At 38.3% G+C, this 72,089-nt stretch overlaps 1 long non-coding RNA gene across 1 annotated transcript; it reads right to left on the bottom strand.

The window, feature by feature from the left end:
- Nucleotides 1–23,159: 23,159 nt before the first annotated feature.
- LOC119699503 lies at nt 23,160–36,011 on the bottom strand. The gene is made up of 3 exons (XR_005256453.1): nt 35,887–36,011; nt 35,261–35,377; nt 23,160–23,244 (listed from the first exon to the last, which is right to left on the bottom strand). It is a non-coding gene; the product is annotated as an uncharacterized LOC119699503 (long non-coding RNA).
- Nucleotides 36,012–72,089: the final 36,078 nt, after the last annotated feature.

Here is a 72,089-nt window from a genome sequence, read left to right on the forward strand (position 1 = left end):
TCTACGTTGCTTATTTTATTTGCCTTTTTTTTTTTTTTTTTTTAGTTTGATGGTAGAAAGTAGGTTCAAGAACAAATTGCTAATCACAGTGCAGTTATTTAGATGTATTACCCTTCATTTTCATAACTTGGTCTATTATGTTTATTTTGATCTAAGTTCTTTCTTCCTTGCTTCCCTTTTTTCTTTTCCATAGTGGCTTTACTGACTTCTGCAGAGTTTTATAAACTTACCTTCTTTCAGTAAACTATTTGAAAACAACCATACTTTTATAATTAAATTTTTCTTGCTCCTTCCCCACAAACATGTTGTCAGCTATGTAAAAGCTAAACAATCAAGTGGTATTTATTTAATTATGATTTTATGTAGTTATTGAAGAGAGTTTATTAGGTTAGGTTATTTAAACCTAGCTATGTTTAAAAAAATATGCACTGTACAGAATTACATCAAATTTGTGTAGTCCATAACAATAGAATACTATATCAGCATTTTGGTTCTGTATCAATATTTCAGGTATTTTTACTTATGATAAAGACATCTTCATGAAGAAATCTCAATAACTTAACAATACTCTGCCTGTAGAATATGCCTGTCTTACTGAATAAAGTGCAATATGACTCTGAATATAATGCCCTTACTTTTGTATGAGCATTGCTGATCTCTCTTGCATGATCTCTCTTCTTTTACATTCAAAAGTATGCTGGGGAAAGAATTGTCCTTAAAAACTAAGAGAGGTTGGAATTCAGTTCATAACTAAGGCAGAAAGGGCTCAGATATTATCTCTTGCAAGGAGTATTGATATCTTTCACCTGGTTGTGCCAGAGAAAGCCCCTTCTGCGCTGTTAGTCCTGCTCCATGTGAGTGGGACTGCTCTGAGCTTTGCATCTGACTCCCATGCTGCCCCAGCCAGCAGAACTGAGCTGGCACATGGGAGTGGAAATAACCTGTGCCAGGTACAGGACTGCTGTGGATCAGTTCAGAGGACCAGGAGCTGCATCACAGCTCTGTCAGCCCAGTGAGCTGCCTCTGGGGCAGCCCCAGGGCCTGGGCTTGTAGTAAGGTCATTCCAGCTGATTCCTAAATAAGCTGGTGGTGCTCGCTGCAGTTTTTAGGATATTCCACATGACCTTCCCCCACTGGTCTGGATGAGAATGAAACCAGGCAACTTGCTCTTTACAGATTAAGTAGCTGGAACTCTTTGGTATTGGCTGCAATGAAAAACTGCTGGCTGTGGATGTAGAAACCACTACTACTAGGGTATTGAAATTATTCTAGTTAATGAAAGTAGAAAGTAATTTCATTTGCATTCTCAGAACTTTGTTGAAGAGTTCTTTAAGAAAGGCGGGGGGAATTAAAGAAAAAATGTGGGCAGGACAGAGGAATTTTAATGTTTTTCTATCCTGAGTTTTTATAGGAATGGTGCTATTAATGGCTTAGTGAATGCTTGTTTGTTTCCATGTGAAGGAAGATGGATGTGTGAAGAGTCACCCAAGTTCCAGGGAGAAACTGAGCAAGACAGATTAGTCCCACCTCAGCCTGACACCTGGGGCACATCCTTATCTAGGGGGGTAAATGGATCAGAATGTTACCGCCCGTTTATTTATTCTCCTTCTGTTTGGAGACTTTCCCTGATTAATTACTCTCTAGTAATTGCTGCTGTTAACTAATGTCAAATCTAATTAACCTGGAGTCCCTTCATCCAGTACCTTCAGCATCCCTTTGCAGAGACGAGAAGGTCATCAGCAAGGAGGTTCTGAGGATGGCCACACTTTACCCATTCGTTTATTTGCTTTGGGCCTTGTTTGCTATTCCTGCTGCAATGCCTGGCGACAGCTTTCTAGAATTCCCATCAAGTCTAATTGGCCTGCTGAAGCAGCAGTGAACACAAGATTTAAGAAATGTTTTCTTAAAAAACTTCTGGTCCTACAGACACTTTGAGATCAAGTTTCACTCTGCTGAAATCACACACGATTCCCTGTGATTTTCATGAGAAATACGGCAAGAAAGTATTAAAAGAGAAACATGTCTCTGTGGTTTGGAGGGACTGATGGCCAGGGGGGTTGAAGAGTGGGTGGTGGTAACATAGCAAGGCATCTACAGAATCTTTAAAGGTTGCCAAAATTAACACATACAAGGTATTCAGTATCAAAGTTTTCAATATTTGGCTCCATAAACACAATACCGGTTGCAAAAACAAAGCTAAGGATTTCATGCTGATTACTTAAATAAAAATTGTTTAATTATGAACATTTGGGAAATGAAGTTATGAAGGACTGACCAATATTGCTATGGCTTCCTAGTGTTCCTAGCATACTGTGAACACTGTGCCAGCATCTCACTGTGTGGAGCATTGTAGATCCATCTATGGTAAACAGTTCTGAGGCTCAGTGTGCCTCGGGCAGATGGCTCCATGCAGAAGGAGGTCTCCCATCATTAAAACTTATGGCTTTTAGCTTCACTAAGGAGTGGGCTTTCTAGTCCAAAAAAAGCTACCAGCATTGTCTGTGGAGAGGCTGATCAGGGATGTCAAGATTTTATCTGCTTTTAGGTATTTTCATAGATCAGCACTAGAAGATTTATTTCAGCAAATGAATAGGAATAATTCAAGTTATGTTAGTATTCAGGAAATACTGGATAATACTTCAGATTGGTCACAAAGACCTGTTTTTTCTTTATGGTTTCCTAAGATTAGTACTGAAAATATGCACCTCTTGGAAATTTCAGTCCTGGATTACTCCTGTCTGTGTCTGACTTTTCAACCTCTCCTGTCCATCCCTCTGACTGGCTGCAAACCATTTTTCTGATTCAGTTGCTTTATCTCACCATTTACAGTTCTCATAGATACAACTTCCAGTTGAAGCTTTGGCAGCATAAAGGAGAGCTTTAGAATGACTATGGTATTAGAGTAATGAGTTCTATGTTCCCAAAACCACAGTTTGAGGTCCCATGATTTACACTAGAGTGGTAGTGGAACATATTCCCCATCAGAAACCACTTAACAACTGGTGAGGTCTTGGTATGACTACCATGTACCACCTGTTAAGGCTTTTCACTCGTAAGTTGGATAGTAGAAAATCTCATAGGGCTAATACATTGAATGCTCTGTCCTGCCCTGTTGTATGAGAAAAAGAATTGTTTGTGAAGTAAATTCTGCACTTCAGCAGTACAAGGTAAACTAGATTTAATTTTAATTTGTTGTAAAAAAATTAGATTGCAGCAGTTCAGTTGTTTCACAAAAAAAAATCAATATTTGTACTGAGAAGAAAAGGAAGGTGAGGACAACAGGTATCTAGGGTTTGAAGACTTTTTAAGCATTGTGTATAAGTCACTCCCAACTAGGAATCCAAGATGTAACATTAATCTTCTGATTAAATGAGCCTATTGTAGTTACTTGCTGGGTTGAAGGCATGTGTGTTTTATCACAATGTTCCTTGTGTTACCAGTGCTCTCACCTTATTTACATCTTTGAACTACGCTCCTTTTCTACACTGCAACTCTTCTGTTATGAAAATTCTAAACCATATCACTCTTAATGGCCATGCCTCACTACTAAATTAAACCATTACAGTAGTGTTTTCAGGACACAAATTTATTCACCACTCATATTTGATTGCTAGTGTGGTGCCTGATATATTTGCCTAAGTAATTTCATATTTTTCCTAAATGATCCCTAGCACATTCTTGGGGTTTGAAAATATCAGGGACTATTTCCATAACTGGTATTAGTCACAGCCATCCCACTTTAAAAGCTAGGAGTCCTCAGAAATACACAAGGAATTTATTCTCATCATACTGAAATTCTTGTCTTGAGATTGTTTTGGATATGTCACTTTTCACTCCTTTCTTCTCTCAGAAGTCCATTTGGAATCATTCAGAATTAGATAATGTTATTCCATTTCAATTTTTAAATAGCTAACATTGGGATTGTGTTCTGCTTTGATTGCTTATGAAGGCAAAGCCAGAGGAAGATACAAAACTGAAAAAAAATATTCCTAACATTTCTAAGTAAAATCCCACTTAGACATCACTACCAGCAGCAGAATATTAAACCTTCTTGGTGTAGGGACTGAACTTCCTAGATTTCCTGTGAACAATAAGGTGGGTGAAATTTCTGCCACTATCTAAAGCAAGAAAGGAACACTTGTTCCAGCTTTACACAAATGAGTATATTTGACATAAAAGATGCTGTTATTATTAATTTTAGCCAATCATATAAAATATTGTTAGATTGTTAACAATAATATAGGTGCAAATATCTGGTTTTCATTTATATGATACTAAAGCCTTAAGAATATTTGCCACCTTTCTTTGGAGAAAGACAGTCTTTTGTCCTATTATTCTCTTACCTTTCCTGTGCAATTACTGATATGAACAGGTGGAAAATGGCAGAATTTCTTCAACTGTGATGTCCACAGAATCAATTATGGCAAAGTGAATAAATTTGAAGAAAAAGCTTCTTTCCCTCCCTTGTTCTTTCCCCTTCCTTTCCCTCCCCTCCCCTCCCAATGTACAGAACAAGCCATAATAGAAAAGGAAATATGGCAGGAGGTGTAGCCAGATAACATCTGGCTGAGGAGCTCAACTTCTGGAGCTCTGAAACTGCTTCTATAATGGCAAGTTAAAGACTACCTGGAAACATTCCCAGACACTGAAACTCTGCACTGTAAAATTGTTAGCACAGACCCTGGAATGGCTTTGACCCTCTCCAGCTAACCCCTTCCCAAGCATTCCTAGATAATGTGCAGGAGTCAACATTGCTGGGGGATCATTGCCAGGAGGCAGTCTGGGTGGAGTTACAATTTAAGCCAAAAAAACCTTAATTTCACAGATGTGGCCAAACTGTGCCACTTGGCCAGCCCAGGGGTCTTGGCACTGTTCAGTTTCCTGGTACAGATGTTACCTGAAACTTCCAAGATCTGTCCACACCTACAGCTGGTTCTGCCACAGACTGGATTCTGTTTTTCTGGAAATATTTCTAGGTGGTCTATTGCAAGTGCTCATGAGATTGCTATTCTGAAGATATTTTGGTATATATTTATAATTTCTGGTATATCTGAGTATTTCATAGATACTTTTAACTTACCTGACTACACAAGATGTATAAACAGACCAGGATTATGAACATATTCTGAAAGTCATACACAGATCTGGACTAAGAACATATTTTCATATTTTCAAGGCCACCTTCCCCACCACCCGCCCCCCACACACTCAGAAACACCCAACCCCCTTCTACTTATGATTTTCTTCATTCTCAAAATATTGCAAGATCCATGCCCAAATTCTTTGTAGTCATACTGAGTCTATAATTTAAGAAGCCAAAAACATTTTAAGGAAAAATAATGATAAAGATTTCCAACTCTATTTTACGTCTTCCACAGCACTGTGCAAATGAAATGGCTTATTACCGTAATTTTCTCATAAAGATACCTCTTGCCAGAGCTACAGCATCTCTGAAAACATGACTCAGCTACAGATATCAGTACTATGTGCTCAGATTTTATTCTGATGTATCTGAGAACAAAAATCTTCCCTTATTAGTCATCCTTTTACTTTTAACCAGTATTGTCTACACTAAGAGTGACAACAGTCAGATACAGGTATACACATAGGTATGCATTTGTTTGTTTCCTTTCCAGCTGCAGTTACACTGACAAACTCTTTCTTTTTCTTTTTTGATCTTAATCTAACAAGAAAAAAATGAGTTAAGGTGTTAAAAAATATATTAACTGCAAAAGGCTTTCTGGTATGTTTACACCGGTTTATCTATACCAAAAAACTCTTTAAATATGGACAAGTACTAATGTTAATACATGCTGAGCAAGAAGAAAAACGTCCTGTTAAAGGTCTTCAGCATATTAGACTCAGTTTCAAAATATGTGTGAGGGAAATTATCAGAGTAGTTTAACATGAAAAATTCTGAACAATGCATTTAACTGTAATGAAGACAGAGTATAGGCAAAGCCTTCTTAAGGGGCTTTGTATTTTCCAAGTGCCTTCAGCAGTTGCCTTTATGCAAAGCAAGTTACAGGGGCGTTATCCATTGTATACAAAAGTACTTTTTTTTTTTTTAGAAGTTGCATGTATTTCTGTTCCATATGACAGACTCATCTCTGTATCTTCTGACAGCTTAGGTCTTCAGAAGATCTTTCATCACTAAAGAGTAAGAAATGTTAATACTGGTAGGTTTGCCATAGGATTTCTACTTTTGGATAGTAAAGCTCAACTGATTGCACCAATTTAGCTGCTCGATTTAGAAATACCACAGCAGGATGTGCTTAGGATAACTGTTACCTAAAAATTAGCTTCTAAGCTATCAGACAGGCCTTTCCAGTGACATGTGAATATATTCCAGAGGAAGGCAGTTTTATGAAAGAGCAAAAAGCAGACAGGAAGAGGAGAAATGAAGGAATGGAAAGATTTAAAACTGAGATTCAGCTATAAAAATCTTGGGAACTTGCAGCCTAGGACAATTGTGAATTGCATCTTTGGGTGCTTCTTTGACTTGTGTCACATATGAAGTCAAGGAAAACCGTGGGTTCTCACTGAATGTTAAAATCTTGTTCATTGTTTGTTATTTCTTTCTCTTTCAAACATCAACCAACAAAAAATCTTGCTATGCACATATAAAAAACTATACCCCCACCAAACTTCCAACTTTCATGCTGTCCAAGGAACTGAATGAATTCCTTTATACATTTTTTATTCCTGATCCATATAAGTAACTTAATTTAGGGTAAAAATTAATTCACTGGTCAAAATATCTGAGGGGATTGCTTGCAAAAAAGGGACATTTTATTTTAATTGAACTCACTGAACTCCAGTGAGCTGATTAATAACACTAATATATCCAGAAAGTCTGAAACAAAAAGCAGCAGTCACATTTAAAGTAGAAGAAATTACTTTTCAGTCATGACTAGTTTGTGATCAGAAACCATTTAATTACAGGAACAATTTGCGCAAGATTTAGGAAAAAAAAAAGACATTAAGAATAAATATTAATAAAACTGGAAAAAATAAATAAAGAAGTCAATAAGTTAGAAACCATATTTTAGCTTGAGCTAACCTCCTGTTCGGCAAAGCAGTGGGCTGAGAATTTTACAGAGTATAAAAGCTATCCTCCATATCTGGAGTTGATAACACGCTGTGTCTCGTTGCACCATTTAAGCAATAATTTCATTCCTAATTCTGTTTTTAGAGAATTGTGCCTCAAAAGTCCTGCAGCCAAATCAAGCTATAAATGAGGTGAACTTAACAGTGAAGGCAGTTAATAACGGAAAAAGAAATTGCAAATAAATATGATAAATTCTCCATTAATATCAGTCTTTCCATCAGAACTATGTATCTATGAGAGAGAGGCTGAAGCAAACAGAAGTTACTAAAAGGTATTGTGGAGTAAAAATTCCCTGAAGCCTTAAAAATCCTGAATATTTCCATTGGTAATCATCCACACGAGCTTCATCAGCCAGGAGAAGTTCAGCAGTGGAATGGAGAAACAGAAATTGTCAACTTTGTTTTGCATTTACATGGATGCATTTGACACCTAGAGGACTGCAGAAAAGTATCTACGAAGTGGATACTTAAACTGTGCAATTAAACTTCGTTGATTTCTGTCAACCAAAATAATGAAATGCTCTAGAGATGACAAGGTTAGAGCAGAACACAGAAAGTCTGTAACAGTTTACAATATTTATTAAGAAAACAAGCAAAAAATTCTTAAAATATTTGTCATCGCAGAACGGCATATGTTATTAGGTCTTTTGTACTGTGTGACTAGATCAGAATTTCCCCCGGCTTAAAATTGCTAGTTACACTTACACTCACATTTCTTAAGATGTCAACTGTTTAAAGCACAATTTGGATATTTGTGCTCTCAGAAAACATAACCTCAATTGGATTCTTTTTCTTTCCTTTGTAACGAATCCATTCTTTTGCCTTTCTCCATACCTGTATTTTTTATATTTCTTTGAACAGTTTGCAATGTGTTTATGATGTTTCTAGTGCTTCTTTGCTGAGAAATTTAATCAGATTCCTCAATATCTCTGAGGTACTAGTGTGAGGACATGCAAAAAAGGACATATTTTTGCAAAACCCCTCGTGCCATGCAAGCCAGAAAAAAAAAAAATTATGTATTTTAGGCTTAATTCTCGTCAGGAGTAATTTTGACTTTACTTTCAAAAGGTTTATTCATCATTTGATCTACGGTCCACCCAGTTTGCGGATGAGATGCTACCTGCATTTGTCTGAGCCTGTAAATTTGACAGGCAATCCATGTTTAGGCAATTGTGAGACATTTTTTAACACTTCAGCTGTATGTCCCAGCTGGAAGCAAATATGCCAAATCAGTCATTCTTAACACATGTAGACAGAATTGTTTCTATTTGTCCTTGACAGATTTTTTTCAGGGACGTCAATTTCTTTCCCTATCAGTTTATTAGTAAAATCGAAGTATCTTTATCTAGTGTCTCCAGCCAACTGCAAGTCCAGCCTGAGATATCTAAATAAAACACCATTGTTTTTTTTTTTTTTCTGTCATCTCAGCCAACATTTCTTCTAGCTCAGCCTTCTCCTGCCAACTACAAAAAGCAAAAACAAATCCAAAATGTAACAAGTTCCCAACCCTATCCTTAGCATGATCTGGTATTTTCTAGATTACTCAGAAACCAAAGTTAGTTATCACAAAATGGCCTCAGATGTATGTTCCCTGAGTTGTACTATCATCTGTACAAAGATAGCTCTGATGCAGTTTCTTTTTTGGCTCTAATTTGTGGTAAAGAAAAGTTTCACAGTTAAATACACTTGCCATCTGCACAGGAAAGTAAATCAGATCCCACTGGTAAAATGTCTCCTGAAAACATCCCTTCCAATACCTTTGAGGTCACAGTTTCAAAACCCTGACTTTTTGATATGTCCAGATCTCTTCTCCGATGGCATTTCCAAACGTCTGTGCTGGTTCTCTCTTTCTTATAGATCTAACAAAGAAATAATCTTGGACATTGACTGGGCTCAAGAGATGGTTTAAAATTTAGCATCCCTTTCCCTAAAAGACACTGTTTGGGGATTCTTATTACTTCATCCATCTTTCTCTTCCCCCCGGGTGGCTGGGAAGGACCATCCCATCTTGGCTCTGACCCTCCACTCCTGCTACTGTTGTTGATACTGCTGCTGACTCTCTGTAGTCATGATTGATGTCTTGCTGACAGGCACATAAATCATGCCTGTTCATAATGGTTAATGTTGGTATTTGCATGTATTAAGCATGTTTTAGCTCTGAGACACTTAGCACCATGTGTGCTGCATTCATTCTGCTACCTCAGGGCCTTGGAGGGAGAGGAAGGGAGTTTTCCATTTATAGATAGTTTTGTTTGGGCAGTGGGGAGAGCAGAGACCATTGTTAAAAACCCATCCAGATGAACAGGAATGAACTTTGCAGCTGCAGCACAATTCTCTCAGCCTACAAGACCCTACAGGATAAATTGTCTGGCCGACAGCGTATCAGCAGCTGCAAACAACGATGCATCTGCAGCATCACTGGATTTTGTACCATGTGCTGGGATATGAGTGCAAAAGAAAGACGTTTCTTAAATCCTGAGGCTTTTAATCTTCCACACAGACTTTTGTGGATACCCAGCCTTTTACAGATGATTTTTGAAGAAGGTGCAATTCCAATTTCATAGATTTTATCACTATAATTTCTTCTCCCTCTGTTGGCCCAAAAACCCCAAGAAACTGTTCTTATTATTTCATAATATAATTATCAGTCCTATGTTTCTGTCCTCTCCAAAAGTTTTCTGCAGGGAACAATTTGTCCCAGAATTTGGCAGCCTGGACAGCCTTCAGTTTTTACAAACCCTCCTGATGGGAATGAAGTTTTGGCAGCTGATGGAATCACAGAGGTATGTGAAAGTCAAGACTGAAGAAAATCCAGGCTCAAACCTCCAAATCTGCAGAGAGATTGTCCCTTTGGGGATCTCCAGTTCCTCGATAGTCCAGGTCATGGAGGCAGCCTGTGACCCTCCCCACGCAGTTGTAGAAAAGAAAGCTAATGTCATGAACCATTTCCTCCTTTGTAGACAAGGCTGTTTTCTTTGCAAAACTAGAATTGGAGAGCAGATCTCCTACCTGGCATTATCCATTTGTGATGATAATCACTAGATTTACTTTTTACTATGAAATAGTTAGCACAGTTGCTGGTATAGTTTTGGGCTTTGGGCTTTGCACTATTCCAAGAGATACTCTGCATAGTTTGCAGTTTACAGCAGGTCAGATATCATTTTCACATGATCAATTTTTCATGATGTAGTTTCTAGCTTCCCTTTAGACAATATTAAGGAATCTGCATATGTTTTTACTCTTCTAGAGGCCACCTTAGTATTAAGTAAAAAAAAAAATCACAATGCAGCAAAACATTACAGGATGGACCCCAGTTTAAATGGGCATGTTTCAAACAAACTTTACAGCAGGAGTTATAATACCAGCCCAGAAGAGGCACAAGTCATTAAAAAGAAAAAAAAAATAGTTTGTGGACATTTACAATCTATAGAGAGAATTTTCTTTTCAGAGGGTTACATTTTTCTGTTATTTTGTAAACATATTCGTCGGTCTATAGTGTTTTCCATTAAATAATGGGCTACATGACAGAAAAAAAGTAGTCATAAGAAGTCCTTATGATGAAATAAGTCCAAATCCTCTGCTCCTGGGAGTTGAACCCAAGCCCTTTGGCGCAGCAGAGAGCAGTGATTCTTGTAAATGTCAGTGCTGATTAATTAGGGGCTTGGCCTGAACATACCTATTGAAGTAAAGCTGTCATTTATTTTGGAGGGGATTTTGCTCAATCAAAAAGAAATGCTTAAATATTATGTAGCTAAAACGAACACTGAATTTAGAAAACACTAGCTTCTGAAATAATGGAGGGCCATCCTGCAAAGAAATTTTTCCCAGGACAAAATGGCACAAGAACCATTCTCCAGATGTTAGGACTATGGATTTTTCATCAGGCTCCTTTACACAGAATGTATTCCTGTTTCAAATAAGTTCTTCAGGTGTGGGACACCAACCCAAAGACTAAAACCTTTTGGTTTGCAAAAGCAACATGTTCAGCTGCCAAAGAGGGTATTGCTGTTCTTTTACCTTCTTCTGTTTATTTACAGGGTTCTTCTGGACAATTAAGATATTTTTTCTAGGGAGTGTTCACTTTTCACATTAAATGACAACTAAGGAACAGGAGAGAATTTTGGTCACATGAGATAAAGAAGTGAGAAACCTACAGTGTGAATTCCTAGGCAACAAAGAAATCATTGGAGGAAATCCCAAGTTCATTTTTAAAAAAAGGAGATAGAGAAAGGGAGTAGTAAAATGAGGAAATATGATGAAATTGTCAGTTAATTTTACATGTAAATATACTAATCTTAAATACTATATAGTTGTTTCAATTGCAACAGTAAAAGGTGATCCAAGGAGAAGGTGCCTGTCTTTTTTTACTATATGAACGCTGACTGTTTCTTGACTTACAAGTTTTATAAAGACCCCGAGGATTAAATCTTGTGTACTCCTGTGATCAACTAAACATGGTAAAGTTTAGACACTACTCTTCCATCAGGCTTAGACTTCCTGGCACATCTATAAGAATTACTAAGAAAGTTTGCAGATGATACAGAATGGAGAGTTGCTGAGAAATCCTGCAGAGAGACCTCGACAAATTAAATGGCTGGGGAAAGAGAGGCTGAGAATAGTACTGGGGAAAGAACCTGGAGGTGCTGGTTGATACAAAGATGAACGTGAGCCAGCAGCACTCTGGCAGCCAGGAGGGCCATCCCTGTCCTGGGGGCATCAGGGACAGCATCGCCAGCCAGGCAAGGGAGGGGATTGTCTCTCTCTGCTCTGCACTGGGGCAGCCTCACCTCCAGTGCTGGGGGCAGTTTGCAGTGGTGCCACAATGTAAAAAAGGCTTTAAACTACTGCAGTGTCCAAGGAAGGGCAACAAAGATGGGGAAGGGCCTGGAGGGGAAGCTGTGTGAGGAGTGACTGAGGTCACTTGGTCTGTTCAGCCTGGAGGAGACTGAGGGCAGACCTCACTGCAGTGACAGCTTCCTTGGAGGGGAAGAGGAGGGGCAGGCACTGATCTCTGCTCTGTGGTGACAGCGACAGGACCTGAGGGAATGGCCTCAAGTTTTCAGGGGAGGTTTAGGTTGGATATCAGGAAAAGTTTTTCACCCAAAGGGTGTTTGGGCACTGGAACAGTCCCCAGTGAAGCGATCACAGAACTAAGCCTGACAGAGCTCAAGAAGTGTTTGGACAGCGGTCTCGGGCACATGGTGTGATTGTTGTTGCTGTCCTGTGTAGGGCAAAGAGTTGGATTTGATGTTCCTTGTGGGTTGCTTCCAACTCAGAATATTCTGTGATTCTGTGATCTTTTCTTTAAATCCAGGGATTTTTTAAAAAAAATATTTTATTTCTTAGTATTTTTAGCTGGTTTCTCTCTCCCTGAAAGTATTTGTATACTTGTCCTTACATAAAACATTTCTGCAGAGGTGCAGAATATTTTAAGACACCTCAGAAATATTCTTCCCGGGATTTGCCAATAGCAGAAGGATTCAGCAGATGGCAGGATGTGGCCACTTCAAGACAGCCAAGAATCTGGGCCCCCACCCTCCTTTCTGAGCATGTGTAACCAAGCTGTCTGTCTGTCAGACAGTGGGAGAGAGACCAGTGTGGGAACTGTATGTACTATTGGAAAGCTTTTTAATGAATATCACTGCCATAATTAAGAAATTATCTTTATGCATTTAAACAGAGGCCCCACTTATGTGCTGTATGAAATTCTTACTTTGCATCTCTGGAAATCATAGAATATTTCTTTGCATTGGCTAGGAACCCACATCTTAGCACATGCATTATGGCAAATATGAAAGGATTTTTTTTATGATCCATTAAGATTAAGAAGTACATGCACCCATTGCCAACAAGCACACCATCTAATCAATCTTGCATTCCATTATTCTGTTTCATACTATTTTTGATGGGAAAATTCCACTGGGTGGGCTGTCATCTCTTTTATAAATAAGGAATAAAATAAACAAACAAATAACCCACTCACAAGCCAGATTGATTCTAAGGCTCACAAGATTCTCATATATTAACTGCCTGCATCCTGAAGTAACATCTATTTTGCATTTGAGTTCAAATGATTTCAATGAAAATTAATGGCAGTTGTGCACATTTGGGAAAGTAAGGATAGACCCTGAAATACAACACTGCTGCCTGGTTTTGATGGATTTGGAAGGCTTGCAACCCAGCTTTCTATCAGGGGAGATATCAGTGATATAGAATATCTTAGAGTCATTTATTTATACTGTGTACAACAGCCACTGAACATAGGTGGTCATAGACTACATGCAGGCTAAACCTTATTTAGAAGTCTTAACCCAAAAGCCTCTTTCAGGTTCTCAGGAAATAATTTTCACCAAGAACTAAATCTAATCAGAGAGCATAAGATAGGTTGAACTCCCTGGTTGTTTACAAAAGCTCCCTCATAAACCTGAACACCAAAAACTAACAGTACAACATTCCTTGAAAGTGCATGTATTCCTTGTAGACTAAGAAAAGGAATGTGTAAGATTATATTTAACATGACCACCTGGTGACTCTGCTCCTACTATAACAAAAGAAAGATAATATTTGAAAAGGTGCTTAAGGCTCTCTGACTTTAGTGTAAGTAACTTTTATGTTCCTTAAAGGATTAAAGACCTGAATCAAACTCACAGATAGGATCCAAAAGTGGCCAAAATGTAGCCTCCAGGTGCAGTGTCGTTGACATGAATACTCTGGGTGTGGAAGTGGAGTTCTTGTATTCACATTCAGTCATCTGCACTGCAGGGATCTCTGTCTGAGCTTACTGCCAACACTCCCTTTCCACCTGTGAAGAGAAACAAATGCTTCTGAGGTGACAGTCATCTCATCCTGAAGTAAATACCTGAACTAGATGTGATAAGACTTTACTAACAATAAAAAAATCTGGCAAAGAGTACTGGCTGAGGCATGGTTTTCTACATTGCAGAGGTCTATATTTGGGTGAGATGAATCCCACTGTTTGGGTTTAGGCAGTTTTAACATAGACAACTAGCCCAGTTTTGACATTAATGAGCAGCTTGTCGCCCAGTTTGTGCTTGGACTCAAGTAAGTTCTGAAAGAAAGATGTCTCTCAAATCCACAGGGAATTACAATGCTGGAGGCTTCTCAGGGAGCACCAATATGCTCCAACAAGAGGGGAATCTCAACAAAATGTTGCTATGGCATCTTTCTTTCAAAACCCCAGGCAAAATCTCCCGCTGTGACCAAGTCTCCTTGACAGAGGGAGGGTCGTGTTCCCCTTTACCCTGTGAGATTCTGGAATGATGTCTCCCACCCTCTCCAGGAGCATTGTAACCCTGTTCACAAGGCTCTGACCTTCTTGCTGGAGATTTCTATCAGGACAAAAGATTAAAATATTTCTTGAGCCAGAAAGAAAAAGCAGGTGTGACTCCTATATTTGATTGCTAGTGATTAAAGACTTAAGGGCATAGGCAAAAGGAGAATTAGGTGAACTGAGTTACAGGCAGTGCTGTGAGAAATGTCTTACTGTTTGGCATGAGATAAATCTGGCTAAAGTGTATGAAATGCAAAAACAAGAAAAGATATGTCTCACAGGAGGAAAAGTATTTCATTTGAGGAAAGGAAATCAGAAGTAATATTGTAGTTTTGCAGCTCATGTCATTTTTAATAAAATCTGCAGGTGGCTTGCTTCTTGTGTAGCCTAATGCTACAGAAAGCAGCCAACTGTGAAAGTGTAAAATTGAAATAAACCAATAGAAAATAGGCCCAAAGTTTAGACATTTATCTGACTCTACATTCATAGAGCAAAGATGAGATTGCTGTGAACACATAGCTGGGAAATCTTTGCAAAAATCCTTTGAATTTCAAGAGCAGAAAGTAGGAGTCAAGTTTATTAAAGCAGATAAGGGAGGTGGAAGATTGTGTAGGAGTGTGCTTGAGCATGCTGACCTCTCCCAGACTTCCTTCAGTTAGCTTTCTTGTGAATCTTCAGATCCCAGAGGCTTTGGAGCTCAATTCTTAGGCTGTAGTAAAGTATTTAAGCAAATATTTTAATAGCTTTTCAACTCTTGTTCAAACACATGCATTGCTCAGCAGCAGTTCAAGGGTTAATAAAAGCACACAAACATAATTTATTATGAGTTTTTCCTTAATGTGCAGACATTTCCAGTAACATTTTAGCCATTTTACAGCTCATACAACAACTTAAAGGAGCAGTTTAGGGTGCATGTCAATTATGAAAACATCGGATTTTTCTGCTGCTTTGCATGGGAGGATCTCGGGATCTCACTTTCTGCCAGGAAGAACAACATTCTCAGAGGTGCCCCTTCTTAGGGGTGCTTTTACTCCCTACCTGGAGACTGTGTAGAGCTGATTTTCACAGCAAAGGAGACTTTTATATTCTCCTTGGACATGTAGCTCTTTCTCTGGAAAAAGGAGTTCTACCCATATCAAAATTTGACATCCAGAAATGTCAACATTCAAAAATCTATGGTGAATACATATTCCTATTATGTTAATTAGAAATCAGATCAGTAAAGCCCTTGTGACTGTCCCATCAGTTTCAGCAAGCATGAAAAGCTGCACGGTGGTTTCTGGAAGGAATGTAAAAGTCTGCTGCATGGGAATGCAGCTGCTTGGGGAATAAGGCACAGTGTTTTGACCCAAGTTTGATTTTTTTCAGGACAGATGGATAAGTAATACAAAATTCCCTTAGGGGGCTTTAATTTGTTCCATCTACCCTCACGAGGTGGTCACTACTCATCACCAGGTTGTCAGGTAGTCACTGTTAGTCACTTCAATGAGATCCTACACATGGCTAGTGAAGTAAATGGAAGGGATATCCAAATGTAGGTGAACCTCAAAAGCACTCCAAAGGCTCATGTAGGTCATTTCAGTGCCTTTGGTGTTTCCTGGGGGGTTGGCATCTCTTGGGAGCATTCTTATGAGAGATCAGGTTGGCTAGAAAGAAATATATTAGCAGCTGCTCTTGCAATATCCCAGAAATTCAGTTTATTTTATCCCAATTCTGGAACTTCAGGAAATATTATGAATGGAATTTAAAAACTTTTATTCAAAAATAAAAGTTCAGAAGTCTCCTAATTCATCCAATTTGGCTTGGCAATAATCTCCCAACCATGCCAATGGGTATTTATTGCTTAATTTTGTATGGGCTGATGGCACTGGTACTAGCTAAAGATTCCTATTTGTTCTTTGTGATGGAGATATTCCCAAACTTAAAGACAGATGCAATTTTGATGTAGCTTAAATTTGTACAGCTCTCATTATACTCTTTCAATAGATTAAACCCAGAACTTTAGATTAAAACAAGCCTCAAACCTGGGACAAATGTGGGCAGAATTTTAGACTCAGTTTTATTCACTGTAGTTTTCTATTTAATTTCTAAGTGGCAATTTAAAAAAAAAGTGGTTTGTTGTTTCATGTGTATAAAAGCTGCTGTGTTACAGTGGCTTAAGTACATATCACGCCTTATTCAGAGGTATCCCCTATATTTACTCTGTAAAGTTTCTCCCATACTGATTGTTTATACTCAACTCCGTTAACAACAGAAAGTTCACCAATAAACCTTTACTCAGATAGTTTAGGCTAGGTATTTTTAAACTAAACTCCAATTTATACTTCCTTTACCTTTATACTGGAACACTATGGCTAAACCTAGGCAAATAAAAATGGTGTAATGTTTCTGTTTAACTGTTTACTTCCTTGGTAGTAGAGATGAAAATTCTAGACTGAAATTATATTTCATGACACGAACCAACAGTCTGCCTAAATAGTCTTTCCCTTTGCTTTTGTCTGTCTAGATCAACTCTTTGATGAGTTCAGTGAAAAAGTACAAAACTGATTGTAATCTTCTCTATGTTAATTTTACATGAGCAAAAGTTTGCTGGCTTTGATTATTTTATTTCTGAGCTACCCCAGCACAAGATTACTGAGGAGGTGAGGATGTCAGGCCTTGTTGGTGCAAACAGCTGTAGTTTTAAAGAAAGGATCATAGTCGTGTACCTGTAAACAAAGAGAGAAATAAAATTTTCTGTTTATTTCTAATCTCAGACTAACTGTTTACACTGTCTATTTAAATAAGAAAGTTGATGTATAATTCCATAAATAATAAACAGACATTCCAGGTACTTTGCCAGGAGGAGTATACTTAGCAAAATGAAGGAATTTTGAAGTCCACCTGTAAAATTATTTGTCCTTATAAGCAATAACAGGCGTATGTTCTACATCATATTTGGGCCCAGTCTCTGTGGCCCAGAACCAAAGTAAACACATTTTTCTGATGTAATTGTTTATTCTAGTTGAATTAGTGCAACACAGTCATAGCTGTGAGAAACATTTTATTTGGATCAGCTCTCAACCAGAGCTCAGAGAGGTTACCTACCTGGCAAATCAGCAACAGTAGCTTGTTTTCACAAAGTCCTCCAAGTTTTTTACTCAGAGGAGCATATAAAAACATTTTAAAGCATGGGTTGTGGTCCTTCTCCAGCTGACACTTGAGTAAATCAGAAGTAACTGCAGTGAAGTCAAATGCAGCCCTCCCAGTGAATGTGAGATGGGCTTTATGTTCCACTCCCTTGCTGTTTCCCACTCTGACGTACTTGGCACTCAGAAGAATGCACTCACACGCTGGTTACACACCACAGCTTTTTTCTCCTCCCTTTACTTCCTTGTGCAAGTGTTGGCCACCAGGTGAGTGTGGCAGCAGTGACAATGACTGGAGCCCTCTACCTGGGTGCTTCGCTGGAAATGCCTGCATTGCCCTGACCACTCCTTTGGAATGATACAACTACTTTCACCCTTAACTATCCTCATTCACATGCTAAAAAGGGAGGGAAAGTAAGAAAAGAATTTAAAACTTTTCACCCAGCACATAAATACCACGTTCTTTATACATGATAGAATTTTGAAAAAAAAAAGTGTAAAGTTACAATGGGAATATTTTTTTTTTCAGAGTTTTAAAAGTTCAGCATAAGCTTCTAGAAATACTAAACTTAAAAAAGCTCTCTGTTTTGACTGTGGGAAGCTCACTGTGTTTTAGGAGGATTAAAACCACATATGCCTCTGTAGATAAGTACATTAAGAAATAAATAAGCCACAAGTAAGCATCTGAGGTTGGGAAACATGGGAATAAATACATGAAATGCTGGCTGACTAAAGCTATTTTCAAAATTAGGGTGGTATCTTGCACACACTTTCAGGTATGAAAGGGATTGCACAGTTCAATTTATTCATATTTCTGTGGAGTTTAAATATGGAGGTGAAATAAAAAAGTTTTAAATAACTAAAAGTTTTCCAGCTTTTTCTTTTTTAATTTTTTACCAGATTCCTGAAAAATGGTCCACTTTAATTCTAATATGAATTATTACTATTCACTCCTTCCTATACATAGACGTCTGCTACTCACACAACTAAAGCAATCATGAAAAAATTCAGATTATTTCTTGCTAGCAACAGAAGGGCTGAATGGAGAAGGAAGTTAGGAAAGGAAGTGACAGGAAAGGAGGGGGTAGTTGTAGGTCTAAGGTACTTTCAATGTGCTCTTGCTGTACTTCAGTAATGATCAAGTAAATTGCAAGTGCTAGAGCAGTTGGTCACAGGAGTTTTTGGCACGATTGCCTGCAGACTGAACATAACACTTTTATCACAGAACATCTAAGTGAGAAATCTTACTGGCACAGTGTGTGCACATGGAAAGGAACTGATGTAGCATTTCTCTATACAGTATTCCCAAGTGATCCTCAGAAAGCCATCCAGTTATTTAACAGATAAATAATATAATTTTTTTTTTCACATATACAAATAACTAATGCTGAAAGCTATCTTTCTTCTGTTTCCTATATTGTTACACAGGTGGTTCATTCATTGAAAACACCCTCTGCTGTTCCAGATAAATTATTGTACAAACAAACAATGGAAACCTCTGCCCTGGCAACTGAAAAGAAAGATCCCAGCCATTGCATTTGTAAGGTTTCTCCAGCTTTATTCACTCTTTTCAATCAAATCCTTCTGTGAATCAAAAAGAATTAGCCATAAGCCATTTTAAACAAAAGATGTACATCTGGAAAGAGATTACCTAAGCACAAATGTACAACAGAAATCTGCGAGTCACAAAATTATAATCTTTCTGCATTCTTAAAGTCTTATGCCAAAATGCTTTGCTTATATTGTAAGTTTTCTGTTTGGCCTCTTCTGTCTATACTCTCTCATGAAATGGACTTTTCAACATGAGGAGGGAAATCTGGTTCTAGATATTTAGCTGGATACAGCAGCCTGTTCATTTTCATCCTCTGGGCCATGCTGATCTTCTCTAGTCTAGATGTGACATTAGCCAATATCAAATCAGTCTTCATGTTTGCAATTTCTCTTTTAAAAACATCTTTCACATCTTATTAGTTTTTCACTCAGCCAATAAAAGTTACTTATGCATGGAGCATAAGCCTTTCAGTACTACTTATAACCTGATTTTCGTAGGGGATTAAAGGCAGAATTCAGTGTATTCAACTTCTTCCTCAAACTCAGCCATCTAAAAGTAGTAGATGCCTCCCTTCCTAGCTGAAAATCTCCCACAGATGCTTTGCAAATTTTATTGGTCATGCAATGCCAGAGATGTCTGCTGTCAGGACACAGTGTTTGACTCTTCCCAACACGGTGAACAAAGACACAACAGTATAAATTCTGCCTCATTTCTCCTCAGGAACTGTAGCTGAGTGTGCTCAGAACTAGAACTTCCTCTTGATCTCTTGATTTTAATGAGTGGTTTCAGCCACATTTGATACATTTTTCAGAGATGAAAATTTCACATGCACCGTGAAAACAGACACCTTGGTGAAGGTAGGAGGCATTATTGCTGCTGAAGGAAATGACACAAACTCCACTTTCTCTAGAAACCAGACAAAAACTTCATGTGACCTGAGCTCATAATTAGTCACTGGAGGATGCAGAATACTCTCCTCTGAAGAATATGTGATATCTAATGATTTATTTTCCCTCACTTTGGAATATTCACAGCATCTCCCCCATGTCTAAGAACCATACTGAGTGTATTCATGCTGTAACATTTGTATCTTTCATCTAAAACTGTGAGTCAACCATGAAACACAAACTTGTGAGAAAAAAGGCTTCCTTTTCTTGGCTATCATGAAATGACCTCGCTTAAGTACTTCAGCCACACTTAAGTCTAAAAAAAAGAAAATATTCTTTTTTCTCCTGGCATGCAATAATTCACTGAAAAAAGTGGAGTAAATTTAAAAAAAATTAAAATGAGAATGCTTGTAACTGGAGAGATTGTCTTGTGGTGAGGAAATAAAAAAGGGCAGCATAACACATTGATGGAAGTGTACTACTGGGACTGACATACTCAGCATTGGTAAAACTGTTTGCCCAGTAGAAACTAGAATATTCCACCCTTTGATACGTTGTATTTAGCAGCCATAAAATAGACTTTACTCATGTGAAGGAGGTAATGCAGGATGCCCACACAAACAATAGGTTGCAGTCACTCAGAAATTTCAAAAGAGTAGGAAGGGCAGTAGTGGTTCTCCACACCCCTCAAACATGTCAGTGATTTTGTTCCATGATTAACACCACAAACTCAAATTTTTCAATTGTGAGAAGAAGTCTGGGAGAGGATATAACTGTGATTTTAAATAGAATTAATTAAAAATTACCTTAGGAGGAAGAATCAGAAGATTGGTGCTAAAATATCTGAGAAACCATTGGAATAAATGCTAGGAATAAAAATATTTTTGTAAATGTTATATATATAAAATATGATCATAGCTGGACTTTTGCTAAAATGGGCAAGGGGAAAGAATCTAATTTTGTCTGCATTTTATAGAACAGGGTAGCCAGAAGTACTCCCACATGCTCTAGAATATAGATAAAAGCCAAGGCTGGAGTAGCACCAGTGTCAGATATTAGACTGGAAATCAGTCAGTCTTTGATTTTCCACAGGCCAACTGTACAAATTTTACAGGAGTACAAAATGAGTTTCATTCCATTCTTCCTCAAGGTCCCAAGAGGCCTTTGAAAAGAGTTAGGAAATGTTTGCAAGGTGGTGTGCAGTTGCACCTTTCATAAAGAGGAAACAGAAAGCAAAGCACTGCCTGTGCCATAAAGCAGCATTTTACCTCTTTGGGAGCATTCTGCTGTGGCGTCTTTGAACTCTGTCAGCTTCCACTTGGAGACAGCCAGGCCTCCTAATGGAAGTGCCCAATTCTCCAGCACGGTCTGTGGTAAGAATGGATGCATTTAAACGCCTGTAGCAAAGTTCTGTCTGTGTGACATATACCCACAGGAGAAGTAAGAATTTAACCCAGGAACTGTAGTTTACTACATCCAGGGCATTTAGACAGAAGTTCAGGACTTATTTTAGGTGAACTGGTTGAGCTTACAGATTCATCAAAGACACTTACTTTGAAACTCTCACCACATATTTTGTCAGAGTGACTTGACTTCATTTTACTTATTCATAGGGAGAGCACTGAAATATTTGAAGACCTGGCTGGATTCCTTTACTCAATGGAACAAATAATCCAGTGACTGGTTTCGTGCTCAGTGTTTGTTTCTATAGTAGAATCTCATTAATAAATATGATTACTGTTATGGCTTCTTGGATTAATTAAAAGGGATTAGTGTCCACAATATTTCTTGATTATTTTCCACAATATTTCTTGATTTTGTTGAAAGACAGAGTCTCGACTTAGACTCCTGCATCCATCTTTTTTTTTATGTATCTGAGATATCTTACAATGCATCTACAGAGAGCCATAGTTTTCAAATGCAGTCACTTCACTGATCTTAAACTTTATTATGTGTATACCAGGTGGATAAGTGCTTTTAAGAAACTACTTTTGCAGTTGTGTTTTTTGGTTATTGTTTTCCTTCCAGATTTATATTCTACATACGTTCTTTATTAATAGAGAGAGAAAAGGGCAAAAATGTGAAGACTCTGCCTTTCCTTAGCATTCATTTTGGGGCTGTATCAGGGGTACATCGAACTGCCTTGTTTCAATCCATGAACTTTAAATGATTTTATGAAATACAACTCAAACTTCTATTATAATATAATTTTCATTCCCTTCATGACAATATTTTTCTGCAGATTTAGATGTTGCTTTATTTTCCTGTGGGGAGACAGGGATGTATATGCCCATTTCCATCCCCTGTACAATGTGGCATCCATCAGGTGATCAGATAAGCAGCGACTGAGCACAATCAGCTCCACTGAAATCAGTGCCTGAATGCTTTTGCTGGGCAGTGGGTGCATGATCTACTCCCAGGGTAACAGATTGCTTGGTCTTCTCATCTGTCTCCTGGCAGTTGACTGTAAATCTGGTTTCAAACTCCTTCCCATGTTCGAAAGTGAACTGGGCAGCCATTTGAAGCTCTTTTTCTGCACCGGGAGGAAAGGTAAGCTGCTATTAATTTATCAGGGTCTTGTCTATGAAAGTGATATACTCCTTTTTGTTGCTTTAGAGGTAAAACTTTATTTCCTCCCAGGAAAGCTTAGCAAGAAAAGATACAAAACATGCATAGCAGAGGCAGACCCAGCGGCCAGCCAGGTTCTGTGGTTTAGGTCCACTGCAGGAACAGAACTCGCTCTATTTCAGTCTGCACTCAGTTCCATCACGCCGATGGAGAAAAGCAGCCGGGAAATGTTCATGCGTGCCTTGAGACAAGGAGGAGGTGCTGGGATCACCAGGTGGCGCTGGAAGATGCTGCGAGCCGAGCCGAGCCGAGCCGAGCCGAGCCGAGCCGAGCCGAGCCGAGCCGAGCCGAGCCGAGCCGAGCCGAGCCGAGCCGAGCCGAGCCGAGCCGAGCCGGGCGGGCCGAGCCGAGCCGAGCCGAGCCGAGCCGAGCCGAGCCGAGCCGAGCCGAGCCGAGCCGAGCCGAGCCGAGCCGGGCGGGCCGAGCCGGCCGGGCCGAGCCGGGCCGAGCCGAACCGAGCCGAACCGAGCCGGGCCGGGCCGGGCCGGGCCGAGCCGAGCCGGGCCGGGCCGAGCCGAGCCGAGCCGAGCCGGGCGGGCCGAGCCGAGCCGGGCGGGCCGAGCCGAACTGGGCCGAGCTGAGCGAGCCGGGCTGGGAGCGCTGCGCTGTTCTCCCTGCTCTGAGGGCTGAAGGGCGTTGTTTGAAAAGCTGTCAAGAGAAATATCATAGATCTTCTTGCTGCAATTTCCCCTGAAAGGCTGTTCTGTTTCCTAGATGCTGTTTCCTGGGAAGTTAGGTTTGAGTGGAGGTTTCAGACAATAGTAGAATAATAGAAAATTTGGGTTAGAAGGGACATGAAAGATCATCTAGTTCCAATCCCCATGTTATGGGCAGGAACCTTCCACTAGACCAGGTTGCTCAAAACCCCAATCTGTCCTTGAGCACTGCCAGGGAACGGGCATCCACAGCTTCTCTGGGAAACCTGTGCCAGAGCCTCACCACCTTCCCTGGAAAGAATTTATTCCTAAAATCTGACCTAAACCTAGTTTCAGTTTGAAACCATCCTCCTGTGTTATGTCACTGCATACCCTTGTAAACAGCTCCCGTCCAAACTTCTTGTAGGCCCCCTTTGGGGACTGAAAGGCTGCAATAAGGTCACTCAAGGGAGCATGTCTTACTTGGGTGCTCAGCATCCTGCTGATGGTAAAGGCTTGAGGCAGGAAGCCTGCAGCCTTTCTGCTTCAGCAAAAACTCACAATAGGTCAGCAGGGAGCAGTAAACCTTGGGGTCTGAGCCTTGTACCTGCCTGCCTGAACCTGCCTGTCTTGACTTACCTAACAATTAAATATAAATGGCTGAAAATATTGGCTCCTGTGAGGATGAATAAATTATTTTCAACTTTGTGATTGGGCTGTATTGTATTGCATAATGTGCAATACATTATTGTTTTTAAATTAGTGGTGTCCCCCAAACACCTTGCAGCCTAACAACCATATGTGAGACTTCTACTTGTATGCAGTGAAATATTTCCACTTCAGAATTAAAAGAAAAAAGCAAAAAGAAAACTAAAACAAAACCCCCAAACATCATCTGCTATTGAACCCCCCCCCCCAAAATACAATTATATTCTATATAGAATTATACTCTATGCATATTATTGGGGACCGAAAGGTGAGAAAACTGTTTATATATCTGAAACTATTTGACAATTACCAGAGTTGAGATGGCCTTCCTTGTGATAGATGAGTGCTTGAGGATATTTTTCATGTTTAATTTCCAATTAAAATGTAGTTTTTAAAATTTTGTTGTTTTTGTTCACAGAATCACAGAATATGCTAAGTTGGAAGGGACCCATCAGGATCACTGAGTCCAGCTGCTGCTCTGCACAGCACCATCCCAAAGAGTCACACCATGGGCCTGGCATCGCTGTCCAAACACTTCTTGAGATCTCTCAGTCTTGATGCTGTGCTCACTGCCCTGGGGAGGCTGTTCAAGTGCCCAACCACCTTCTGAGTGAAAAACCTTTTTCTGATACCAACCCAAACCTCCTCTGATCTGAGGCCATTCCCTTGGATCCTGTCCCTGGTAGTGACAGAGATGAGTGTCTGCCCCTCCTCTTCCCCTCCAAGGAAACTGTCACTGCAGTGAGGTCTGCCCTCAGGCTCCTCCAGGCTGAACAGACCAAGTGATCTCAGTCACTCCTCCAGGCCCTTCACCATCTTTGTTGCCTCCCTTGGACACTCTGCAATAGTTCAATATCTTTCATAAATTGTAGCACCCAAAACTGCACACAGTATTCAAGGTAAGGCCTCAACAGTTATTTAGAAACATAATTTGGGGAAAAGTCAAAAAGAAATTTGAAATTATCCTCATTTTCTTCTGTTTGAGAAAATGGATAGTATCCACTTACTTTTAACCTGTCATTGCAAATATTCACTGTTTTGGCTATCTATAGCAGTTAACTGTAAGAGGGCTATAAGAGTCTCCTGCCAGGACTTTAAAATGAACATATTTCTCTGCTTTCTTTCCTGTTTCCTAAGAGTTTGTGCATTCTTTTCTGGTCACAGTTGGTTGGGGAGTCTGATTTGTGTTTAGTATTAGCACACTGAGAAAAAGTGCCACCTCTCACATTATTAAAATCACTCCCTGCAGCCTCAGGGGATCTCTGTATGTCACTGCTTCTTGTATGACCCCTCTTGATCCTGTTTACCTTGTAAAATTTGACTGGATCCCAGCTCAAAGGGCTGTGGTAGATGTACTGTCTGATTTTAACTCCTTGATGACCTTGGAGAAGTTCCTGTACACAGATATGCACATGCCCTTCCCGGGCTGCATCCGGGGAGGTGCAGAGCAGCGTGGCTCTGCTCCAGCAAAGCACTTAAACCAACTTTTCACACGGAGCCACTGGGCTCCAGCCAAGAGGGAGGGGCTGCTCGTGACCTGCACTCTGCATTGCATTCAGATTTATGGTCAGAGCTGGCCTGAGGATGGGGATAAGTAATCCAAACAGGGTGCTTATTTTGCATTGAAATGGGTTATTCACAAAGGTTCCCTCAGTCTGATAGGGTCACTCCCAAAGGCTCCCCAGGGAAACACACCTTGCTTCTCTCCCTGTAAAGGACGTGTCTAGAGAGATCAGGCTTGTGATGATCAAGTAAAGCTTTATAAATACTCTCAAAAATGTCATGTAAATTGTATTTTTCTGATCTGTTCCAGTTCTTGAACTCTGGGTAATGCTTCTGAAATCTTCTAAAGCATTCCAGCATTTTCTAAAGTGTTGCTGTTTCGCTTAATCCTTGGGTGGACGGGTAGTATATTGAACCATGGGTATTGCTGAAACTTCCTTTCAATGCTGGTGTTAAAGACAGCTTTATCCTTGCAGGTTTGCTATTGTTTCTCCAGTTCACTGAGTGAGAGATGTGACTGTCATATCTGTGTCTCATAGGAAGTTGATTCTTTCAGTAATAATTTGAGCAAAGATGTTGCAGGTTTTCGAGATGTTAAAGTAGCTTTATGCCTTTCAGCAATTTTTACCTCAGCCAAATACAGTGACAAAGTTTTTGTTGAACAAGTGAAGAGTTAGATATTAACATGGACAGTGGGCTTACAGCAAAGGTGAAATCTAGATGATAAAACATTAAAATGTTGATACATGACCCTAGGATATTCATTCAAGAGTGTGTCAGAGCATCTATTTTTGTGTCTTTTATACACTCCATATTCTTGATTTTAAGTCTATTCTCTTCAAAGCATTCTTAATTTTGTTCAGTGTGCAGAATTAAACTGGTGATTAATTCTTTTGGCATTCATAATCCTATCTCTTAAAGAGTAGAAAAGGAGAGGACAGGATCTTGGTGGACTGAAGGGCTGAAGATGATTGCTAGCAACTGGCTCCCTAATAGTTTAGATGTGATACATGGATGTGCTGTGCTAAGTGGAGGAGTTCAAGACAAGAGGATAAATTTAGGAGATTGCAAGCATCTCCTAGCTCTGTGAGTGGATTTTGATAATTTGTTGTAGTTGTGGCTAGCTCTTATGAGGACAGCTTTCTGCTGCTCTCTCTGATCAGTTCCTTCAACATATAACATGTATTCCTTCCATGAGATGATAACACTGGCATCTGGACATTGCTTCAAATAAATAATCATTTTATTTGGCAATATTTGTCCCTTTGGTGGTCTTTGTCCTGTGTGATTTAGTCTCATTTTAGTAAAATCAGTCAGAAGCTTTAAATATTCTTCATCCTGCCTGAACTCAAGACTAATCAAAGCAAAAAAACATGCAGGTAGCCAAAGTACTTATTTTTTGTTTCCTATTGTTTGTTATTGTGCAAAGTATTAAACTACTGACTTTTGTCTGCTGAAATGTGAAAAGTTCATCTTATACTTATTTTGACCTTGATTTTAGAACCAATAGACAATTTTTAAAGAATCAAATGATACTCAAGCAAAAAAACAACTTAAGACTGGCAGAAAATTGATTGTTTTTCCTGTATGTTTTCTCTTCAATGCATAATAATAGTATCTAAATTTATGTCAGGGAAGCTTTTGTGCCATTTGGACTGCACAGCTGTGAAAGTTACTATCTATCAAGAGGGAAGGTTTTGACTGACCATCATAGAAAGGGAATGGTTTCCTAGGGAAAAGGAGTCCACTGGTGTAAAATTCATGTCTTCCTTTACATCTGCTGATTCACACATTAAAAAAAAAAAAGATTGAAAAAATCTGGGAATGAAGGTCTTTGATACACCTTTTGTGAATAATCATTTCACATAGTGTTGTAGAAAATAGGCAGAGGAGGATATATTTTTTTCTTCGGCTCACATCTGTCATTGTCTTTTCAAGCACAGCATCAGTATAGAGAAGACTCCTGTTTTGATCTGTAATCAAGGCCTGCATTTTAATCCTCCAAAGCCTTGAGATTTTTTTTGCTTTTGGATAAAAAGAGACAAATCTGAAAACACATGCTGAAGTTGTACAGACTCTGAGCTGGAATAACTCCTGAAGGATGCTGGGCCTGATGGGAATTAAAAAGCCTGACCTGCTTCCCAGCTTCAAGCTTCCTCTCCCAGGCATGCAGCAAATGTGTTATTCACTCCCTGACCCTTTGCACAATGGGCTGACCTTCCCCTCAAATAAGTCAGCCCAGTATCAGAGCAACATATGGAGCCTTTGGGGCCTTCCTCTGTCCAAAAAATTGTGTCATTTTTAGGCAGCCTAGGACTCCCAGTAATATGGACCTTCCTCCTGCTGAAGTAAGTATCAAGACTCTCATTGACTTCTGTGTAAAGGGGACTGGGCATTGCCTCTGGGAAAACAGAATCTAAATAAGGAAAGTTATGTGGATCTCTGAGAGTCCATAACATAGGAATTACTCATGCAAATGCAATATTTAGACTATTTTAAATGCATACTACTTGGAACATGCAGAGTGATATTTTGCAGTTTCTCTGCAAATAGAGCTTCTGCGTGTGCAAAGTAGCTGGTGATATTGCAGTGCCACAGGGCAGGGAATAGCAGTCCCTGGAGTGGGACAGCAGAGAAGGGTTTGGAAAGGCTGAGGCAAAGCTGTTCTTTACTTTGGAGAAGAAGATACTTGCATAGTAAATTGTGATATTAAGCTTTCCCTCTTAGCACCTTAGAATTGCCATTAGATCATGACCATAATAATTTATGAGAATTTTACCTGCGCTGTCTTGGGAAAGAGTTTGCTATACATTTTTGTGGAAGGAAAAATACACGTTTTTTGTGTAGGTAGAAGAAAAAATGGTATGAGTTTTCTAGCTTCTGCAGTCCTTCTCCAATGCATTTAAGATTGACTTTAAAAGCTTCAATTCTTCTCTCAGCTTTGCTCGTGAAAAAACATAGGTGTTGGTGATGCCCCATCCAACTCCCCCCAAAAGGACATGAAAATCTGGACTCACTTTTGTAAAACAAAACAAAACAAATCTCCGAAATGCTATGTAAAATCCTGCAATTATCTTAATGAAGAAATACTGAATCCTACAACCAGATACGCTGTGATGGGTGGAGGCAGAAATAGACAATTATAGAGACAAAACTCTGTACATGCCTCTCTGCATGGCACACACTGATGTAAGAGGTTTGTCCTGCTTGTAAATCTCTATCTCACCATTCCTATGTGTTAGTTATGAAAAAAACTATAATAATGGGTCTGTGAGATAACCAATCCAAATACCTTCCTCTTGCTAGAAATTATACCAGAGACTGTGAAAAATTGTAACACCAATAGGAGCTTCCAAAGTAAAAAAAAAAAAAAAAAAAAAAAAAAATCTCCTTAATTCTGTTCATGCAAAGGTTACTGGGCAAAACCAAACTTAAAGCAAAACAGATTCATCTCCATGTTTATGTACTGCTATATGTGCTCTCTACAAATCAGGCTGTGTAATGATGGGACTGACCCCGGAGTGTGGGAGGCAAATAGGTACAACAGGTCACCATCTTCCTGCAGGAGAAACCTTCTCCTGGAAACAGACAAGCCAGGCAGTGTGCATTTTAATTAAAATCACATCATGGGCATTTAAGTTTTCAGAAATTATTAGTATGACAGAGGTTACCTTTTCTTGTGACTACTATTATTACCGTCAGACTGCCTGCTTCAAGTGGGGGGCTGAAGGTTACATATGGGATGGGGGAATGTGAAGTTAGCTGGAAGGGGTTAGTACACAGGGCTGTAGCCTCGGAATGCTCTTTGTTGGCCAGAGCTCTCTTGCTGTCTTGCCTACAGCTGTGCAAAAGCCCCCTCAGGACACCATGTACAGCCCTCAGCAGTGACTGCAGTGCTATAAACTGCAGGTGACTCCGGTCAAATCCAATTTCTCTTCCTGAACAGAGTGCATGCTATCACTGCATGCTCCTTGCCAAGGTAAACAGGGGTAACAAGGTTACAGATTATTCTAGAGGATTTCATTCAAACGTATGCTTGGTATTGTTGCATTTCTTTAAATGACCTGTTAATTCCTATGTTTGTAATTCAGGCTAATGGGCCATGATGAAATAAGATGATGTTTGGGTGTATATAAATAGATTTGCAGATGCAAAGATGAGCTGTTCAGCTTAGTAAAGGACACAATTTCATGTAGGAAACTTAGGACTCACAAAGAGTCTTTCTAGGAATGCCTTAATTTTTTTTTTACTATTGATACTAACATTCCTGTGATTCATCAATGTGCATTTTACATTGTATGCTGTGCCACAAAAGGCTGAAATGACCTACCCAAGGCTGTACAAAAACTTGTGGTGCAGTCACCAGTTGACTTATGCTCCAAATCTCTCTTCCATTCTACTATATTATTCTTTGTCATCCAGCAAAATCTTGTGCCTTGAAAAGTCTTCCCTTCTTAAACCAGGTTTTGTTTCAGCTCTGAGGAGCACAACCATTTTAAAAACAGAGACACAAACAGCACACATCTTTGCTGAAAAGTTTAAAAAAAGCACAAGAAAAACAAATTATTTCATAGTTTAAAATTCCACTTTGAAGTGCATTTTGGTGATTATCAGATAAATCCCTAAGAACAGAATTGGAATGACACTATATATGTGCTTGAAACAGTTCTCTCTTTAATGGATCTTTTGGAACTTGCCTAAGTTGCCATAAGAAGTCCGTTTTTATCATGCTGTACTGTAAATATTTTAGTACTGAAATTGGCTTTTAATAAAATTAACTGCAAGTTCAAAATGTTTAATGGACTCCATGGCAGTAAAATTAAGAAGAATGTCATTTTGTCTCTTTAATGTGCCCTGAAACATTCTTGTGTTGAATTAGAATGCTGATTGTTATTTTTCAGCTCAGGACTTGGCAGGTGTGTAATGTGACTCCTGATAGCAGGACAGCAGATTACATTCTCCTATAAAACCATTTCTAAGGGACTTGGCACAAAAACTGTTATTGCATGTCTGCAGGTGTTTAGTAATTGGATTAATGCAGAGCAGAAGGAATGTCTGATGCCCCAGCAGTGAGAAATGTTGAGGAAAGACACATTCATTTCTAAGAGTAACCTGGAATGCATGATGACAGCCTGTTCACACACACAGAGCCAGATCTAAGCCTGCAAGTTTAAAATTAACTGCTGTGAGCAATCACCTTCCAGAGGAAAGTTTATCCAAACCTAAATACAATAACAGGAGCTCTGTAAGTAAGGAGGTAGGGAGCTTTGGGCTACGTTTTGATCCTCTTCCAAAAGTAACTTGCATAACCTTAGAAAAAGTTCTTATATCATGCATATCAGGAATCCCTAAAATCCTAGGTGTCTGCTAAAAATGTCCTTGATAAACATATAAACCCTCAAAATTCTGTAAAGGTATAGACAATATAATAGAATCTCAGATCAAGGGCTTTCAGAACAAAATTATGTTCTTTTAAATATCTTGATCATGAATTAGAAAGGCTTTTGTAGTGGCCAGGGAATTAAAACATAAATATTTCTATATTGATGAAAATAGCTTAGGTCCTGACATTACTCAGAAAAAACATTTGCATGAAGTCTTTAGATGCACGAAGTTTTGGTGTACGACTGATGTGTTGTCCTCAAAAATTAACTTGAAAATAAGTACTGTTTTGAAAAGCATCTTTTACACACGCTTTATACAGAGAGGGATTAGCAATAAAAAAATTCTTTGTTTTATCTTGTGCTGGGAAAACGAGACCCACGAGAGAAAGCTCTCTGCTGCTAGGGCTCCTGGGAGGACAGAAGTGATGTAAATCCAGTGAGGACACTTCAGGAATTACTGCTTTTCTTATCTGTCAGGAAATAAAGGTACTGAGGTAACTGAGCCCTCTTCTTTTTGGCTGTCTTTTTCCTCTAGAAGCACTCTTAGCTCGCTCAGGATAGGGCTGACCAAAGCCATGTAACAGGCTCCTGGCTAATTGAAAAAAGCCACTATGAATAAAGTTAATGACTCACACTTGTTGGGGTTTCTGCATGGAGATGTCTCAGGCGAGGATTTCAGTCATTTTGGCTTTTGCCTCATCTCTCATTCATTTCAAGAACAAGTTGTATTTGCATTATTTATATTCTCTCTATGAATTAATTAGAAAATAAGAATCATAAGAGGGGAGAATATATTCCTAAAACTAAAATAGGTATAGAAAATTTTAAGTGCACCACATTGCCTATAGAAAAGAGCTTTCCTTAGGGAATTTAATCAAAATATCCCTAATTTTTAGGAATGAGACTTGGAGATTTTGTCAGAATCTTAAAAGCTTTGTCCTATGCAATGAATACCATTTCATTGAGGATCAGGTGTTTAATGACTGTAGAGCAAATAGAAGCCTCATGGAGGCTGTTGAGAGCTCTGCACTGGCTTCCAGCCCCAAGTCACAGGCCACCCCCACTGCAATTAAAGTTGTCAAACAACTCCTGTTATAGCTTTGTCTTTTACAGGCACAGAGCCCTCCCTGGGCTTGGTCTCGATCAGAGAGGACATGGACCAGAGGGGGTTGACTCCATGTAGAACAGAGCTCGCACTGCACAGAGAGGTGCATATGCACAATCTACTGCCTTGAAAGTTCTGTAGAATGAAAGCATCAGCTTTTGTGAAGCTCAGGGAATGCTGCTTCACCACTCCCTTCACAGTGGTGGCTGTGCCTCTGTTTAGACCCTTTTTGTGCATTGCACAAATCAGTTTCTACTGTGGAGGGTCCATTTTATGTGGTATGGGGAATGCTTCATTTGAATTTTTCCACATTTCAGATGTTTGACTTTGGAGCTTTAAAACTGCTTCCCCATCAGCTTTTATGACTTTAATTGACTTTTTATTTTAATTTTTAAGAACATGAAAACTAAAAAAAAGTCTGTGGTGAAAGCACACACTTGAGCATTGCATTCCCGTGGCACAGAACTGCTGTGCTGCATGAGGATTCTGACCATACAGACTGACAGCAAACTGTTCTAACAGGGAAAGGAATATTGCTGGAATGACTCCGGGAATAACAAAAACAACCAGTTCTACATCTAACCATCCCATCCCCCAGGAAGATGATGGTGTTTTCATCTAACCTTTTCCAGCTTTACCACTCAAAATTGGATTATCCCTTGAAAAACAACTGAACATTTCTGAGAAAGCCTCTGAAACCTGAAGTTCCCTGCAGGTGGAGAAATGATTGTGTACTGAAGGCATCCTAATAGTAGTAACTAAAAGGAAGTAAAGAGACAAGTTTTCAGATGTTTGTGCTGTTTGTACACTCACTATACATTCACTCAGTCTATTTTTGAATGCAGGAAAATAAGTTTCTGGACCTTTACTTGGACTCAAGACATGCTGCTATGTTCTGAAGTCTGAAAGTTATAGAGTTCAGACAAAACCAGTTGCCTTCCCTCCCTTTACTGTCAGTGGAGACAAAATGATTTATGTCACACCTGGCTTTGGAGTTGCATTTTAGGGGGACCTGCACTTCTTTCTCCACTGACTAAAAGAAGACTGTGCATAAGTCTTAAGCCTGCCTAAGACTTGAACTTTCAGACCATTGCATTAACTTATCTGAATCTCATTCCAGCCCTCATTGTCAGGAAGGGTTCATTATGTGTTGTTCCACTGAAACACCTCTTTGTTCTCCAAAGAAAATTACACTATCCTGTAAAAATTTTAAATTACTGAAACAACTGTTGACACAGCTATATTAGGCAAGATTCAAATCTTGCCACATAGCTGTGTAAGAAAATTCTTCAGCATCTTGAGCAGCTCTTGATATTTTTATTCCCTGTAAATAGAGGTGTTTGTCTGTCTGTAGTTTCACTGATTTCAGGGAGTGTCCTCTGGGAGAAGACTGTGTAGCAGGGCTGATTCACCTGCTCTGTGTGTTTACTGATGGGAATTACAGACAGTTTAACTCAAGAAAATAAGCATTCATCACCCTTACCAAAGGAGTTTGTTAGCTCTCCTTTCACATGAATATTAGTATTGAAATAGAAAGACTTCACTAGAAAATCCTAGAAACATTGCAGACTGTTCATTGTCCAATTTTATATCTTCATTGATTTTTTTCACATTTTACTCAGAAAGGATGATTGTAAATGACAATGTTTTAAAAAGCAAATTTTTCAGCAACTTGAAGAAGAAATACTGACCTCTTTGTTAAGATAGATGCCATGGCTATTGTTTAGCTGCATACATACTTTTTAGGAAGAAATGTGTGAAAGGATTGTATTATTGAAGTATTGAGTACTGTACCCTGTGTTTTTGAAGAATCATTAACTGCGCTATGGAATATATATCTGTGGAGTTTCTTTAAGAAGTTTGAAATTCCTGTCATGTCATAGTTTGTTTTAGTTTCTTTCTTATATTTTGCATTTTAAAAAATGCAGAAGATCAAGAGATGTGCCAAGTAGGGGTGGAGATGTGCTCAGACCTGTAACCTTACAGGTTCAGGAAGACTTTAAAGTTGAGACTGGTAGGATCCAGTTACATTTCATCACAAAGGATAAATTTATGCCTGTAAGCCATAACCTTTGGCCAGTCTCTGTTTTTTCCTATTGGCTGAGAGATGTACTTGTGTTATTCGTCTGTCATGTATTCACACTGCATGAAATTCTCTTTCCTTTGTTTTTCATTTGTTTTCCTGGCTACTTACATCTTCAACAAAATGGAAGCTATCCAAATTGGTGGCATGCCTATCTACAGAAGGCAAATCAGACTTTTAAAAAATATTATCTACTGTGCTAATGCAAAGGATGGAAACTGCTGGGCCTGCTGTAGAAACTAAAAAGTAGAGTAGCTGTTCCTTACATAGAAACTGAATTCAGAAAACACTGAGTAGTTGTTAACACCATGTTGTAGCCACAGCATAGTACTCTGAGGCTGCACTTGTACCAGTAAATAAAATGGACCATGGCTCTGCTCTGGCTCTGTGACCAGTTGACACGAATGACCTCATGATCAGCCAGCTGAACTCTTCAAACTTACAAAACCACCTGACTGCCTCTGAACAGGCTGGTGGTTTTTGAGTCAGCTAAGACCTGAAAGTTGTGTCCAGACACAAAGTAATACTCTGGAAGAGTATTACTTTGGATCAAAACAGTGCCAAGAGGTGTTCTAGTAATTAAAGGTCATGAACTGCCTCTGTTTAATATGCTTATATAAAGGTAGGGGCTGTAGAGAGCCAGAAACCCGTGCAATGCCAGTCAGTCAAAAAAGATAGAAACAGCAATATTGAGAGGAGTCATATAAAAATATAGGTTCTGCAAAATATACATAATTTTCCTTCTGCACTGCAGAATAGAATAAAAGACACTAAGTTTCTTCTAAATTGTGGGAACAGATGTACGCTCTTGCAGCTACTCTTAAAAGTCTGGGAAGGGGAATATACTTACTGTCATTCAAAAATGTTCCTTTTATCAAAGAAAAGCACTATGTGAACAATATAATAAAAGTTGTCATGAAAATCCAGCTTCACAAAACTAAAACAATATGAAGCATTCTCTTCATCCCAAATTATGAAGGTTTCAAATGTCAGCCTGAATGAATAGTTCTGTTTTCCACCCAAACACATTTCTTGGACAACTCCTAGAAACCTGATACCTGAACATTTCTGTTTGTAGGAGCTTTTCTGAGGTTCTGTGTGAGTCTGCACCTGAGGGTACACTGACTACACTGGATACATGGCTGATCATAGCTGGAACCCTAAAGCTACATATGTACCTGCTATGCCTTCATTATGGAGTGGACTTGGATATTACACCTAACTTCTGCATTTAACACATACTCACCACTGAATTCTGGTGATGTGTGCAGCGTGGGCTGGCTGGTGAAGGAACTGAAGCTCAGGTTTGTATTTCAGCATCATTGTGAAATGGGGACAGATCTCTCAACTGGATAAAGCTTTTCTGTAGACAAAGAAGATAATTGTGGGTAGAAACCACGGAAGAGGCTAGAGCCTCAGTTTGTTGTGAAATCATGAGTACCTTAAGCAGCTTCAGGAAAAAATGCCTGATTTTTACTGTGAATAAGTGCAGCCCTAAGAAGGACTCAATAATGAGGCTGTAATTTTCTGTTATCACTGGCTGAGCTAACCTAGCCACAGAGGTGTTAGTGCTGACTACATGAATTAATTTTACAACACAGACAACCTGCTCAGATTTCATTTCAGAAATCAATTCTTGACTTAAAGAAAAAAAAAAATTGGAGTCTTGGACTTTTGAAGGATAAAAGAAAATATAAGATATAAGGTGCTGTGCTTATGAAGATTCTTTAATAAAACAGAGGACATTACTGTTGAAATTATTGTCTCCAGTTCTCTCCTGTTTGGAGAGATCTTATTGCTAGCTGATAATATTTACCCAAAGTGATATTTAAATTTCTTAGCATTCTTACTTGTGTGGTGGTCCATCCTTACCAAAAGCAATCTGGTGCTCAAGGTGCATCTATACTGGCAAGCAGGGCTTGAAGAAATGCAGGGTGCAGCTGGTCTTGAAAAAGTCTCTCTCACATTTCTGCATAACACAGACTGCAGCCCAAGACAAGATGAAGCCACTAGAAAACCTCAGCACAAGAAAGATAAACAAGACTGTATGGCCAATGATAACAGGAAAGTTTAACACTAGATCAACACAAGTATAATTAGCTGTTTCAAGTGGAGACATTATTCTTCATTTCCTGCCCTCAACTTGTTGCTCAGAACTGTTAAACAATAGCTGTGTTTCATGCAAGAAGGGTTGGGTTTCAGAGGCTGGTGAAATGGTTCTCCTGTGGGACCAGATCCAAGGGTGCAGAGATTCACTGGGAGTGTCTCTGAGCTGATTCAGGTCAGCCAAGCCAGCCTGACAAACACAGAAATAGTGGGGACAGATAGCTTGCTTGACAACAAAAAGCTATTAGGATTAATTCAGCAGTATTTTCATGCAGCTGATTTCCATCCTTATGAATCACATAGGCTGTATACCCACTCTACAAAAACACAATCAAGACATCCCTTTCCTTTTTTCTGGTAAACTCACAATTTTCAATATAATGAAAGAGTTTCCCTTTCTTTTCCTACTAGTCTGTGCACAACTCTTCCTTTTTCTCCCCACTTTGCCAGTCTCCTTCATCTACAACCCACCCTTCAGTCATATTTTTTCAATCATACCTTTTCTCTTTCAGCATTCTCTTTGCTGCCTACTATTAACTTCCAGATGCGCTAAGCTGCCTTTCCTTGGATCCAGACTTCTTCATGTCCCAGTGGGACTTGCCCTTGCCGAAGATCACTAGACTGTGGAGGCAGGCTGGACACCATCTGAGTCAAATTCCTGGGTTACAGGTAATGAGAAGCAGCTAGATCCAGGGAAGAGTGGCCCTGGTGCTTATCCTGCAAGTTTTGTAACACCCAAACTCAGTATTACATAATGAGTCTAATGTGAACGTGGTCTTTTACCAAATTTATCCTGCAATATCAGCAGTCCGGCATCATCCTGTGGGATAAGAAAAGCTTTTAGAAGTGTCTAGTTGAAAAGTTTATATATCAATCATTAAATCTGTTCTATACCTGCAGGTTATAGTTACCTGCATGTGTACCTTATCCTCTTTGTCTAACGTAGTAAACATTTGATGATTTTTTGAAGTCTTTTGCTATTTAAAAATGGTAGACTACAAAAAATATAGGTTATATAGTGCTCCAAACAGTTAGAAGTTTTCTGAATGCACACATGCTATTGCTGAAACCTATTCTGTGTATCTGCAGATGCAAAAAACATGACATGCAAAAGGGATTACACATAATTGGAAGATGTGATGCAGAAAATGATTTCTTTCACTGTCACTCTATGCTTTTATTTGTTCTTGAATCTCTTATTAAAAAAAAACCCAACACCACACACAAAGAAACAAACATGTACACTGTACATCAGAACCTGGAAATCTCCCAAGCCACAGTCTAAGAATTGGCAAAACTATCAGATAAGATTCAACAGAAAAACTACAACGTGATGATGGGCTGATTTTAGAGACAAGAGACAAGACATAAATTTCTGGTAGGGTTCCTAGATTAAAAAAAAAAATCAATTACTGCTTCTGGTATAGGTTTCCTATATTACCTTAAATAAGTAATATATGATTTCTACTCCTTTGTTTCTCGAATCTGAAAACTAAAGAAAACCCATCACCTTTCTTTTTTTTTTCTTCCACAATTTATCTGACTTCACCTTTTAAAATGCAAGAAAATATTTGCAAATAAACCTGCAAATGAGCATATTTAACCTTATACCTAACAAGAGTCTATTGGCCCATAACTAATATCAAGTTCATGCATTTAGGTAGTATATAAGCCATAACAAAGCATTTTTTTGCAAAATGGTTTTATTGTTGGTTATGTAACACAGTGACTCATTCTTTTCTTGTAGCAAACATTTTTTCTTGTCCTCATTTAAATAGTACAAGCGAAGCAAAAGGAAAGTTTGCCTGGATGGTGTGAGATGGGATAGATAGCAAGATTGGAAAGAATCTGTGGAAGACACATGAATGGCTTCAGAGTGTGTATAGAGACTTTCTCTGCAATCTCTGATCTTTAAGCAACATTAAACTGCCAGCATTAGGTCTTCTTCAGCTGTATCATTCTATACAACAGATGTTGATCCTGTGAATCTTTCAAGTGAAAACATTCCGTGATTCATAGAAAATTTATGATTAAAAGATGGTATAAAGATGAGAAACCGCCTGCCATTATGAGCCATGATGAACATGTGTGCAAAGTTATTGCAAAAGACACTGTGCATTCTACTCCAAGAAAATGGAAAAAATGTTCCCTTTGGTTGAATAAAATGTAGAAATTAAGTAAAGATGGTCCTCTCCTACTGTTTAAGTCTTTCATATCAGTTTTACAAGCAGTAAAATCAGAAGCAATAAGTACAACATTACTTTGACTCATCTGTCAATTGCAAGAAATCAGAGTATATAATTTGTTGAGTAATCCTTTGAATTCCCATCTGAATATTAAAAATGAAATGTGGTATCACTTCATGTACCTGTCTGTGACTTTTCAGAATGTAAACAACCCTCAGTGCATAGCTTGATTTGTCTGTCTTAAACCATGAGGTGGCATTTGTATCAACAAAGGGTTAGTTTAGATTTTCTGGTTTTATCTAACAAATTCAGTGATTCTTCCCCCTCCCAAGAGCATATAGAAAAGACAATGGAGACAGTAGAATTTACATGGTGTTGCTACTTTTTTTTCCATTCAGGGAGACGGAAAAAAATGCTATCTGAATTAATTAACAGTGTGAAACGAGATAAATGCAATAATCTGAAAGTTCACTTCATAGAACATGAAAACCTAAAAAGGTATACTGTGAGTTAGGAAAATAGAGATGAAATATAAATTTGCAAATGGGCTGCCCACCTTCCTGGAGGTTCCCTGCACACCACAGATGCATTTCTGAGCTGGAAGTGGTGCGGGTCCTTCCAGCAAGTGCCAGAGAGGGGTTTGGTGTCATCATGGAGCAGGGAAGATGAGGCTCCAGGGCTGTTCTGCTGGCACTGAAACAGTCAGAGGGATAAGATAAATGGCCCTATGGGCACCATGTCTCCTTCTTGCTGTGTGATGGGGTGGGTCCTTCTCCTCCAAACTCTCTACCTCTCCCTTTAAAGAATCATCTGGATGGCATGGAGGATACCTGAAAGTTCTGTGACAGTGGTAAAATCACAGACTTGAGCTCTGGAGTTTTCTAGCAGCTGCTTTTGCTTGAGGCTGAAGATGCTGTACTGAAAGCCCTGCATCTTACACTTTGCTTTTCCTGAACCAGAGCAGATCCTGGCATGGGAACAAGACCAAGGAGGAGGCTATGAGCAGGATCCCCCAACAGACAGAATAGTGAGGGCTGGCAGAAGGGAGTGTGAGGAAAGAGGTCTCACTAGTCCCACTGAAACTCTGTATGACTCCTGACCAATTTCTTTTCTGAAATAAATGGAAGTGATTTATTGCATCTGAGGTCAGCTACCTACAGAGTATATGTCTAGTTTGAACTGGTCATCTTTTCAGTCAATGCTGAAAGATGGGCACATTCAAGCTGAGGACAGCAAGCTGTTGACAGTAAAAGAGCAACATTCATTTATTGTGTGCTGTACTAATAAACAAGGATGAAAACCAGAGGGACACTCTGGTCCACAAAATCTTTTTGCAATTAACCTGCTGTATCCATCTTGGAGTTCATAGGGTTCATATTCTTATAAAGGATGTCCTGGAAAAAGGCACTTTAGACTATGCCTGGCTTTTTCTTCTGATTGGTATGATATGTTTTTAATGGTATTTTGTGTTATGCCCTTGAATGAAAAGAGAAAATAAAGTACAGATCTTGCCTGGAATAGAGATTAGGAATGTTAAAATGTTGTAAGACCTTGGCAGGGTCCTACAGAAAAGGAAGATTATCTTGGAGGCAAGGAATTATCATGATGTCCTCTTCTGTTCTGCTGATAAGCTTCTTAAGTGAGACACTGGTCAAGGGCTTATTTATTCTATTTAATGATATCTTGTAATATTTCTGTGTGGTTTTTGGATACAGCTGCAATGTGAAAAATATAGCTGTTGATCAGTTAAGGGAGTAGATGCTCTGGGATTTTTATAATCAGATATTCTAGAAGATTTTCTCAGGTATCCTTGTCAGGCATTTTTGAGATAATGCAGGATTTGCTTGATCATGTTCCAACATGGCTGTTAAAAGAATGCCTGCCTTCCTCAGTCATGTTATGCTGAGAGTTGTGAATTGCTCTCTTCAATCTGGGATAGCTCCAAAATAATTTGAAATGGGCTACAATCATTCTTTTGTTAGAGAAGATGTCTTACCCATGGATGTTTTCTTTAATAGCCAACCAGTTCATAATTTACACATTTCAGTTAACAAGGAGAATAGTTTAAGGTTCAGTGCAGATTTTATTATATATGTTATAGTACACATCTGGGAGAGCTAGACTTTATGATTGTCCCTTGGTTGTTAATAGTGTAACTTTTTTACATCAAGCTCTGTTCTTCTTGGCAATTTACTTTTTGGCAGCCATCTGACAAATAACTTAAATACCTGATTAGTGTTATGTAAAAGGCTTTTCTTATAGCTATTATCATGCTTGCCCTTGTATGTAAAGCAAGATAATAGTAATTTCTTATTAAGGGGAGGTTAGTTGTAATTCTGAATGCAAAATGAAGCCCTACCAATTCAGTTCCAATAAATTATGAACATGATTGACAGGGAATAAGTAAATAAAAATATGGGTGAAACTTTGCAACAGAAAACCCAAACATATCTAATAAGCCTGACCCATTCTGCCTAAAAATCAATGACAGTGAAATTCATAAACATTTCCGAGGTTTTTCTAGGAATATTTTCCTAGGTGCACAGAGAGAAAAAAAGGCACTTTCGGAGCATAATTCACCTGTGGATGAGTTCGTACTCTGGAAATGCCCATTTTTTTCTGTTATTTCATGAAGGGACAAAGTTCCATAATAAAGAGTAGGCTTTTGCTTTTAGGTGTTGAGGTTGAGTGAAATTAGTCTTGAAGACCTTCTCTGAAAACGAACTCTATGTGAAGCAACTGAGGGCTCTTCAGACTACTGAAGGCCAACCTGTTAAACAGCAGTGTCAAAGTCAGGATTTCCTTTACCATCTTTCTTCAATAAGGCATAATGATCTGTGAGGCTTTTATAGTTTCTTAGAGAATGGCAGAGGACTGCCCGTTTACTGAAATTTTTTTGTTTTTATTGTTATTTGGTGATCTTTGGTAGTTTCTTTTCCCTCAACGAGTTGTATAATATGTGCATATGCCAGAATTCTCTTGAAAAAATTTCTAGCCCTCAGGGCAGCATAAAAGAAGCTATAAAATAGAAACCATATATAAGTAGTAAAATAGTGATATTTAATGTTTCTAAAGAGTTGTGGGGCCTAAATTATTAGAGCCCAATCATGGTTTGAAACATCTGTGAAATACTCCCATTCTTAAGATAAACACATATTTTTGTAATACAATCTCTCTTCTACCAGTAAATTTCATTACTCAACTATTTGTCAAGGAAAAGTTTAGCTAAGTGTCAGAAACATAAAAAAATCCTATTTTTTGTAGATGACTCCAAGAAGTTATCTTTCCAATATTCTTTGTACCAACAGTGAGGAGAGTTTCACTGAGCATATAAAGCTTTGTGTGAACTTGCTGTTAGAGACTGTGAACTGCCTTCCAGCTTTTTCTGAATCAGTTGGAAATGAAAAATAAAACCATATGAAAGATTAAATAAGCATGTTGATGTCTTATTTTTTCAGATATCACACCAGTCTTTCTAGCAATGGGAGAAAAAAAAATGGTCAGAATTTTCCAAAATCATAAAAATGTTTTAAAATACTATAAACCAATTTCCAAAATTGTAAAAATGATTTATACTTCTTCACTCTCCTAAAGGAAATTATTTTGGCAAGGATAAGAATAAAAAGAACTACAGCATGAACAAAAGCCACTTCATTTAAAAAGGTGGGTTCCCCTAACGCGGATTATTTGCTTTTGTAAGCCTGAATAAAACCATGATATGGTAAAATTGTGAACATCTGGAATACTCCAAATCAGTAGGAAATTATTTTAACACAGAGTATGGGATTAATTTGCCTAAATTTAGACATCTACAAAGTAGACATCTAAGTTTGAACTGGTTTTCCAGGCCCTAGGTAATCAGTAAAAAGAAACAGAACAGAACAGTTTTGCACAGAACAATTCATCCGCATTCTAAAACACATCGGAAATGGTCCAGATGGATTACTCCCAGAAAATGTTTATTTTCCTCTGTTGAACACAAAGACAGACATGATTGACTACCTTGGATGTAAACATCTGTAATGTAGTCTACAGTTAGGCAAGACACCTTCATTATTTTTAGAGCTATAGCACAGCAATAGCATATAGAGTCTCTACTCCAAATCGGGGTACAGAAATCAGCTACAGGGTTGAATTTTCTTAGGTTTAGATTAGTTACCTCAAAATCTATGCATGCAAGTGCACACGTACATGCATCTACTTGTGTTTGTGCAGGATGTAGAATCTTAATCAAGGTTTAAATCAGAAATACTCATCTTGATATCTTGCCTCTGCAATATCACATACAAAACCAACTCATATTACTCAGACAAGATTTTCAAATTAATGCTATGCAGCTGAGCAAGGATATCAACAGTGCTGGGGTGGAAAGTGCCTCCACTTATTTTGTAGGCTCGGCTCCAGATGAATGCCACATCATCTTCCTTTACTCATTCATACATATGTTTGGAAATCAAAAGGAGATGAATTATGCACCAGAAGGTTATTAAGGCTGACTTTACAACAGGCATCATTTTACAATACACAATACACAATACACGAGGTGTAGTATTATTTAACCAGTTTGATCCTCAGATCCTAAAATCATAAGAACCATTTTATGAGAAATAGAGCTAAGGGGTTGCATAACTGTTAGGCAGCGCTTAACAGAAGGTGAAATATTTGCAGTTCTAAAGCCTGTATGAAAATCTTTAAGAGGCAGGGAAATGCTTAATTTCCACTTTTTTTTCATGAAGTCTGTTGAGTACTGGTGAAGGTATTGGTAAGTGTCATAGTGGTCACATGACAAAGCTAAATCTTGGGTTGTGTCAAATGTGATGGAAAATAGTTATCATCATTTCTGCTTTAGAATATCAGTTTATAAATCTGTATACCAAGTACTGAATACCTTCCCATAACAGGGCCTGATATGAACCCTTACTATCTCTTCCAGTTCCTTCTTCAGTATTCTCTCACACTTCAGCCAGTAACCCAAATCTATTTCAAACTTTTATTTTTTATTTCTCTCGCACTCAATAAGACAAATGCCAATTTGGCATCAAATTGCCTTCATGTCTCCTTCTTGATTTGGTGACCCCCGTTGCAGGATTGAATTTAAGGTGCTTTTAGATGTCAGGAAGTATGGATCTTAGAAACTCAGATACAAGCATTCAAGTATCTGAGATCCTGTTAGAGTAAATGGAGAGCTAAAGCTCAACTCATTCCTCTAAGCCAAGACTTCTAGTGGAATTTAAAAAGCACTAACTTATCTTAAGCAATGGACAGGACTGGAAGTTGTGAGCCTTTTGGGGACCAGAACTGTCTTGGTTCAACCACTGGAAGCTTAGCAGGAGGCTGAAGCAAACCAGTGGGCACCAGATGCCTATTGGAGCCCTTGTGGTCTGGGATGTCATTCCCAAATCTCATACACAGACTATCTGCATTTGCCACCATTCACATGGTTCAGCTAGAGGGATTGATGAAGGAATTGATCTGTCATGGAATTGGTGCTGAAATCAATGAAACTGGAGCCCTGGGTATGGCCCAAAGGTGCAAGGTTTAAGAAAATTATTTACCCCAGCCATGCTTCACAGAGGATCAGGCCAACTGTGCATGAAATAGCTTCCAGGATCAGATCTATCATGTATTGAATATTCACTACATATTTAATAAAACTGCTTCAGCAGTAAAATCTTGGTTGTAAAATACAGAATTTACATCAGCATTCAGCCTTTGCAGTGTTTTATGCATATGATCCACTTACAAACTTTCATTAGGGAAGCTGGGTTAGAGTCATGAGGCATAGTTTTTATAAGCTTTGTCTCCTTAAAATCTTATAAAAATAAATTTAAGTAGCTTACATATCCCTAAATAAGCTGTAACAATAGTAGAGCACAGTTAAGTTAATTTAGTGTGTTAGAAAAGTTTTTTTGCTGGTTTTCAAAATGTTAGAGTTTTGCCGGATATATCATTACCACCAAGTTGGTACTGACTTGTGGAGGCTATAAAACAAATAAAGTCATTAAAAATAATTTGAACAAAAGGAGTAACTTGATATCATAATGCCATCCACATTTGGTTAAAATGACTAATTTTAAAGCTCCCTTTCATCTTACTAAACAGATTTCCAGAGTTAAAAAAAATGTGATTAATAAATTATCCCCCATAAATCTTATGATAACTATGATAGTCTTTGGAGAATTATGAAGCCACATCTGGAAAAAGTATTTTACTGCCTGTAAAACAGCATGCCATGAATTTTACTAGTTCATATTAGTAAGTGAAATACGGTATATAATTTTGCATTCATCAGTGTGAGTGCAAAACACATAATTTTCTTCTCCCCAAAACCATTAGATTTATTTCAAAAAGAATGTTTCTTATAAAGTTTATAAGGAACTTGTTTTCTTTTATTCATATATAGATATTTCTCCCTTATATTAGCTGTAATTTACAAGATGAACTGGAGAGTACCTAACATTAGAACAGAAGTAAGCAAACAGTAAGAGTAATAGAGTTCATTTGTTATTATTATTATACCAAGGCTAAAATGAGCAAGGCCAAGCCCCTGAATAAATGCCAGAGCACTAATCAAGAGAGAAAGCAAAGAAGTTAATTTTCTGCTATATAATCCAACAATAGCTATTACGTTATTCTTTTTCATTAAGGACATTTTTAAATATATAGATTAGAGTTGCAAGTCATTCAAGATGAGTGGCTGTAATATTTCTGGAATTAAAAACTTGATTAAACTTAAGTATTTCTTAAATAAAATGAGCAATGTTCTACTAGAGCCAAGTATGTCCCAGGGAAATATAAAACCCTTTTTATTTCCAAGCAGATGTTTGCAATAAGAAATGGATGGTGAGTGAAAGGGAAGAACACCATTAAGCTAAGGTAACCCCTAAAGATTTTTATATAGTTCTGCAATCATAAGCTCCATCAGTGATAAATATCACAATAGTGCTTGTAATGTACCTGGTTTAATTTATGTGTAGATCCTTGAATACGCTTTACCTCAAGTAATATAATTCGCTTAATGACCACAGAGAAGTTATATTTTAAAATAAATGAAAGCGACATAATTTTTGTAAACTGAAAAGGTTCTTTCTCTAAAGATACTATAAATCAGCACAATAACATCAGTAAACATGCTTTGTTTTTATAACAGAAATAAATAAAAAGGCCAGAGAAATGCTTACTAATAAAATGTATGTGGATTAGACCACTTTATTGCAAATGATACTCTCACAATTTCAACACAAATTATTTGTGTAACATGTTGCTCAGACTGATAATGTGGATGATATTCTGGCCATAAAATTGCCATTGCAGTAAATATATAGCTCTCTTCTGCTCTGATTTGAAATGGCCATTATGTCACTGCATTGTTATGCTTGTTGTAGCTGATTTTTAAAATAATCTAAATCGAATTGGGTTTGTATTTATTGATATTTGCTGCCTTTTCTGAAATCAAAGGGTTTATTTTCTTCTAGCTTTCCTCAAGCTTTCCTTACTTTCTTCCGTTGATTTTGGCAGAGCTTTATGAGAAAGGCTGGTGCCTTTGCACAGCTGTTGAGGTGCTGCTGTAGGAAGGGTTGGATAACATCAAAACCACATGTCCCTAGACAGGGGTGTCCCAATTGTCACAGGGACATTAAGAGACGTGCTGGGTTTATGTGGCGGGGTCTTGGTGGTAGGCAGGCTGCAGGGAGAGGCCAGGGGCTGCCCAGTGCCTGTCACAGCCACTTCCAAATACCTCTCCAGCAGATTCAGTGTGCCAGAGGTCAGCCCACATGGGGAGCTGGTGGTCCTCTGGAGAATCAGTGCTGCTGCTGAGGAAGCACATTCCAGAGAGGGTAAATAACACAAGTGGGAGATAGGAGGAGGGGGCAGAATCCAGTGAGAGAGTGGAGGTACCAAGGTCCAAGAAGGAGGCTCCAAGCTCCAGAGCAGTGGTTCTCTGCAGCCCATGGATAACCCATGCTCTGCAGAGCAGGCTCATCCTGAAGAGCTGCAGCGATTGTGAAGGACTCATGCTGGAATGGGAAAAAAGTATGAGGGAAAGGAGTGGAAGAGAGAACCTGTAACACATTGATCACCCATCTTCCACCCTTCCTGTGCTGCTGGGGAGGGTGCAAATGAAGCTGGATTGTTGGCATGAAGTTGAGTCTGGTAGAGGAGGAGGAGGAGGAAAGGTCTTGGGTTTAGTGTTTGCCTTTTTGATCCTCACCACCAAAGTCTATTGCAACTGACAATAAATTATTCTTTCCTCCCCCACCACCTCAACTTTTAGTATTTCCTGAGATAGTAATTAGGAAGAAATCTCCCTGTCTTTTTCTCAACCCATGAGCTCTCTCATCCAATTTCCTCCCCACTCTGTCCCAGTGAGGTGGGTGGTGACAGTGACATGGGAGTGAGCAGCTGGGCGGGTGTTGGGCTGTTAGCCAAGGCTGACTCATCACAAAATAGCCTAACACCCAAAAAATAGATGACAGATCTATAAACAGACTGGTACCGTGCAAATCACATGCAACAAATTCATAGTTTTCAGTTCTATATTATTGAGTTATTCCACACTTAATGTGACCCATTTTGAAAGATAACTACACAACTTGCAAAAGTTCATCAAACATTTTTCTCTACGAATTCCAGCATATAAACTGTCTTAAATAAACCTCAGTGGGAAAGATTTTTCTGTATAAACCAGCCTCTTTCCCTTATCATTAAGGTGTGCTCTACAAACTCTGGAAGAAAGAAATTCTTGAGAAAGAAAAAAATCCAACTGCACAGACTGGTCAGAAAGCATCAGGATGAAAATGTCTCTTGGAGCTGTAGAGGAGCATGAAATTTATCTATTGCTCTTTGAAACTATTGCAAAAAAGACAACTCTCATTGGAAGTTTAATAATAGAAGTGTTGCCTCTGAGAGAAAGATTATTATTCCATCCTAATTCCATTATTATTCCATCAGTACCAAGGAGCCCTCAGATGGAATACTCTGCCCTGTTTAACTGTCACATTTAAAGAAACATATAGACATACTGGAAAGAGTACAAAGATGAGCAAAAATCCACAAGATTAAGAAAACATGACTTCTCTGAAAATTCAAAAAGAACTGATATTTTAAAAGGGGAGATTGCTGTTGAGTAGAGTGGGACATGAACTGGTGGTGCAAGAAGTGATGCAAAAAGACCTAGGATGAGCAAGATGATGACATTTTTTTCTATGCCTTTCATAAGCAGGATAAGAATAAACTGACAGTTTGGAAAAGAGGAAATTATAACTAGATAACAGAAAAAAACTTTCAAAGTAAAATAGAGGCCAAGTTCTTGTAGATGTTTAACTAATAAAATTATTGAAAGTCCAGAAAACTTGTAATTACCAAGTAATGGTAACAAGACTGCAAAGATTCATGGCACCATTCCAGCCATAAGTTTCAATGATGCCTAAATTTTTCCCTTTGAAAACTGGTGCCATGTACTATAGGTATGACCTCTCATTTGGAATTTGACTAGGTATAAAATCTGTGCATTATCTTATTCCAGAGTGTCAAGTCCTTTAAACCTAGTATGCAATGGGTGGGTATATGGTAATGATTTACTGAACTGAATGGGTCCTTCTTAGGTGCAAATTTGCCATTTGAGTTGCTGATGGACACTCAGTTGCACACCTGAAGCACTTGAAGTAGTTCTCGGTGCAGGAATTTGAACTTGAAGCCATTCTCAGAAACACTGAGATATATCCACTTGGGATGTGGATGCCTGATCCTTCAGGATGTAGCTCTGCATGACTGTGTAATGTGGGACTGGCACCTGCAGCTGCCATGAACTCCATTGCTGGGAAAGACACGACCTGCTGGAGCCCAAATGGGCACAGTGAAACAAACCATCGTTATTCTGTATTTGTGCTGCACCAGTGAGGAAAGCACTGCTTAAAGTGGATGCATCAAATGTCCAGAATTTAATATGAAGTCTTACATATGTAAGGTCAGTGCATCAGCTGACAAACAAGTACCAGGACTTACTCAGAAATAACATTCTGCTACACTCAGAAGATGGTTGCTGCATAACCCTACCATAATTCTATTGTGAGGGTGATTTTTTTTAACCTAAATGTGTCTTAAAAATCCAATCAAAATTTTAAGTCTGTGTTTATTTATTTCCAAAACTGTTATGTAAGGAGTGACTGACTTTTACAATTTTGTTACATTTTTAGTGTAAAAACCCCATGAATATGAGATATATGAGAAATTATTATTATCATGATGATATTTGATTCTGATTTTTATAACCAGTTCTAAACTGGATGAATGAATTTTGAAGTACTTGAAATATTCCAATATTTAATTATTCCAGATATTTAAATATAACCAATATTCCTTTCTAACAGGCCCTGCTCTTTTAACAGGTTAACCCCAGAAGTGAGATGCTGTTTCAAGTTGTAATAAAGTTGCTTTGTTCTTTCCTTGATCAATCTGCATTTGAGTGAAGCAGCAAATCATTCCATTCATATGTGCACTGTCCAGCTTTATGCAGGCAGAGTCTTGCAGCAAAGTAAAACAACAGAGACATGAGTCTGCTTGAAATGATGATCCTCTCAGCACCAGAACAACATATATGTTCTTGGTATAGACCGCGACATCTTTAAAATATGAAGAAACTGTGTATGGAACATAAGTTTTGTCAATTTTCCTAATTGCTTGCCTATTTCTAGTAAATGCACTAGTTAATTAAACATAATTCCACAAAAATTTCTTTATTTTTCTTTCAATTTATTTTATAATTGCAAAGGAACTCTCTGCTAATTGTAATTTATAAATTAATTTCAGGCAATGCTGCCAATGGAGGGAAAAATTTAGATTCTCCTCTGAATAACAATTCTTTTTCCAAATACTAAAGTAAGTGCAAAACCACTGTGGGTTACATTTGTAGCCAGTAAAGAAAGATGTGTGCTTCCAGGCAAGTCATGTCTGTGGATAGGCTGAGTGGGTTTCCTAGTGGTGCTTACACTCACAGAATTGCAGAATACTTTCAGAGGAAAGAGATCTTTGAAAATTACTTATCCACCCCCTCACATGGGCAGAGACATTTTCACTAGATCGAGTTGCTCAGAGGCCCTTCCAAGCTTACCTTGAACATATCCAATCAGTCATGGAATCATTAAGGTTACAAAAGTCCTTTGAGATCATCAAGTCCCACTGTCAAATTAGCACCACTACCTTGTTCACAACTAAACCATGTCCTCAGTTGCCATATCCACATATTTCTGAACACTTCCAAGGATGATGACTCCATCACTTGCCTGGGAAGTCTGTTCTAAAGATTTACATTCCTTTCCATGAAAAAAAAAAAAATTAAAATCCTAATCTGTAATGTAAACTTTCCTGAGTGTAACTTGAGGCCATTTCCATTCAATTCCTTCCATTTTCAGTGACAGGGCATTTAAAACTTTTGGACAACTTGTTCCACTGTTTCACCATCCTTATTGTAAAAATATTTCTTCTTTAGGCCCAGTCTAAATGTACCATCTTTGAGTTTAAAACCATTGTCCTTTGTTCTATTTCTATATCCCTAAATAAAAAGTTTATCTTTCCTATAAGCCCCCTCTATATATTGAAAGGCCACAATAATAAGAATAATGAGTTCCTTAGAACCTCTCTTCTTCAGGTGACAAACCCCATCCATCTCAGCCAGGTCCCTCTCCGCTGATTATGGACTGTTAGTTACTTACTTATGAGGCTTAGTCAGCTCCTGAAGTCTACATCAAAGTCTGGACAACAAAATAAATTTAAAATGGTTCTTACAGAGGCTCCCAGAATAACCTGGCACTACTGTGCTTCAATCCATTTTCTAACGTCTCTAATAGAGATTGCTTCACATGCTTTAAAGATATTTGATACCAAGACAGGGAGGGGAATATTTGTGATGTCACATAGACACAACAAACATTCCTGTCAGTGTGTTGGCAAAGATACTATGGTCAAAGGTCTCACAGGCCACTGTGGGAGCTTTACATGACTTGTGATTCCATATTTGCTTTGGGAAACCTGTTCTCAGGGTTGTCATCTCCCTGACTTCAAAAGGGAACGAAGATAGAAATCTTTTCTCTGTTTCAGCCAAATCTGTGGAGAAACCAATGATTTATTCAGAGAACCTTTTGACCAAATGTACTTATGATAAGAATTAAGGGAATGGATGTCTGGCAACTGAAAGAGGTGCCACTAGCAAGGACAGAAGCATAAGGGAGCCAGAAATCAGAAATGCTGGGAAAACCCACCAGAGAGTACACTAATGTTTGCTTCTACCCATGTGCTCTGCGGCTGTGGGCAATCAATCCTGTGTTACAGGCCAGTAAGAGATGTGTTACTGGACTGGAATCACTAGACCACCTTTGCTTGTAAATCACTGTCCCAGAGTCTATTCTCTGTGTTAAGGTCAGCTTGCACAGTCTGACAATGCACAATATTAAACTCCAAATCATATCAGTTCCCTCCAAACTCTCCATCCAGTGAAGCCTTTGGCCTGAGGGGGCTGCTGCACCATTCAAAAGGGTCTTTGACAGAGGGAGTATTGGTTGGTCTGAGTGAAAAATTTGCCAGCAACCAGTCTAGCATTTTTCACAGTCGTGACGCTCGACTTCCAGGTCTTAGCAATGTTCCCTGGGATTGTTCACTTAGTATAAAGAAAGCCAGCACATTCTGAGTGGATAAGTACTGGCAAGTAAGATTGCAACTCTATATCCTAAAAACCACCTGTACCAGTTCAGAGCATAGTGTTTTGGAGGCAGGAAGAAAAGGATTTGGCTTACTTTTCCACCACCCATCTTCCTGAAGAGCAGAATGAAGAACCCTCCTCTGTAAATCACAGGACCAGGCTCACTCCAACTAAGAGGACACCTATTTATTTCGAACCATCTAAGTGCTCTAATTTCACTGTACTCTTTTTTTCTCCTTCTGTGACCGAGGACAACACTCTTCCAGGTCAGATACTTGCTCTGATGTTAGACATGTAACAGCCCAACACACAGTCAGGTGGTGGTGTGAGGTTTTCCATAACAACAGAGACATAGATACTGTGAGGTATCCAACTTCAAATAAACATGGATTCATATAAATGTCTCTTTTTTGGAAAGCCACTGTTAACATGGGCAACTTTTTAGATCTAGGAATATTCAAGGGAACTAAGGCTTCTTGTTTGTTTGTTTCTTTTAAGCAACATCATTTAACTTTTCCTCTGTCTTTTTTTTTTTTTGTTTAAATAAAGGTATTACCATGTTCCTTGTAAAAGTTGCATCAAATGATTCACTTCCAGTTTATGCATGTTTTAAAGTCACTCTGTATCCTCAGGCTGCAAGGAGTTCAAATCTAAATACTTTAAATAAAATATTGTTTGGTTTCTGCTGTTGTTCAGCCATAAAAAGCAGGAGTCATGACACTGAAAAATATTGATGATACTGATCCTCCAGTGATTCTAAAAAGTTTTCTTGTGTTTAAATTTCCTATATCTTTGCACAGAAAATCATAACATGCATCCTGGCTTGTAAAACTTCTAGAACTCTAGACAGTTAGTGCCACTGATTTGATGATGTGTGAGACACAAAACCTGACATTTTTCTAGGATAGCAAGATGGATAATTTAAGACTTTTGTTCTCAATTTCCACCATCTTATAAACACAAAAATGATTTGTTTAAATGGTATTGTTATAAAATACACTGCAAGTTCTTTCAAAGTGTATTTTTTTTGGCGGAGTCGTGTGGGGCAATTGATTCTGTCAGGAATACCTCTTTAATTTGGAATTCAAAGCACCATAAACTGTAATGATTGTGTGTTCCAACCAGAAGGGGAACCGAAGGAAGAGGCACAGGTCAGCACAGCTACACAGAGTCCAACTACATTAATTCATGCAGGAAAATGTGCTCACCTGTCTGTTCCTCACCTGGAACACCAGAGAGGTGAGTCTACCATTCTATAAACCTACTATTAGTTTGATGAAAATGTAAGAGAAACCAGTAATTAGAATAACTCAAGAAAGAGGAACTCTAAAAGAATAAAGATCCCAAATGCAGTCTATAATTCCAGGCTTTCATCTTGATACTGGAATTGTTTCTCTAATATCCCTTTTAAAAAGAATTGCAAGATGTTTTTGTTTTGAGTTGACTACAAGTCTGGGCTAAAATATGTGAAGACATGTATAGATACTTCAAGATTGTTTCTTCTGTTCGGAACTTCAGAAGAATCACTTTTATGTTGGAGCAAATAAGCCTTAATGGATCTGATTCCTTCAGTGCATCAGCACATCAACTCTTTTAAAGGGAAAGAGATATAAAACACACTGCATTTTTTTTCTGGGAATCATAATTCATTTTATTAATTCTGTTTATAATATACATTTATATGCTTAATATATAAAGCGTCAAAACCGATTCTATGTAGATTTGCTGGAAAATATGTTAAAAATTTGCAGGGATAAAAAAAAGTATTTCCTTCTAAATTCCTTACATTGTCTTTGTAGTTTGATGAAATGCTTCCAGTTGTTTTCTCTCTCTTCACATAAGAAAAATAAATTTCTCTCATTTACACTTTTTTTTTTTTTTTTTACTGCCAAGATGAAATGAATGGTGAAGAAAAAGGGTGAGAATGCAGGAAAATAGGAAGAAAAGTCTTAAAAAGCTGAAGGTGAAAAAATGCTGACTACCCAACTCAAAAACATGGCCATCTACATTGCAACATCTCACACAAGTCAGAACATGGGAGTGGCATCAGTGACTCTGAAAGGCGCCTCCTCACGGATGTGGCCACAAGAAATATCTCCAAGGTGAGCTGGACCTCTGCTGCTTTGCCACAGTGAGTATTGAGATTCCCCAAGGACCCAGGAGAAATGGCTCCAGCTGCTTCTTACTGACTCCCCAGAATTGTTCTCCTTTCCTTTTTCAGAGCTGAAAGGTAGAAGATTAATGGAATCCAATCTGATTTTTCTTGGTTTGATGAAGGAAGGAAACTGGTTAGGCTGGCTGGTCCAGCTGCAGTATCATCACATGCAGCCTTAAATTCTATGCCCACAGGTGCTATGTCCAGTGCATATATTCTTTCCTAATGAGGCAGTCCAGCTGAAAATATGAATAGATTTATCTTCAGTTACACTAAATGTAACCTTTCTTCTCACTGCTTGAAGGATCTATCTCACATCTTTCCAAGGCAGAGTAGTCAGAGTGATTCACTGAAAAACAAGGTTCTTTCTCTTCCAGTCTCTGAGGAAATGACATCCTTTCCTCCTGTGGAGATAAGGAGGTAAGGTGTCAGTGTTCTATATGTTTGCAACCTCATTAAAGGCTTCATCTGAAACTTAGTATGGTAAAATTTCCAGCTGGTACAGAATACAGCCGCCACCTTCCTGGCATCAGACAGAGCACGAGAGCCTTGGATTAATGGTACGAATCCTCCAGCGACATCTAGTCAGATTCAGAGCTGGATTAGTCTTTAACTTTTAATCACTTTTCAGCTACATAAAATATATTAAACTGCAGTCCATCAACACACACTAGTTCACACTAGATCTGGGGCAAAGATGCTGTCACAGACCAGAATGAGAGATTTAAAGCAAGTCCTAAAGTTTTCCTCAAGTAGCCTTCTCACCAAGAAGGCTGTAATCATGTAAGTATCCTTCTTTTTTCTAAATCCCATATAATCCCTGGTTCCCAATCTATGACCTCAAGCATTTATTGCTACAAAACCAGAAGTATCAGATGCTTCATGAAATCTGGTGAAGACCTCTCTGTTTGGGATGGGTAACTAACGAACACCGTAAAAAACAAAGGACAAGCTGAAATTGTAAATAAATAAACAGATAAACTCTTAGTGCAAAAGCACTGGAAACCACCATTATTTAGTGCAAAAAGTCAAAAAAGTGTAACACTGAGATAGGATTATAACATAATTTCCAGATTTGACTGGCAGATATTTAACTATACAACATGTTCATACCATCAAAGGGTAAAATTTCCATTACATCAGTAAGGAAATGTTGTAATGTCTATCCTGAATCAGAAAGAAATAGCATGACAGCCCTCCTGACAGCTGAAAAATAAGGATTTGGACAGGAACCATCAACCCAATAACCATGAGCTACTGAAGCTAAGAGGTAAGCTGAATTGCCATCCTTTTGTTCAGTTAAGAGAAGTATACTTCCTTGTCAGACAGAGACAAATCTTCAAAATTCACTTATCCCATTACCATGAGACCACATATGAGAACAAAAGGGAATGTGAGATGCCAAGCTTGTTCTGCTTTTCATTTGTGTAAAATTCTGTATAGTAAGGCTCATTTATTCACCTCGATTATGCAAATTTTGTCACAGGTGAAGGGTTTTGCCTGGTTTCAATAACACTGGTTGTCTTAATGAGGTATGTTCAGAAGGTGTTTCAGACTTCACTTTTCCCACTATTCACTGCTCAGTATTGTGTCAGGTTTATTCTCCTCTCCTCTCCTCTCCTCTCCTCTCCTCTCCTCTCCTCTCCTCTCCTCTCCTCTCCTCTCCTCTCCTCTCCTCTCCTCTCCTCTCCTCTCCTCTCCTCTCCTCTCCTCTCCTCTCCTCTCCTCTCCTCTCCTCTCCTCTCCTCTCCTCTCCTCTCCTCTCCTCTCCTCTCCTCTCTTCCATTGAAAAAAAAAAAAATCAAAATCGGCTCCAAGCCTGTGAATAGTTGACAAATTAGCACATGCTTTTGTCCCCAGGAGAGAAAGGAATGTGTTTATCCTATTTTTTTTAACTCCCCTCTGTTTAGAGTGTTTTGACCAAATCACACTCCTAAATATCTAACCTCTTAGTTTCCTAAGCTTCGTTTCCTTAGTTTTCATTTTAAATGCATACTGTGTTTTAAATGGTTTTAAAATGTTGGAAATATAAATCAGTTCATGATAAATCTGTGCGCAGTCAGGTCACATGAAGAGGCAAATACATATCTTCAGAGCAGAATTCTTTTATTCTTTTATTCTTTTAGATGGAGAAATACACTGGAGATTAGAAACAAACTTGATTTGAATAAAATGAGAACTGACATTTCCTTTAATTTCAAACTTTTTTGTGTTTCTGGTTTTCCATTTTTATGAGTGTTTTTTCATTTTTTTCTTCCCTTGGATTTCCTGGTTTTGATTTCAAAACAAAAATAGCAGATTAACAAGGGACAAGGCTGTTTTCAAGATTTCCAATCTCAACTGAAGCCAAACCAGTTTTCCATTTTTGATGTTTTCAACAATGTTTGGATTTGACTTTCAATTTCATTAAGCATCTGAACAATTATTCATTAATATCCTGCGTACAGCAAACACTCTTCCTTCATCCTCAAGTTGAAATTAGCACCTTTGTTTCAGAAATTGGCTAATCTCTGATTGGAGTCTTTACATAAAATTAAAGTTTATTTGTATGACTAAGGCAAAAAAGAATTGATGTTTTTGTGATCAGAGATGATCAGCACAGGGTGAGGTGTTAATCCACCACCAGAGGGCATCCTCATGGGAAGGAATGTGATCCTAATGAAGTTGCAACAGAAGAATTAATAACAAATATTAAAATGAGGTCAGCAGATGTCAAACAAAGCACGTTCACTGCTTCCTGCCAAATTCTACATGTGTACAAAATTAAAACAATGCCTTAGAATTAAACAATCTTCAAACAAATTATCAATTCCATACTCAGGTTATACTTAGGAAATAATCTCTGGATCGCCAGGACCCAAAGTCCTTATGTTTTTAACCACTACAGCTTCAAGAAGGCTCCTACTGATATTCTCCTGAGTAAGAACTGACAGAATATTGACTAGCTACTATATCAGTCAACTCACAGATGTGTCTGCAACTACAAGATAAATGGACTTTTAATTTTGGCCCCAGACAATGCATTATGAGGCTGCTAGGATGTTGACAGAACTCTTTGTAAAAAAGAGAAAAAAAACCAGAATGTGGGAAAATTATTTTCACCATATCAAACAGCTGAAAGTAATAGCTTTTTACACTCTGTATTCCATAAACTGTGTGTTTAAGAGACCAGGAATGGGATGAAAGGGCAATGGTTTGGGCCCAGAATGCCAGTTTTCCAAAAATTATTTTGAGGAAAGCATCAGTTACCTCAATATGATGAAATCTGAAGACTTTTGAAAACTTCTGATTTCTAAGGAATTTCAGGAAGAAACAGGTCCAGGATTGTTGGGTTTTCTAATTTTTGAAGAGTGTGTCTCAGTAGGATGGTGAAACATCAAGAAACTACGCTATATTTCTTACTAGATTCTGTCTACCACATAGCCTGTTCCCAGCATATTAATATTTTGGAACATTTGGCAAAAGGTTTCATATTTGCATGATTGCATTCTAAGCACTAAGAGTAGGGAAGGGATCTTTTTTCTCCCATTCAGTGTGTAGACTGTCATCGTTACTGTCAATATTCTCAGTAAAGAGACACTAACATGTGGTGTCTGGATTATTTGCCCTTTTTTATCCTACATAATCAGCAGATGATGAGCTGTTAAGCTGAAAGCAACACTGAAACCCACTCTATGTATACTGTTTATGTCCTGCTTATGTTCTCTTCATTTTACAAATGAGTCCTAATCTTTGAGCTATTTCTGAAACTTCTTTTGGGAGTCAGTGCTTTCAAATCTGAATTGTGCTTTAGGGAAGGGTATTTAACTTCAGGGCAATGGTGAACCAGAGACAGAAAGGAATTATTGGTGTTTTTAAGAGTGCCAAATAACCCTCAGTTGTTGGACTAATGGTACATAACATTGCAGAAGATTGCAAGCGAACTTGCAGTCAGAGATAAAGAATGAATAATTATTTTCAGTTCTGTAAATGAAAAATTGTACATTACTGCAGAAATTCTTACTAGCATCCAAGTCTGATGATATGTCTTAGAAGAATTAGTTTAACTGATGTGGAATCACTATAACCTCAAGGCTTCAATAGTTGTTTAAAGATTTAAGTTTCACAGTTGGTTTCATAAGCCAGAATAGTCAGCATCCAGGTTTGTGGCTGAGTTGTGAAAGTTAACAGAACACTGTCAGAACTCACTCTGAAATATTAAATTAAAGTCATGGGACTGGCAATGAAGATTTTTAAGCAGGATGCAGAATTTTACCTGTCACAGTTTAACTAGCGAGGAAACCTGCAGTCTCTACAGGAAATATATTTCAAGTGAAACACAAATTTCTTCCTGTCATAGTGTGTTGGTACAGACATAAATGGGCACAGATGCTAACTGTGATAAACCTGGGCAAATGAGCACACACTAGAAACAAAGCTTGAAGTAAACACAGGTTTTTACATGACAACATATGAGCCTGAAGAGCATATAGGAGCCTGAAGAGCATACAGCACCTATGAACTGAGGAGCACATCTCTGTTCTTTGATGGCCTTGAAATGGCCTTTTTAAAATTAAGTATGGCTTCATCCATTTAGGAAGATCCAGAAGGTTCTCTTGTCTCAAATAGCAACTTGGAGATGTAACCAACCATGAATAACCCGGAAGTCACTTTGTCAGCCTCCTGTTTGAGTGAGAAAGCAGATCCACTATTAATGGTCTTCCTGTACCAGTAAATATAACCCTGTCAAGTAACTGAGCTGGTATCAGTAATTTAACTGAATTAAATTACTTTATTGCTACAGATTTTTTTTGACTGCAAAGGTTAAACATTAAAGGCTAAACTGTCCTGAGCTCCAAAGGGTGAAATCCACTGCTGAGAGCAGAGGAAACTGTGCCAGAACAATTCAGATATGTCTTTCCTCCGCCCAACTGGACCAAACTTTGGGATTCAGATTTTCAGACTTTTGACAAGCTTAGGGCTGAGTGAGAGCTGTCAGTAGTCAACAGAGGGAACACACATGATCAGCTTCAGCTAAGTATCTGTTTCAAACAGCTAAAGTTAGATGAGAGAAAACTCAGCCTTGCTTTACAGCACAGAGTTTTGTCAGGTACAGTGAAAAAGTAGTTCCCTAGTCAGATTATTCCTGGAGTCTAAAAAGATAGGATATGAAATCTGGTTTGTAATCTAAAGCAGTTTATATTAAATAAATAAATAAATAAAATGCTCTGTATTGAGATTCTGTAAAGTTAGTTTGTGTCTGAAATGAAATAAAACAAACATTGAATGTTTCTTACAATGGTGCTCACATTCCATGCTAAGTTCTACAGGCCCTAAACCAGATGGTGAGGCCTTTCACAGTCAGATATGCCACACATCAAGATGAGGAAAGTGTTTTAATTTTCAACAGACAGAGCTGATGACAAAGAAACAAACTACTGTAACAGTTGTTCTATAGGTCTGATTTGAAGAGGCAGAAGAACTATCAGATTGAACAAAATTTAAAGTTGTTTCCATACTGGGACATTTCATCTGAGATAGTAAAGAACTGATTCAAAAGAGACAAAAAGAATCAGGAAAAAAAAAAAAGGAAAAGTAAATAAAAACCTTCTCCTCAACCTTTTCACACTTTCAGAACCAAACTGCAACCAAATATTTTTGAAGTTCTAGAGCAAGTAGAGAGAGAGCTTTTGTTATGACAATAGTAATTGCCATCAAGGTCTGAAACTGTAACACCACAAAAATGATGTTTCTGGCCAGAACCTGAAAGGTGAGTGCCAGAAACCTCACATGAAATGCTGGTTTTCAGGAGACTGCCAATTCAAACTGGAGATTTGATAGGTTCAGATAATTCCATAATAAACATTCAGAATTCTGGACAGTTATCTGAACACAACTTGCCCTCTGAACCTTTCCATTCAACTTTCAGAATAGAAAATCACATTTATAGGCTGTAGATAATAACATTATCAGGGGTGCTCTTATCACAGGATTATAGTATTCAAAGAGGAGCAATTAGACAGCAACATCTTAGATTTATTTGCTAGTACTTTTTTTTCCTCCCACTTAGGGTCTCCATGTTTTGCAGAATGTCTGGATGTGGAAGACATTTTTATGTCTGAAACTTGTTTAGAGGAAGCAGGACTTTAAGACAAAAACTACAGTGGGGTGTGAAAATACATTTGTTAACCATTCTGACAACAAGAACTTGGATTTTTTGCTCAGACATGTCACCTGCAGTCTTATATACATGAACATTTGATTGTAGTTTCAGATTTGCGCAATAGTACTTTCTGTTTCCTTTCAGTTGATGGAAATCTCTGAAATGAAGAGCTCAGGCAGGTTTCTTCTGCATAAAATAACATTGGTTTTCTTGACACTCAGAGCCTATGTTAAACTACCAACCTCCATTATATCACAACTTCAGATTTGTTTAAACAAGTTTCCACCTGCACAACAACTCCTTTTACTGCCAGTGAAACACACTCTTCCCCAAGGAGCCCAGAATTATAAATCACCAAAGTGCACATGCTGCTGCTGCCAGCATGAGAGGGGTCTGGCATGATGAATCTGAGGAGTAATGAGGGGCATGGAATGGCCCACACACATAAGGAAAGGAGAAACCAGAGCACAGCCTTAGAGTGTAGAAAGCAATGTATCTAAAGGTTTTAAACACAGCATATTGGATTCAGATATGTGGCTTTTATCTATGAGTTGTGTCCATGGCAAGAACAACCAGTCTTTAAACAAAGAGCCTAGCATGCATGTGTTCATACACCTGTGCATTATGAAACAAGAATAAAATATAACATCAGACTGCTCTGTGTGCATTTCATCATAACAACAAGATATGATCTTCAAATGGCTGGACAAAAAAAACTAAATTGAGTAGACTAGAATCGGAGAGCCCATCCTGCCCAACATCCTGCCCAAGCTGCACATTTTCATCACTTGCCAAGTTTACTGATTTTTTTCTCAATAAGATCTCAGGAGCTAGTTTCAAGTACAAAAAAAAAAACAAAAAAACAAACAAACAACAACAAAAAAAAAAGCAGTTCCCAGCTGTAGTTCCCATTGGTAACAGTAAATTGCTTTCTGTTGCAAGAAACTGTAATGCCTGTAGTCTCCATTTCCCCCTGCCTCCTTCACTGTTCTGAAGGAAACTGGTGGTCTTACAGCATCCTGGGGGTGGTCTGCAGACCTCCTCTTAGCTGCAGTTGCTCTGGTTCCTGTCTATGCTCCAATCCATTCATACCCAGTTCAGTGCCACCCACAGTGAACAGTTGCATGTGAATATCAGAAAATCCTGTGAAAGATGCCAGCTCTATCTTCCTTTGATGTGCCATATTAGGCCCTAATGGGCCAATTTCTTCCCTTGCACACATGCAGCTCCTGCTGATTTCAACTGAGGCTGCAGATTCACAACACTCAGTGAAATGCTAAGCTGAGACTAACCACAGTTTCTGAGTACAGGTCCCTTCAGTGCAGGGATTTATGTTCTTTAGTGCTGCAGATATACCCGTTTCTGGAATCTTTTTCCCCAGAAAGGATCCATATCCATGTGTAAACATATTTTCATGGGTACTATTGCAAAAGACTAATTGTGTTAAATACTTCTCACTGTCTGGGGATTTTTCTGTACTGTGTTTACAAATTATAAATGTAGACACAAGCCTTTTATAAATAAACTAGCCTGGACACCTAGCAGAAATATAGCTAAAAATGTAGGAAGGGATCCAAGATGCAAAACTCACAAGAAGACTGGGTAAAGAGTCATTGAATTTTTCCTCACAATGTTCTGTACTGGGATAGTTGCACTCTTAGCAGTACCTAATGATATGGTTTCCAGATAAATCAGCTTCAGCAAGTGGTATGAATTGCAGACATAGTACAGACCTCAGCAGAGCCATCCCTCAAACAGTGACTGTTAAGCGTATGAAGTTATTTGCAGGATTAAATCTTAATTATACCATAGCTGCTCCACTCCTCCATGCACCATATGGGTAGATGGCAAAGCCAGGTTAGCAGAACATGACATCCACATGCCTGTGGATTTTTGTTCATTTTTTAATAACTGACATATATTTTATGGTAGGATTACAGTGATGAGCTGGGTGCAGTTCTGAAAGCAATCAGAAGCAGTTATTTACATATTCTTTAGAAAAAAAGCACCATATGTTGAACCCAAGGCAGTTTATAAAGTATACAGGGTAGCCAGAATACTTCAGAACTATCCTTTCTAGAACTTCTCAAGTTCTTTTTGAAAAACATATAAATATTCAACTGTCAATACTGACCTGAATGTTTCTTGTGTTGTGTGCACACATGCTGTACTTTTTGCCAAGTATATTGGCACAGGATTATCCCAACAGCAAAGGCTATATTGAATTTTATATAGCAGACACTTACGGAATTTGTACCCACATCACTCATTCTGTAACAGCCTGCAATTAATTTGTTGCAGAAGGATAACAGATTATTCATCCATGAGTGGTAAATTTAATACAGGCTGGAAAATCTGGTGGAAAAATTAGGATTGGGCTATTCTCAGCTAGTTCAGACAGTGGTGTTTTGATAAGATAGAGCAAGGCAAGACAAACTGAAACAATATAAAGCAAGGATAGGCAAGGTGCAAAGCTAGGTGAAGTCTGGTGGTTTGCAAACTCCCTTATCACATTCTTGGTAGGGAGAGGTTATTTTGCTACCATCATTGAATTTCTCTGTTTGTATTGCTGTATTCAGATAGCATCTGCTCAGATGAAATAGAGGCAGTAGTAGTCCAGTGCAAGCTAAATGTGGGGGTTAATTGCTCCTTGCTTTTTCCTTCTGTGCCTTTTTTTTCCTCCTCTGACCTCGTGACTTCTCCCTTTTGCAAGGTCACGTAATTCTGCAGAGCTTGTGAAGTGTGCAGTTTCCCCAGCATGCTGATTGCCTTGGCGTGTGTCCCTCAGAGTCATAAGGCCTAAAGCTGTGACAATCCAACAGGCATTTTACTCTGCCATGTTTTCTGGCAACAGGGTGGGAGAGGAACTCTGCCAAAACCATCAGTGAAAAGAACTGACTTCACAGAGCTGGTTATTTTAGATTTCATAGAATTTAGGGAAAGAATAGACAAGCAAAAACTGTTTCATCTGGACCTCAGGTTTGTCCCAAAACATTAAATATCTGCAACCCGAATTCAAGAAGCTATTTCCCTAAGAATTGTTCCATATAATGTTTAAATCCCAACTCCATTGTCTAATTTCAAGCAGGTCCTGAGGAGCTCAAAACAGGAGAGAACAGGGGGGCAAATGGAAGATGACAGTGAGTCCCTAAAACCCTTAACTGCTCTCCTCCTCATGCAGCTAAACACGTGTTAGTCACAATAAGAATGCTGCTCAGTGGGCTCAGGTTCAATCCGGGGCTCACCTTCCCACCAGGTCTACAACTGAGACAGTTCCCAGCCTGTGCTAAAGCCTGGACTTTTCTGTCTTGGGTACAGGACTTTGCACTTCTCTTTTTTGTACTTTAGGAGTTTTCTGTTGGCCCTGTCCTCGAGTTTACCCAGTTTCAGTTCTCTTCTGAACTGAATCTCAGCAACTCAGCATTTCGCTGACTTCCCCTCATTTATTATAAACCTCAAATTCCCTGAAGGTATGTTCTGCCTAATTATCTCATTATAGAGTAGCAAAGATTGCAGCTATGTTCATGGCACAAAAGGTAAGGGATGAACAGAGGACTCCAGATTCCAGATTCTGAAATTCCCACGCCAGGAAGGCACATTCCACAATGTTCAGCCAGATCTTCTTCCCTCTTTGCACACAGGCTGTGAGCCATCTCCTGTCTTTTCTTACAGATAGGCCAGTATGAGTAAGTCATTCCAATATTTAATCATTCTCACTGTTAGGAAATTCTAACTCATTTAAGTTTTTCTAAGGATTTTTTTCCTGCCCTTTTGCAACTCTTTCAGCTTTCAATCTGAAGCCTCAATACAGTATTACATTAATTGATATGGGAAAGCAACCTCAGATAGACTATTAATATTTTTCCCATGTTTTTGAAATTGGTATTTGAAATTTTTTATTTGTCTGTAGAGGGGAAAAATTTTTGAAAAGGTTGCGTATCTTTTCTCACTTTATTTGTAATTTTTGAAATTTTGCATTTAAGAAAAATTTAGATCCATTCCCCTAAAAGACATTTAGACTATACCTGCACAGCAAGAAACTGTTTTCCAAGTGTGTTTTACAGATATATATGATTTTCAAACGGTGATGATTGTGCACAATGAAATTGCCTGAGTCTGGTACACATGAGAGATGGCAGATGTGAAATCTTTGGAAATTATGTCAATAAGTTAACAAGCTCTCAGCCTACTCTAGACCTCATGTATTGCTTCTCAAAAGCTCTTGATTTCAGAGTTGTGGAGTATGGTGTGGTGCTAATAAAAACCAACTCAATATTGCTGTCTCTTCCTACAAAGAAATCTGTTTGTAACGAGTTTAAAAACCACATAAGTGAAAATTTGCTTGCATACTAACTTAAGAAACAGAAATTATGACCTGTTTGGGTTACTGCTGTTAAATGCTTGGTTTTTCTTTCTTCCAGTATTCATTTCCCATGTATTTTCACAGCATCTGGAATTGGTACTAATCTTTGATGAGAAAGTCAGAAAAGTGAGAAGGTAGGAATGGTAAAACACTGCAATATAGGCTTGCCATATATGTTGCAGCTGCTCTGTACTTTTCTGGTGACACACAGCAGCCTTAAATTACTTAATCTAATTTTATAGCTGTCTTGTATCACTGGGGTAACATAAAACCACTGGAACATATTGGTGAATCTGGTCCTGTGACTATGCTTTTGGCCAGCTTTAACATTTATTTTTACCTGTGTCATTCAGCAAAAATAATTCCTTTGCCATCAGTCGAGTAGTACCTTGTATATGCACGAGGAAGTTAGAGCCTACCTTTGAGAAGAAAATGCTTACATTTGTAGCTTTAGAATGAGACTTGAGAGCTCTGTGTACAGAGTATTATAATAACCTTAATGTGAGAACTTCTGCAAGACATCATTTCACAGTAAAATGACTGTGGAACTTTTTTCTTTCATCCTTTGTATGTCCCATTTACTTGCATTAAATACTGATGTACAGCAACTGTTTCCTGGCATGTCTCTGAAAAGCACCCAGCACAACACAGCCCTAATTTGCAATGAATTTGTGAAAAGAAAAGAAAAGAAAAGAAAAGAAAAGAAAAGAAAAGAAAAGAAAAGAAAAGAAAAGAAAAGAAAAGAAAAGAAAAGAAAAGAAAAGAAAAGAAAAGAAAAGAAAAGAAAAGAAAAGAAAAGAAAAGAAAAGAAAAGAAAAGAAAAGAAAAGGAAAGAAAAGGAAAGGAAAGGAAAGGAAAGGAAAGGAAAGAAAAGAAAAGAAAAGAAAAGAAAAAGAAAAGAAAAGAAAAGAAAAGAAAAGAAAAGAAAAGAAAAGAAAAGAAAAGAAAAGAAAAGAAAAGAAAAGAAAAGAAAAAAAGAAAAGAAAAAAGAAAAGAAAAGAAAAGAAAAGAAAAGAAAAGAAAAGAAAAGAAAAGAAAAGAAAAGAAAAGAAAAGAAAAGAAAAGAAAAAAAGAAAAGAAAAGAAAAGAAAAGAAAAGAAAAGAAAAGAAAAGAAAAGAAAAGAAAAGAAAAGAAAAGAAAAGAAAAGAAAAGAAAAGAAGGAAAGAAGGAAAGAAAGAAAGAAAGAAAGAAAGAAAGAAAGAAAGAAAGAAAGAAAGAAAGAAAGAAAGAAAGAAAGAAAGAAAGAAAGAAAGAAAGGAAGGAAGGAAAAGAAGTTAACTGTCCTTAATTCAGGCTTAATGATGCTTTATATGAGACACAGGGAAGTTCACATGCACTCTCTTTTTCCTGGTTGCTGTGTTGAACAGTTTGACTAGAGCTGTTCTTATTTCCTCCAACATGCTGGTAGCATTTTCTATTCTACCAGCCAAAGAAATTGAGCCTCTGATAGAATCCTGGAACTGTGCAACACCTGACTTTTTTGCCAAAATATTTTCAAGGTGTTGCATGGTGGTGAAAAGTAAATTTTGAAAATTATTTTTCCCCCCACTGCTAAAACTCATCCATTCCCAACAAAAACATTGCTCATGTCTCAGGCACTCTCTTCCTTGCAGGCTATTTAATGAAGAAAAAAAAAAAAAAAAGCAGGAGGCAACACTCTCCATAATTCCTCACAGTCCCCAGCCAGCACCTACCTCATCAGTGGAGTTAAGTCTGAGAGGTATTGTTAAATCCTTATTTCATCCTTTTGAGACTTGGATCCAATTTAGTCTCCCTTTTCATGCACTTCCATGTCTACTGGGATTGCTTCAGCATCAATTTAAAAAAAGAAAAGAAGAAAATGACAAGAGGCAAGGAAAATATCCCCAAACCCCCCTATTAATGTGGGAGGTCTCAGCTATTCCAGTAGGGCTCTGAGATGTTGAGTGTGCTCATTCAGACACAAATTTTGGCAGTCTGCCATCACTAGAGGACAACATGGGCTCCTGTGTACCACCACTGTCCCTCTGCAGGTGTTTGAGAAAGGATGGTTGTTAGAGCAGGCGGGGTGAGTTCAATCCCATGTGTCCTGTAGAATGACAAGATGCTTTCCTCTCCCCTGTCCTGTTTTCATGTGCCCATGTTTGTGAGCAAAGGTGGAGAGCTGCTTTGGTCTCGCTTCTCTTTTGAAAGTGCTGCTCTTGCTGGCCAGGTGGGCAGATATTTCTTTCCAAAATTTCCAGTTGCACTATATGCCTTCAGCCAGGTATGAGTCTAAGTTGTGTACATAACATTTCCATTCATTTGTCGTCACCCCTCTCTGAAACTACTCATTTAAGAGTCATATTTTTGATTGATTGCACCAGCTCTGCTCACCTAGCTCTCTTTTTAAAAATATTCCACCTCGATCTGCTGTTTATTCCCAATTCACCTATGAACTGACTCACCTGTTGTACGCTGAAAAGTCTGAGTTGATGATGAATACCCGTTCTGTAAAGCTGTTCAGAAGAGGCAAATTACATGGCCATTATAAGCCAGTTGCATGAAAATCCTTGCATAAACATCATGTAAGTCAGTGAGCAGAGCTCCAAGTTGGCACATTTTCTTTTTAGGTAATGGATAACCCCGCATATAACTACTAGAGTGTTCCCTGTGAACTAATAATGAGGAGGAAGCAAAGATCATATTTGGATTTAGTACAGCCAAGTGTGAGGGCAAGAGTTTTATTAAAGGAGTTCAAACAAAAGGGCAGGCATGACCAAGATGTTATGCCTAAGGATTTAAATTTAGTTTCCTGTATGAGTATGCAATGTCTGCCAAGAGGCAAATTGTTTCCAGGGTAACACTTGAAAAGAGTGATCGTATATCCCTTAGAGTCAGCCTGCTGAACATTTGTAGAGCAGGACACCACCATGACTTTGTGCTTCAAGTTTTATGCAGGAGCTCTGCTAACTGAAGTGGTACTGGGGGGTATGTCATTCACGGAACTTTTTCTTTTCCCTGTAATTTCCCAGGAGAAGGGCCACCATCAAAGGACTTCCACCTAGAAGTTTATTGTTGTGGATACTGCTGAGTGAAAATACAAATGTCTGTATAAGAGCACCAAGGCTTGAATTTTCAGGGGAGACTGGTGTAATTATGCATTCAGTTTCCATGTAACTGTATTAGAATTTGCATGCTTTCTGCCCAAGGTTTTCTTGGAAACCCAGTCCAACACTAGGAGACCATGGCACTGTGAAATGGCTGAAAGACTGAGCATTTTGTGCATCTGATGTCTAATCACTAAGCTGTGATCTGATAACAGGAGTCTCTTTTTGGTTTCCTATATGATAACAAGTATAATAAACATTGTATTAAACATTATTTTTGAAACTAATGTGGACGTGTTCATCTGAAGGGTGGCTCAGAGGAGCCTGATGGTGGCTCAGAGGAGTCCTGATGGTGACTAGTTTCATTTCTAATGCATCCTGATCTTTAGTTTGAAAATATTGTGATGACTTCATGTTCATTTTCTGGAAAAAGGAAAAGAAATGTTAAAATATCTTTGCACTCAAGGTGTATCCTACTTTTTATTTGGGGTCAGGTTTCTGGTATCTGACGTAGCTATTTCCTATTTTTTTCATTTTTTGATAGTTTAAAAAAAATCAGGAATTTGAAGTCACTTTATGCTTACTCAGAGAGATTTCCAGTCTTTTGTTAAACTGCAAAGTTATATGGATCTAAATTAATTCATTCTGAAAATATCAAAATTAAGTCTTTGAGTTAAAAACCAAAACTATTCACTCTCCAAAATTGGCACCAACTAGGAAATATTTTGGTTTCTCAAATTGAAAAAAAAAAAAAAAAGTGATCCTATTTTAATGACCTGGAACTGGTTAAAGAATTATACAAGCTGAGTGAAAAAGTCAGAAATTAAAAAAATGGAGAGTGGCAGGACATTGTACTGTGTTGCAGATATCCTATTGTAAATACACCAATATCAATTTTCAGGGTTGCATTTTTTTCTGTTAGTGAAGAATCATTTCTCTCTTGGGTGACTGGGAGAGCAGTGAGCAGTTTCTAAATGTCAGCTCATGCTTTTCTGCTCAGTGGAGCATACTTATTTCTGCCTTCCAAGGTTGATTTAGACTTTATTGAGAGAAACCTTTGTTTTGAACCAAAGCTAAGAAATTTGGCTTCCTTCTGCTCAAAGCTGAAATACCCAAGATCCTGCTCCCCTGTAAATACTGAGGTAACTTCTGCTCTGGAGAGCAAAAAGTGTTTAAATGACATAGTTGGTTTTAAAAATCTCCTTTCTCCTTTCTCCTGTAAATACTGAGGTAACTTCTGCTCTGGAGAGCAAAAAGTGTTTAAATGACATAGTTGGTTTTAAAAATCTCCTTTCTCAGGCATTTGATTGAGAGAATGGGATGTGGGGGAAGGAGGGTTTGATTGTTTGTAGTTTTACATCAGGAAGTCTAGCAGAAGCCACTGCAACATCTCATAAAACATTGTGCAGCTGTGTGCAGACCTCAGGGTGCACAGATGCGTGTGTATTATATTACCTTGGAAGGGGCACAAGCTGAACTTTTCGATTTTGACACCCGACGGCATCCAGCAAAGGTGAGGTCTGCTACTTGTGCCTTAGGTTTTCAAATGAAAACCGTGTGTGCTGCAGTGCTCACATGACATGTATAAATGTATAAATGAGGGCCATTAAGTAAATGCATTTACACATCATTTAAATGAAACAACACACCCAACCAGATGGATTCCTAAAAAGAGTAATTGTGTACTGCTATTTCCATAACTTTTGCCTTTGCTGGGATACCCTCACTTCTCTGGTATGTCCATCACTTTGATTTGAGCTTCCAGCTTGGGGGACAGGACCTTGCTTCTCTGTGCTTTCTGTGAAGACTTTCACATTATTATGTGCAACCAGGAGTGGGATTTTTCTCACCTAAATCTCACCAAGCCACCAAACATGGAGACATCTAGCTTTGAGCCTGCCTTTTAGGCATCTTCATTAGCCAATGGAAAGAAAAAAAGTGTAACCCATCCAAAGATATATATGAAACAGATCCACATGGTCCTCTAGGTGTGCCTGTCACTGATTTATTATGATAAAGGGGATCTTGACAATCAACTTGGACAAAGTGGCTGCTTTTTGATGTAAACTGTGAGATAAAAGTGAGCTTATAAAAAATTAGTAAAGAACTGAAAGGAACACAGAAAGGTAGAAAAAGACAACATTCAGGGACTTTTAGGAGACACTGAAGGATTTTACCACATCTCTGCATACAGCAATTTCTATAGCATTTTGTTCTACTTTCCATGAGAAAGTCTGTCAGCAGTGCTGCATTTTATTATGGTTTCCAGGATGGCTGCCCAATCTAAAACAGGAAAACCAGGTCTCAAATCTTGACATGCTTGGAGGAGGACTCCAGAAGCCAAATTCTAGCTACATGTCTGCAACAGCTGGATAAAACTACCAAACAAAAATAGAATGCTAACTGGTCTACAATCCCTCTTTTAAGTCAGACCTAAAACATGCTAGCAGTGTACAGTATAAACTCTTGGTTTTTAGTTTTTGTTGTCTTTGTTCTTGAAAACTGGTGGAGGTCTCATGCAAATATCACCCTCCATGCAGATAATCAAAACACATTGTCTTTGTTTCTGTTATATCAATTTTCATTCTTTTTTTACCTCCACAGATGCTAAGAGAAAAATAAAAATAATGGCAGCTTTTCTCAAAACTTTTATTTAGCCTAGCCTTGCATTTCAAAGTGCTCTACCAAGGTCAATATCATTATTTCCCATTTTTCATATGGGGAAATTGGAGCATTTATCTATGAAGAGGCATCCAAATATAGAACTTGAATATTAGTTTCCAGTTAAAAACTGAAGATGATGGTCTTTTCAGTACTGTCTTCAGCAGATGAAGTGGATCTTAAGGAGTACTGGTATGCTAATAGCAGTATAGCAGTGCATTTAGTAGTTCTGGCACAAGGAAAAAGAATTCTGCAACTATCATTCATTTTTTTGACCAATTTTGATCTCATGGACATTTCTCTTTGTCACTTGGACATTCCAGATAGCTACAAAGAGAAGTGTTGCATCTTCTGGATTGTTCAATTGTTTTTTTGTGATGAAAGTTGAATAATTGTGAAAATACAGGATACGTGTTCATAGTACATGCAATGTGTGTAATATAGGTGTATATCTGTGTGCTATGAGCAGTTGTTTGGCTGTGGTTTGGGCTGCATCTGTTAGCAATGAAAAATATGTGTTTTCTCACAGACATAAAATTCTGGGCTGCTTAAAGGTGAATATTTTCGTCAGATCTTTCCCCATCCTGTAATTTATAATCAGTGGAACTAGTGAGCAGTGCTCTAAAGCCATAAAAAAAAAAAAAAAAAGATAGAAAATAATCATGAAGGGAGAAGTTTGTAATGTTTGCCAGATGAAAATCCAGAGTCTACATGCTTGGAATTTATATTGGTGACCCCTGTTACCTTCTTCAACAACACAAGAAGGAAGAAGATATCAAGCTTATGTATTGAAAAGTAAGTAATCAGCAGTGTAATGGGTCATAATTCTATTAAAGTGTGTGGACAAGATTTTACAATTAATGGCCATGTTTATACACATCCTACACATGTGCTGTGGGATACAGCAAGGGAACTGGGTCAGGGGAGGGTAGTTTTGGAAAGTATGTCAGAGGACAGATGTGAAGAGCTGAGGGAAGATAGCAAAACAATACCACCCAGTCATCCATCTGTGAAAAGGGAAAAATCTGTAATGAAGGATCCTTTCTAGGCTTTAAATGCCATATATAATATACAGCCTTGTACTTCCTGTTTATGCTTTGTCTGTATTATGACCTCAGGAGGATTAGTCAGTCAATGTGAAAATGTAAAAATGTAAAAATGGAAACTCTTTGCTGGAAAAATTTCTGCTCTTTTCATATGATATGAATCCTTAAATATTAATTTCATCTGCCTTCTATTTCCAATAGGACTGCAGAGCATTTACATCTCTTGGAGGCACTTCCTAGGACTCTCTGGCTTGATCTGTACAAGTTCTATACAGGCTATTCTCTGGCTTTGGGGTCAGTGGCACAATGAGGAATCGAAGTCCTTCAGTCTGCAGAGGGTTCAGAGGACAACAGCCACACTGACTTTGGGGAATTCCTGGTCCATGCATCCCATGCCTACTTCCAGCCCAGGAACTGCTTATGAAAGGGCCAACAGTAGACACTGTTTAATTTATTTACTTAATATATGTACCCTGTTTTGCTCTATCATCTGTAATACAAATATTCCCACACCCCAGGCCTTGAAGCAGAAAGAAAAAGCAGTGAAAGTAATTATTTAGAGAAACTACCTGTGTTCATGTTAATGGTAGTGAGATAACAATGATGCTTATCTTCAAAACGGAGTCCTGTTCTATCTTGGCAATACAATGCTAGCTTAAAGGGGATTATCAGTTCTGACTCTTACCATTACTGTGCTTTTAGGCGTAGATTTGGGACTTATGAGCTCTATATCTAATGCAGAATTTTCTTTAATGATTTACCTAGGTTGAATCTCAGAGATCATGTTTCTTCTCATTTATGAATTGAGCAGCTCTTTTTTTTTTTTTTCAGAAGTTACTATACAAGACTAATAAAGAAGATAAAAGATTGAATTTTTAGAGTCTGAATTATTAGAGATCAAGTTAAGATAAGAAAAATGGACTTTTTTTTTTTGGTCCTGGACTTAAATGATGAAGAATTAAACCAGTTTATTTTGAAATTGATAGAAGAATTTATACTGATTTGATTGCATTTTATATAACTCGCTATTGTGAGTTTTTCTGGTACATCCTAAAAGGTGAATAGTGACAGGGAGTCTGAAGTATAAAAATCCCCAATCTTCATATAGACTGTGATGTTCACAGGCCCTGAAATGAGCTTCTGACCTGACCTCTACCTGAAGCACACAAAGCTTGAAGGCTTTACATCCACAGTGTCTGTACTCAGTGCCTTCTGGAGCTCTTCCAGAAGTGTCCAGAACTTCCTGCTGTCCCAGGACATATTGTCTTCATGTCCTGGCAGCAGCCCAGGAAAATGAGCAGGTAGAATCAAAACAGAACAATTCTAGCGCGGGGAATATTACATTAAGTGTATCCATTGTATTGACACATGGGTAACCAGAGATGAACAAACTAGGTCAGTTCAAATAACAACCAGCCCCAACCTTTGCCCACTCAAAAAGTTGACCCTAACCCAAATCTTTTTCCAATTTGGATTGGTTCAGAGAGATCAGTCATGTCTGTCAGCTGGTAGCCAGACATCAGAGCAGACATAACTAATTAGGATATATTCCCTCACCTAGAGATTAATTTTTTTAAAAAATCTTTATATGTTCCCATAGTTTCAACTTGCATTAAAAGCTCTTGGTCTGAAAGCAACATTTTCAGAACCAAA

This window comes from Motacilla alba, chromosome 3 (genome assembly GCF_015832195.1).
Source record: "Motacilla alba alba isolate MOTALB_02 chromosome 3, Motacilla_alba_V1.0_pri, whole genome shotgun sequence".
In the NCBI taxonomy this organism is placed as follows: Eukaryota; Metazoa; Chordata; class Aves; order Passeriformes; family Motacillidae; genus Motacilla; species Motacilla alba.